This window comes from Aegilops tauschii, chromosome 7, assembly GCF_002575655.3.
Source record: "Aegilops tauschii subsp. strangulata cultivar AL8/78 chromosome 7, Aet v6.0, whole genome shotgun sequence".
NCBI classification, from domain to species: Eukaryota; Viridiplantae; Streptophyta; class Magnoliopsida; order Poales; family Poaceae; genus Aegilops; species Aegilops tauschii.
Genome location: NC_053041.3, coordinates 7,245,922 through 7,317,201, shown reverse-complemented (window position 1 = coordinate 7,317,201; position 71,280 = coordinate 7,245,922). Strand labels below are relative to the sequence as shown.

The 71,280-nt window shown below is 45.0% G+C and overlaps 7 protein-coding genes and 1 pseudogene across 7 annotated transcripts; 3 read left to right on the top strand and 5 right to left on the bottom strand.

The window, feature by feature from the left end:
• Positions 1-234: 234 nt before the first annotated feature.
• Positions 235-2,068, bottom strand: LOC109765139 (protein ASPARTIC PROTEASE IN GUARD CELL 1-like). The gene has a single exon (XM_020323912.3). It carries the CDS (start codon positions 1,907-1,909, stop codon positions 548-550), a length of 1,362 nt encoding a protein of 453 aa, XP_020179501.1. The 5' UTR covers positions 1,910-2,068; the 3' UTR covers positions 235-547.
• A 6,383-nt stretch (positions 2,069-8,451) lies between these two features.
• Positions 8,452-8,970, bottom strand: LOC141026627 (uncharacterized). The gene has a single exon (XM_073503464.1). The coding sequence runs from the start codon at positions 8,968-8,970 to the stop codon at positions 8,452-8,454; it is 519 nt and encodes a 172-aa protein (XP_073359565.1).
• Positions 8,971-19,796: 10,826 nt separating this feature from the next.
• On the bottom strand, positions 19,797-21,971 carry LOC141026626 (protein FAR1-RELATED SEQUENCE 5-like). Its single transcript, XM_073503463.1, has one exon. It carries the CDS (start codon positions 21,969-21,971, stop codon positions 19,797-19,799), a length of 2,175 nt encoding a protein of 724 aa, XP_073359564.1.
• Positions 21,972-29,187: 7,216 nt separating this feature from the next.
• On the top strand, positions 29,188-30,189 carry LOC109765138 (B3 domain-containing protein Os06g0107800-like). Its single transcript, XM_020323911.4, has one exon. It carries the CDS (start codon positions 29,426-29,428, stop codon positions 30,077-30,079), a length of 654 nt encoding a protein of 217 aa, XP_020179500.1. The 5' UTR covers positions 29,188-29,425; the 3' UTR covers positions 30,080-30,189.
• A 6,723-nt stretch (positions 30,190-36,912) lies between these two features.
• Positions 36,913-38,014, top strand: LOC109765140 (B3 domain-containing protein Os06g0107800-like; annotated as a pseudogene).
• Positions 38,015-39,568: 1,554 nt separating this feature from the next.
• On the bottom strand, positions 39,569-41,620 carry LOC109765120 (SKP1-like protein 1). The gene is made up of 2 exons (XM_020323900.4): positions 41,150-41,620; positions 39,569-39,869 (listed from the first exon to the last, which is right to left on the bottom strand). The coding sequence occupies exons 1-2, from the start codon at positions 41,483-41,485 to the stop codon at positions 39,696-39,698; spliced, it is 510 nt and encodes a 169-aa protein (XP_020179489.1). The 5' UTR covers positions 41,486-41,620; the 3' UTR covers positions 39,569-39,695.
• Positions 41,621-45,525: 3,905 nt separating this feature from the next.
• Positions 45,526-48,538, top strand: LOC109765119 (ferredoxin--NADP reductase, leaf isozyme 1, chloroplastic). The gene is made up of 7 exons (XM_020323899.4): positions 45,526-46,324; positions 46,404-46,482; positions 47,353-47,444; positions 47,538-47,615; positions 47,745-47,807; positions 47,931-48,165; positions 48,289-48,538. The coding sequence occupies exons 1-7, from the start codon at positions 45,854-45,856 to the stop codon at positions 48,354-48,356; spliced, it is 1,086 nt and encodes a 361-aa protein (XP_020179488.1). The 5' UTR covers positions 45,526-45,853; the 3' UTR covers positions 48,357-48,538.
• Positions 48,539-48,621: 83 nt separating this feature from the next.
• LOC109765118 (WAT1-related protein At3g30340) lies at positions 48,622-50,601 on the bottom strand. The gene is made up of 3 exons (XM_020323898.4): positions 49,536-50,601; positions 49,300-49,451; positions 48,622-49,130 (listed from the first exon to the last, which is right to left on the bottom strand). Exons 1-3 carry the CDS (start codon positions 50,319-50,321, stop codon positions 48,953-48,955), a joined length of 1,116 nt encoding a protein of 371 aa, XP_020179487.1. The 5' UTR covers positions 50,322-50,601; the 3' UTR covers positions 48,622-48,952.
• Between the last annotated feature and the right edge of the window lie 20,679 nt (positions 50,602-71,280).

Below are 71,280 nucleotides of genomic sequence, written 5' to 3'. Positions count from 1 at the left end.
TTACCTAGCTGTGCATGTACTACCTTGTATAGATATGTTCTATCTTGCTTATAGCTTGCAGAGAAGACAAGGGTACGCCTATGCGCAATAATGTTATTGATGAGCTAGATGGATAACTTTGGTTTATCAAACTTTTTGCTCGAGGACGAGGAAGGTTTAAGCTTGGGGATGTTCACGAGTGGATTTTAAGCATTTGGAGAAGGGTCACCGTATTTTTGATAGAATGTTGTTTTTTACCTTTTTTTTAAGGGATGCTGTTTTTTTACATTGGTAGTAGGTGGTGTCAGTGGCGATGGTTGGGATGGGATTGGGTTTGACATGGAGTAGAAGCAAAGCTAGTCACGTGGGGAGCCATCCCCCTTCCTATGTACATTGTCTCCAACTTTCCCAATGAACCAGAGATGCCCTAACAATGAAAGATGGACATTACATAATGATGCACGATACCATAATGATGCACGTACACTGGCTAACACGCCTGACATAACACATGCCTCCATGTGAACTTGACTGCATAGGATTATTATAGCGCGTGATCTAGCTGGAACTAGAAGATGAGCACACACCCTAGAACTAGAAGAGTGGCTACTGTCACGAGCGACGCCTGCGCCGGCGCAGGGGCACCACCCTTCGTTGCCACCGCAGCTGGCCCACTTGCGGCCACCGCTGGCCCAAACGTCAGCACGCCGCCGTCGTCGTGGATGTCGTAGGTCATGTTCCTGCCCGTCTGCAGCAAGCTGCCGAGGACGGACCCACCAGTGGAGGGACGTATGGTGAGGCAAGTCTGGTCACTACCGGCGACCTCGAAGAAGTAGTTCTTCACATTGAGCTCCATCACCACGTCGGCGCCGTCAAACACCAGCGAGACCGTGGGAACCTTGATAGCGGCAAATTCCTTGGTGGGGAAGCACAGGCGGTCCTCATCGGGGCTCTTGGGTACCCCGACGACCTTCTGGTATAGGATCTTGGTCAAGAGCTTCTGCCTCAGAACCTTGTACGCGGCCACTTCGAGGTAGGTGACGGGAAGGGTGGTGCTTAGGATCACCCCGCCGGAGCCGGAGAAGGTCTCCTCCGGGATGTCCTTGAGGAGCTCGCCGTCGACCTGCACGCCTGTTAGCTTAACGTAGTACAGGTCAGGGTACTTGCCCTTGAGCAGCGGCGTGCTCCGGCTGCCCTTATCCTTGGCCGGCGCCCCGTCGTCCCCGACGCTGAAGCTGACAAAGCTCTTGTCGCCGCCCCCGTCGTCGATGAAGTAGGAGAATGTGGAGATCTGGAGCTGCGACACGAGTGAGAGCGGCCCCCTGCTGAAGCCGGCGGAGCCGAATGAGCTGTTGAGGTTCCGCTCCGGGACCTTGCCGATGCAGCCGAACACCATGCCTTTGGCGGGCGTGGTCCCGAAGGTGAACGTGTCGGTGGCGAGGTAGGCGGACGTGCCACCGCAGCGGTCACCGGGGCCGGCGCATTTGTACTTGGGCATCAGGCGGTTGCATGCCGGGTCGGCGCAGCCGATCGGGGCGAAGGAGTCGGAGCGGTTCGGCCGGAAGGTGGGCGCATATGTGGGCCCGGGCTTGCCGCACTGCGCCCAGACGAGGTCGGTGGTGATGTCCATGACAAAGGGGAGGACCTGCGGGGGCGATGTCCCGACGGGGAGGTCGAAGATCAAGGCGCCGTAGCTGTCCGCCGCCGAGCTGCCCAGCTGGCGGTCGTCGCCGCTGCTCTGCTCGCCGGAGACGTCCTTGACGCTCTCCCCCTTCTTTTCTTCCAGGTAATAGCCGGCGACTTCCTCGATGGCCGAGATAGATTTTTCAAAGAATTTGAGCTTGGGAATCAGCCCGGCCGCCGACGCGGCGGATGAGTCCAGCGGCGCCAGCAGTAGGAGGAGTAGAAGGAGTGAAGTACGAGCTGCCATTGTTACGGTTATATCAAGCTAGGCCGATGTATATCAGCAACAGGCCCTGAGCGACCCCTATATATACGAGCATACAGACCCATCTCGGTATTATTTCCACGTCCTCTCTTTTCTCTCTCCACCCTATAGCTATACTCCCGCCAAAAAAGTTTCCGACATACTTATTCTGAATTTTTGGTGGATCTGAGAGACTCAGACTCAAAGAGTTGACCCAGCGACAAATGGCCATGTGGCCACGCCGATGGCTGGCACATCCGCACATGCCCGGTTGTTGTCTTTCCTCGTTCCAGGGAAACCCTAGGGACCTTGTTGTCATTTTCTCTCTTTTGGTGCGCTTGTTTTTTGTGATTGTACCCTACCTTGGATCTCTTCTCGCGTGGCCTGGCCTTATTAGTAGGTGTTTCTGCGTGCACTTTAACTATATTTTTGTACGAAAAAGATCAAATCACTGGGTTTTTAGGGTGTGGATTTAACAGGAGAGCCAGAAGGGGACTATAGCGAGTATAGTGCACGGCGGCACACCACCATGATATGCTGATTGATTTACATATTAGAAGAAATATTATGTAATAAAATATATCATTATCATGAGAATACATAGAACAATCTGACTAATTTAGGAGAAACACTACTGGATAGAACCGGAGACATCAAGAACACGAGAAAATAATTTTGGGTGTTGAGAACAACCCTCAAACATTTGACCTAAACAACATAAATCAAGCGCAATTAGCATTATTTTGTACTAGTTAATTTGCAAAAAAAAAAGGATGTTTCTTCGTTAACTGCCAACAATGTAACTGTTTCAAGACCCCAGTAACAATATTCAAACTGGCGTATTTTTCTAATCACTACGGCTTTGTTTTCATATAATATATATATTGTGAAACACTCAAGCAGGCCACACATGCAACTTGAACACAGCTTCCTGGAATCAACTTTCTTTTTAGAGAATGCATTAGCATGGATGATGTCTGATGCGCCAAATCCATAAGAGCTCTGGACATTCTCCAAGCACCAGGGCATATGCAAGCATTTGAATTGCTTTAATATCAATATTGAAATTTGAAGAAATTCATGTGACCACACTATCTAAGGGTCAAGGGAAATCTCATGATAAAATTGGCAGCTTTATGTAAGATAGCAATGATGGTAGAAATGGGAAGTTCCAGGAGCCTAAGTTTACAACAATGACGCGCACCATGCCACTTTCTATACTTATATCCGGAGTTCATCTTCCCCGCGGTTCGGTGTTGTTCCGGCGGCTTCGTAGGGACGGCGGATCGGGAGAGGATGTGGCCAATCGGCAGTGATGGATTACCGGAGCCGGCTCCGGTCATGGCGGTGGCGGTGTCCCCTTCGCCAGGCATGATGGGCCAGGTGGTGGGTCCTTGTGGCAGCACCGGTGGCGGCGGATCTTGGGATACCGCTCCCGGGGACGTTGCAGGACGCGCGTGGCGGCTGGAGCTTCCTCCGGCGTCGACGGCACTGGATGCGGGATCGCGACGGCTCTTGCTATCGTATGGGAGACGACAGCGGCTGGTGCGATAGTGAGTGCTCCCTGTAGTGCCCGGAATTGGGGCGGTGGCCCCTCTTCATCGATGGTGGTGGACTCCGGGGTTGTGTGGGCGACTCGGAGTCTGGATCTCGAGGTGGTGGCGGCCTTTCTGAGGCTGGTGGAAATTTGGAACATCCCCTTCATCAACAGAGCGGGTTCGATGCGGCTCGGCAGGTGACACATGTGCCTCTTTCGGAGTTGTCGAGCGGTGCCCGTCGCTGGCAAGTGAAGCCACCGGTGGATGCGCTACCCGCGAATGCTACGCATGACGTCTTACACGGAGACGTCAAGTCGTGCCTGCTACCGGCAGGTGATGCACGGTGGCTCTGGTGGAGGTGTCATGTTTGGCATGTTGATGTTGGATCAAAGGTGGTGCGACCGTTGCGGGAGGCAGGCAGTATGGGACATCTTTGTCTTCGGATGTCTTCTCCAGAGGTAGCTGGCTATCGAGGCATCGGTAGACGGCTAAGGGCGGATATTATAGACAGCTTCAACGACGAGTTTATGCACTCCGGTGGAAACACAAGATCTCTGATCGGGCTATGTCGACGCGCACCTGCCTTGTGTCCTTGCTGAAGGTGGTGGGTTGAAGCTTGGCTTTGGGGATGAGAATACGGGGTTCAACCTTGTGGTGGACTCGCCATCATCGGCACATGTGCGGCGATTCCTTCTTGAAGGTGCAGCCTAAGTAGGGTTAGTGGTTATCTGGAGGAGTTACTGTCGCGAGGTATTCGGCCTCAGGGTTTGTTTTCCGCTTAATTTTAGGTCGAGGTTGTTCGGCTGCTGGATTTTGCATTTTTAATAATACATGGCTGCATGCATAGTTTTGATGTATAGGCCGGGGCTTATTCTCTTTTTCGAAAACAAAAACAGAGAAAAGGCCAATATTTTAAATCTCAGATTTCTACTCCTCAAAGTAAGCTCATCAATATGTATTTATAGATTCAACATTGTAATCCTACAAGGTGAATAATGACTCTACTGAAGAACAGCAATTCTATTTTGTCCCTCCATTCCTCCATTAAGAAAGCACTAGTAAGTGTGCACGTGCAACACACGTCTTAACTAATATTACAATCATAAGTGAAAATCCACTTGTATATCTTAGAGTATTCACCGCGCACCAGTGAATTAGTCCTATGAAATCAGCAAGTAGATATTAAGATTTACAAGTCGATCTAACAGACACACACTGCTTCCTCCAGTTCTTTAAGTTCCTCCTCTGTTTAATCATGCAAGTTTTTTTGTGTGTAATAGTATAGATGATAAGTGATTCAGATAAAAAAATACAAGATTGAAATATATCTTAAATATTACCTTGTTGAAATTAGCAGAAGCTCCAAGAGAAGCTGACAAAGAATCCTGGATTTCTTTCATACATTCAGTCAGTTTGTTAATTCCAACCATAGTCTTTCCAATGCACCAAATATTCCAATAATATGCATGTATCGATCAAAACCTTTAATTTGCAAGGCTGAAAAGCTAGACATGATGCATTTGCAAGACCATGAGAAGATTAATGGTATACATGCAAATGAAACTGGAGATTACACTGACAAAGTCAAGGACGACATACTTACTAGTATTTCTTCAATGTCCTGAATTAACTATTGAGACCATAAGCAACTTTTTTTGAGCGATATCTGTACACTTTATTAAACGTGCAAAGTCACGGGAATACAGATAATATCGGGCAAAGTTGCAAGCCACACATGGCGCCCGGGAGGGAGAGATGCGGCAGCCTTAGCTAACGCATGAGCCTCTCCATTATGTTTCCGACTCTCGTGGATAAACTCAACTGCACTAAAAGCTACCCTCTGATGCTTGATATCTTGTACAATTGGGAAGAACCTGCATGGGGAGTCGTCCTTGATCCTTGACACAACTTCTAGGCAATCTGTGGCCACACATATAGACTGAACTTGTAAATCTGAAGCGAGTGCTAGCGCCTCGCTACACGCCTGTGCTTCGAGAATTACCGGATCCAGGAGGCCTTCAAAAATGAACGCTGAAGCCCCTAGGTAGTTCCCTTTTTGTCTCGACACACCACAGCTGAAGCGCCCTTGTCTCCATTCTTGGAGAAACCACCGTCTGCATTGATCTTGGTGTCGTGAGATTCCGGCGGTAGCCATGCAAAACGCGTTGGCTGTCCCGCGCCTGCTGTAACTCCATGCGGGTCCCTGGGCATTGCATGCATACCCTTGGATATTACATGCAAGTCCTTAGATTGCGCATGCAGGTCCTTGGTGCGCGCCCCCCTTTCTGGGATTTTATCAAGCTCCGCCATGAATTTGGTGATAAAAACATGGGTACTGAGGGGGCTCTGAAACTGCTCGTCATGGATAGCTCGGCGTCTCGCCCACCAGATTGCACACATCGTTACAAGCACATGCGCCAGGTCCGTCGTGGGAAGGGTATTCACCAACCAGAACATCCATAATTTAGCGTCGTCCGTCCGGTTAGAGATGATTGTTTCAGTGGTATCTTCATCAGCGAGAGCCCAAACACAGCGAGCCATATGGCAGTCAAAAAGGGCGTGGCGCCACGTATCCACCGCCGCGTGACAGATGGAGCATTCAGCGGATTCGGTCATGCTTCTGTGTTGTCGAACAGCCCCTGTGGGTATGGAGGTTTTGGCTAGTCTCCAAGCAAAGACTCGCACTTTTGAGGGCACCGCTGCTCCCCAGAGTTTAGCCCATGAACGGCTATCAGCTGTAACGTTGGAGTGACTGTCGTTATGCTCCAGCCAATCCGTACGCTGTTGCTTTGTCACTGCAAGCAATTTGTAAGCTGAGCTCACTGTGAAAAGCCCTCTCCTCTCGTAATGCCACGACCAGAAGTCATCCTGGACCTTGCTGCTAAGGGGAGTATTGAGGATTGCCTCCACGTCCATCGGGTACAAGTGCTCATGTAGCATTGCACAGTTCCAGGTGAAGGTGACCGGGTTTATAAGCTCAGAAACCAGTTGGGGAGGATTCTGGGATTTTGGGCAAACCGGCCGAAGCTTGAAGTCGCGGGGGATCCAATTGTCGTGCCAAATATTAGTCCTCTCTCCCGATCCGATGCGCTTCAGAAGGCCAAGCTTAAGTGCATCCCGCCCCTCAACGATGGATCGCCATACTTGTGATGGGTTCTTCGCCACTTCTGCTTCGAGGATTGAAGAAGATGGATAGTATACTGCTCGAAGAATCCGGGCGCTGAGAGAATCCGGCTGAGTCAGTAGTCGCCAGGCTTGCCGGGCAAGTAGCGCCAAGTTCAAAAGCTCAATATCGCGGAAGCCCATGCCACCCATGCTCTTTGGCTGTGACATGACTTCGCATGAAACCCAGGCAGTCTTCCTCTCTCCTTTCTTAGATCCCCACCAAAATTTCCTCAACAAACCATTGATATGCTGGCAAAGGCCCCGAGGCAGTTTAAAACAAGCCATGGAATAAGTAGGAATCGCCTGAGCAACTGATTTAATTAGCACTTCCTTACCACCGACGGATAAAGCCTTCTCCATCTAGCCTTGCACATGCTTCCATATACGGTCCTTTAGATATTTGAAAGACCCTCCCTTTGCTCTCCCCACATCAGCTGGAAGGCCAAGGTATTTGTCTGACAATTTCTCATTCTGAACCTCTAAGATTTGCTTAACTTGTTGCTTCAGAGAATCCGCACAGCCCTTGCTGAAGAAGATTGATGACTTGTCCTTGTTGATGCGCTGGCTAGAAGCCTCACAATAACGTCGCAACAAAGAGTCCACCCTCATCGCCATCTCAGGTGTGGCATTGAAAAATAAGAGGCTATCATCAGTGAATAATAAGTGATTTACCTCAGGAGCGCCATCCGCCACCTTGATGCCCCGTACACTCTCATTCGGATCAGCCGACTTCAGCAAACATGACAGACCCTCGGCGACCAGCAAAAAAAGATATGGAGATATTGGGTCACCTTGTCTGAGTCCTTGGGATGGGCTGAACTCCTCTTGCCTTGCACCATTGAAGACGACAGAGAAAAAAACTGAGGTAACACACCTCATGACAATCTCTGTGAAACGTGCACTTATGCCTAGTTTTAGCATCACCCGTTCAAGATAATTCCACTCAATTCTATCATATGCTTTCATCATATCAAGTTTCAAAGCACAGAATCTGTTACCCTTTACCTTCCTCATTTTCATGTAGTGGAGACATTCATAAGCAGAGATCAAGTTATCCGTGATAAGCCGTCCCGGTACGAATGCTGATTGTTCCTCAGAGATGATATCGGGGAGAATGAGCTTAAGCCGATTAGCCAGAACCTTAGATGCAATCTTGAAGATCACATTGCAGAGACTTATCGGTCTAAATTGTCCTAAGTTTTTTGGACTTGCAATCTTGGGAATTAAAATGATGAACGTTAGGTTTATCTCCTCCAGGGAATCCTCTCCCTTTAGAACACGTAGCACCATATCAGTTACCTCATTACCACACAACTCCCAGTGCCTCTGAAAGAAGTGTGCAGGAAAGCTGTCGGGCCCTGGAGCCTTGGTAGGGAACATTTGGAATAAAGCTGCTTTCACTTCGGTGTTGGTATATCGAGCGTTAAGCATGTCATTCATGGCAGCAGCCACCCTGGGTGGTATATGAGATAGTACTTCCTGAATGCCAATCGTATTTTCAGAGGCATAAAGATTGCCGTAAAAACTTGTTGCCATGCTTGCCATCTCTTGCTCATCCGTACAAACCGTGTCGTCTGCTCGTTGCAGTTCACTGATGCAATTCCTTGCTTTCCGAGCGCTAGCTTTCCGATGGAAAAATTTGGTGTTCTTGTCTCCCTCTGCCAACCACTGAATGCGGGCCCGTTGACGCCACATGATCTCCTCACGTAAACACAGCTCGGCCATGCGGGCTTCTACACGCTCCTCTTCCAGCGACGGTCCTGCGCGGTCTGGAGGCGCTTGTAGTTCTGCAAGTTTCATACGTAGCGACCTCAGCTCCGTTCTGACAGCACCAAAGGTGGTTCAGCCCCACTTGCGCAGCCTACCGGCCACAAAGGAAAGTTTATCGGACAGTGCTGCAACAGTTTGGGCCTTACCAGTAGAGTTCCAAGCTTCAGCTACCACATCACCAAATCTCGGAACGCGCTCCCGCATGCACTCATACCGAAACTGCTTCTGCTTTGCTCTCACACTCGTGTCCACGAGATCCATTTCCAGTAAGATAAGGCAGTGGTCAGATTTAGCCGCTGTTAGGTGTTCCACCGAAGCAAACGGAAAGAGGGCAGACCAGTCGGCCGAACCCAAGGCTCTGTCCAGCCTAACCCTGCAGAAATGACCTCCTGACACTTTCTTCTTCCAAGTCCAGTCCAAGCCGCGGTAGCCCAAATCAGCAAGTCCACATATATCCACAGCCTCTCTGAATGCATCAATCTGTGCACTATCACGCTCATTTGGACCAAATTGTTCCTCAGGCCGCAAAATCTCATTGAAATCCCCAATGCACATCCATGGAAGAGTGCTCTCCCCTCTCAACCTTGTCATTGTGTTCCAGGTTTTGTACCGGAGAGATCTCGTTGCTTCCCCGTAAAAACATGAAAGGTGCCATTGTTCCCTTCCTGTTTCAAGCACCCATGCGTCTACATGATACTCCGAAAAGTTCTTTATTTCAACATCCACCGAGTTTTTCCAGAAGATACAAATACCTCCACTACGACCACTACTACCAACAGCAAAACTGAAATCGAAACCTAAAGAGAAACGAAGACCTTCAACACGACTTTTTTGTAACTGAGTTTCAACTAAGCAAAGAATAGAAGGCGAACTAAGCTGCACCAGGTCGAGGAGTTCTCGAACTGTCGCAGGATCGCCTATCCCACGACAGTTCCAGCTTAGGATTTTCATTGGGCTTGGCGGTGCTCCGAGGAGGAGCCCGCCAACAACGCCATCTTGTCAGTTCCTTGCTTCAATGGTGACCCTGTCTTCTTTGCTTTCTTGGCATCCCTAGGGGAGACATATACTGGAGGTGGCGGTGGGACTGCCATTGTGGTCGTATCGGCAGTGTCTAGTGCCTTGCTCCTCTCCAAACCTTCAGCAACAACCGAGCTGTTCTTCAAGACAAGATTCAAGTTTCTACGAGCAGTTTCAGCAACTTGCACCTCCTGCCTTGCCTCCCCAGTCTTAAGGGGACTAGTAACTTCTGCCTCTTCCGCAGTCGAGTCAAAGCCCGCGTCCTGAGATGAACGCTTGTGTGGTGGAGAACGCTGGCGGGTAGTGTTGCCCCGGCCTGCCCTTCCTCTTCCTCTTCCGCCTGAGCGACCCCCTCGAGGAGCCCATCCACCTTGCTGCTCCGGTGCAATCTCCCTTCTTTGTGCCAGCATCCAGCTACCCCACTGCTTATCTTTCTCTTCCCAAACACCATCGCCACACTCCTCGTGGTTATGGCCCATGAAACCACAAACCTTGCAGAAATACGTGATCTTCTCATACTTCACCGGGAGGCGAAGTCTTCCCTCTCCCACGACATTCAGAGGCGTAACCCGTGTTAGAGGTTTGCTTACAAGAACCCGAGCTCGAACCCTCACATAATCTCCCTCATAAAACAAACGAGCAGCGAGCTAGACTTCTTTCATCCTTCCAATGCGGCGGGCGAGTTGATCAACAACCTCCACTTTGCGATAGAGTTCTGGTATGTTATGGATCTGAGCCCACACGTATAATCCATCAAATTCAAAAGATGTTGGTTCCTTCTTTCCATCGTAATCCTCGATCAGCATCCCCATCCCCCTGAAAAGCCATGGGCCTCCATGCACTACCTTCTTCCAATCCCCAAGACAAAACATATGGAAGATAAACAGATTTTCTCCCGCCTCTCTGTACTTCGGGACGTGCGCCAGTGACCAGATAAATTTCATGCATTCAAACATCGCCGATGAACTGAAGGAGCGAGTAGTATTCACCTTCTCAATCGCCAGCCACCTGGCATCCACTTCAAACTTCTTCACCTCTTCTTCCCCTACGACCACATCATCAAGCTCGTCATCCTGGAGATCCAGGTGCTGCAACAGTTCCTCGAGATTCTTCCCTGTCCGGCCCGCCGACGACGACTCCGCTCGGTCCGCCATCTAGGGTTCGTCCTTCGTCCGGGGAAAAAAGCGCCAGAGAACCGAACCCAACTCCCCCCCTGCCGATCAGGAGATGATCTAAGCGTGGGGATCAGCCGGCGGTAGGTAAGACGATGAGATCTCTAGACGGCGATGGGATCGCCGCCAGAGCCAAAAACCCTAAACGAGAGGGTACTAGACAAAAATAAAAACATGTGAGACCATAAGCAACTTGTATCTGATGATCGTTTGGCTGGCTACATACCGGCGTATAAGATGGATCCAGTTGTGGCCTGGTGATAACAAGGTGTGGGCCTAGACTCCCGTATGGGCCATTATTTCGGGCTGCCTATCCTTCTAGCTTTTTAAGAGAAGGACAAAGCCCACCCACAAACGCCGTGCGTGAACCGAACGAACAACCAGACAGGGAAGCAATTTTTAATCCCACATGGCTTAGCTTAACGTAAGCATCCCAATTCATAAGACCGCCAGGCTGTTTAGGGGGCGTGCCTAAAAGAGAGCACATCCACCCCAACCTGTGCGGTCTGCACATCCAGCAACCCCAACTGGATATTGAAATCGAATTCCTGTAGCGTATGACACGTACGCCTGGTTAATATTTTTAAATTTTTTGTTTCAAATAATCTCAAAGATTAATGTGTAGCCTTGTAAATAATTCCTTATTTTATGTTTCATAAATCCGTACTTTAAATAGCCTCAAGCATTGTTTTGTATGATTGACATGCACACCTAATATATAATTCCTTTTATGTCGTATGTGCCCGGTATATAATCCCTTTTATTTCATTTGATGTAATTTCTATTTTATATTCTAATTTAAAGTAATCTCAAACATTATATTGTAGCCTGGTAAATACTTTATTTTCTTATGTTTCGTAAAATCATATTTTAAATAGCCTCAAACATTGTTTTGTATGACTGGCATGCATGCCTGGTAAGTAATTACTTCTATGTCGTATGCCTGTTAAATAATCCTTTTATTTCATTTCTCGCCATTGGTATTTTAATTAACCTCAAACATTATTTTATATGGCATGCTTTACTACATTGTTTATTATGACCAGCCAGGCAACCAACAAGTCCGTATGTTGCAACGAGAGAACCCCATGGATTCGCCTCCCCTTTGTCTGCCGCTCCGGCGGTTGATGGTGGGGTGCGGAATCCTCATGCCTTCACTCAGGTTAATAGTTTAGGTTGGGGTTTTAGCCCTTGCAGGTGCGGCGCTAGGGCAGATGGTGGTGCCTCTTCTTCGAGCTTGTCTTTCGGGCTCTGGTCCTCCTCGAGTTCGTCCGTATGAACATAGTCGATGGACATTTTATATGACTAGCACACAACATTGAAATTCCCATGCTCAAATTTAAGAACTATTTGAGTTTGTTTGCTATTTTCGAAGCAATACCTGATTTTTTGGTCACCGAAAATAGCAAAACGCTCTTCAGTAAGAAATAGCACGCAAACGAGTTCTGAAATGAATGAAACTTTGCATGGTGTCTTCATCTCATCCATGTAGGGTGTGGTAAAAATTTGAGATTGTTACGGTAAAAACTTGATGAAAGAACATGCGGTGCCCCCATGTTTGGTTTTGGTAATTGATGACAATCTCTATGGACTAATGGTTGCCTTGAGTTATATTTGAAGGGTTTGTCCATAGGCTTTTCTTGAAGTCCATTTGTTGGTTTCAAGGAGAGTTTGTGATGACCAAGGTGCTATTAAGGAATTATCCAAAGATTGGTCTTACATCATCCAAATGAATAGAGTTGGAAAGATTCAAGGTTGATCAATACTAAGTACAGAGAGTGTTTCAAGTTGATCAACACACAAAGCGTAGAAGATGTACCGAGAGGGATCAAGCGATCCCATGGTATGGTAAGCATTGTCAATTATGCTTTGTGTACTAACCCATGGTCTTTGTGAGAGTTCTATGTGGGGTTAGGTTATCTTCCATGGGCTTGCGTCAAGAGGAAGATCACATACAACCCATGGAGGATGACATCAAATCAAGGTTGTGTTGTGCAAGTTCAAGTGGAGCATCACCAAGAAATCATGCTTGTAGCTTGCCGTCCATTATGGTATCAATGGACTTGTGAAGATGTGCCAAAGAGTGGCTCACCCATAGTGGAGTATGGGGGAGCAATCAACTAGTCTTCGTCGAGCGAATGCAATCAAGAAAGGTGGTCCAACTTGAGGGAGTTAAGATCGTCATCATCTAGCTCAAGTGGACTTCGTGCAAGGCAAAGGTTTTCCCTTGATAGGTTTTTATTTTACCGGTCTCGTGGTGATAGTTTGGAGACCGGGTTATAGGATCGATAGTCGTACTATCAAGGGGGGCTCTCAAGTGAGTAGCTTGATCGTATCATTCGTCGAGAGATCAAACCATTGCATCCTTGCATCATGTTTCTTGGTTCTTGTTTGGTTCTCTTTGTGAGTCTTAGAGCTTATGGTCATCTTGATGACAAGCTTGAGTTCATCGAAAACGGAGTTTGCATGCGTCTTCTATGATGTTTTCGGTGTTGGAGGTTTTACCGGTCTTATCCGAGGAAGGGTTCTCACCATTTTCTTTTGGGCCTTTTCTCATTTGCTTCTTATTGGTATTTCTATCAAGATTGTGTTAGCCCTTGTCGCTAGCTTTCCAACAAACTTGTATTCGTCGAATTCGGAGTCCGTTTGCAGAAGTTGTGTCAGTTTTGGTGTCCTTTAAAGGGGCTGCTGCGGATGTAATTTTTTAGTACCGCTCTTGGGAGCGGTACTACCGCAGCTCCTGAGCGGTAGTACCGCTCCGGACCAAAATCTCGTGTTTTGCTCAGCGGAAGTAGGCACGGAACTATTTTTTTTGTACCGCTCGCAAGCAGTTGTACCGCTACCACTTGCGGTAGTACCGCTATCCCTAGCGGTAGTACCGTGAGGTCGAGCGGTAGTACCGTGGGGTCGAGCGGTAGTACCGTGGGGACGAGCGGTAGTACCGCTCCGGCGGTTCTACTGGCCTTTTGCCTCCTCGCTATTGTTTTCCAAAGGGGTACTACCGCCCTAGCGGTAGTACCGCTCCTTGGAGCGGTAGTACCGCTCTGTGCGGGCTGTGAGCATAACGGTTGGATTTTTTCCCATCTATAAAAGGGGGTCTTCTTCCCCATTGAACCTTATCCTTTGAGCTTGTGTTCTTCCCCCATTGTTGACCTTCTTCGAGCTTGCTAACTCTCAATCCCTCCATGGATTCTTGCTAGTTTTTTAGGGAAAAGAGAGAGGAGATCTAGATCCACATTTCCACCAATCACTTTCTCCTCTATGTGAGGGGAACCCCTTGGATCTAGATCTTGGAGTTCTTGGTGTTCTCCTTCTTGTTCTTTCTCTCATTTTCCTCCCTAGCATTAGTTGTTTCGGTGGGATTTGAGAGAGAAGGACTTGGGCACTCCGTGTGCCCTTGCCATTGCATTTGGTGCATCGGTTTGAGTTCTCCACGGTGATACGTGGAAGTTACAAGTTGAGAAGCTTATTACTCTTGGGTGCTTGGTACCCTTGAGCTTGTTCCTCTTGGGTGCTTGGGCGCCCTAGACGGTTGGTGGTGTTCGGAGCTCAATCATTGTGGTGTAAAGCTCCGGGCAAGCGTCGGGGTCTCCAATTAGGTTGTGGAGATCGCCCCGAGCAATTTGACGGGTTCCGGTGACCGCCCCCAAGGGTTGCCAAAGTATACGGGTTCGGTGACCGCCCCCAAGGGTTGCCATTTGTACGGGTTCAGTGACCGTCCTCAAGGGTCCCTTAGTGGAATCACGGCATCTTGCATTGTGCGATGGCGTGAGGAGATTACGGTGGCCCTAGTGGCTTCTTGGGGAGCATTGTGCCTCCACACCACTCCAAACGGAGATTAGCATCCGCAAGGGTGTGAACTTCGGGATACATCGTCGTCTCCGCGTGCCTCGGTTATCTCTTACGCGAGCCCTTTACTTATGCACTTTACTTTGTGATAGCCATATTGTTTCTTGTCATATATCTTGCTATCACCTAAGTAGTTTTTCTTGCTTAGCATAAGTTGTTGGTGCACATAGGTGAGCCTAGTTGTTGTAGGTTTTGTGCTTGACAAATTAACCGCTAGGTTTATGCCGCATTTGTTCAAGCCTCAACCGTAATTATTTTAAAGCGCCTATTCACCCCCTCCCCCTCTAGGCGACATCCACGATCTTTCACTTGATGCACCTCGTGTAAAAACTAAACGCTCTCCAATGAAGTATCATACTTTCAAACAGAAACCATCACCTGCCACACACAACTCCATTTTTCTAACTCATTTAAAATTCAAAGTTTTTATATGACTAACACACATCACTGGAAGTCCCATGCTCAAATATAAGACTATTCCGGGATTAGGAAAATACGATTTTAAAAGGATTTTTCAGACATACGATATATGTGACAGGCGGCTTGCAACACCCGCCACCGCAAACATTTGTAAACTTGCAAAAAATGTCATGGGTTTCCAGAATACTGCAGTGCCGGGATAATACTATGCCCGCCACTAGTTTGTGATGTTCTAGTGGCAGGCCCACAGCGGGTGCACCCGCCACTGTTGTTTTTAGCTTGCAAGCAAATTTGGAAGAGTTTATAAATTACTGGTTTTATATTTTGCCCGCCACTACTTTGAGGAGTGCAGTGGCGGGTGATAATTTCTACACGTCATTGGAACTTTTTCAAAATAGCTTTGGCAGGTTTTTGTTGTCGCCCGTCACTAATTTGAGGCCAAATATAAGCATGTTCCCAGTAGTGCTGTCTCCTAGGGGCTTCACAAGCGAGGGTGCCCTCCATGCTGTTCGTTTCGGGGTGGCGTGTCGTGTGTGTGTGTAGAGGGGGGGGGGGGGGGGCTCGAAGGCTCTCCATGCCGTTTAATCTGCCCGTATGGCGCACACCCGGTAGACCCACCTCGGTGGTCCATGATAGGTGGACTGTGGGGCGGCAGGAGCCACTGTCATGCGGCGGCTTCGCGCGCGATGGGGTGGCCAAACTCGCCTGTCAACGTCTTTGCCTGCACCAAGCTGGTTCAGTCATGACAGGCATGGTTTCGATCACGTCCATGTGCAACATTTCGCATGTTTTCCCGGGGGCGACGAGCCAGGCAGACCCGCCAGTCAGCGTCTTCTCCCCGTGCTTGGCTGGTTTGATGGCAACATGCGGGTCATGCGTCGCTCCATTTGGTTTGATTGCATATTTTTAAAATGTTGCTTAAGGACATTGTAAAGTCACAAAAAATATGTAATGGGACACATTTTGGCCACCAAAATATATGCAGTCTAGTTCCTAAATAATATAGTTGATAATTATCATGATACATGTGTTTACATAGATTAAATTGAGCTTGTAGTGCCCCTACAAATTGAAGAGAATGACAAAAAAACAAATATAAAAAATTATGGAGTCAATTGTGACTCTGTGTTTGGGCACAGGCCATTAGACTCCAAAATCCATGTGATATAGCAACTGCCGATACAGTGACTCTATTAGAGTTGCCCTTATAGCAAAAAAATTGGATGGATTTGATTTTTCTCTCCAAAAGGAATGCCTAGGAGGAAAATTCTAAGGACTCTAATTGTGCAAATCAAACAACCTAAGTAGAATTTATTTTTTCTAAAGAATCAAATCCTCTTTAAAACTTATAATATTCCTTTGAATTAAAGAAGCCATTTTTTATTTTACTCGAGAAAATTATCTTACAGCTCGTCAGCTTGCCAGTTGATAGTCCACATGGTAAAAACTCATAAAAGGGAAAGACAATATCTAAATTTGACATATGAATCCTTCCAATGAGATGTTTTGCACCCATACGCGACTAAAGTTGTTTCTTGGCATTGTGTTAAAAAAATAACTTCATCCGCGTGTGGTTGCAAAACAGTTCAATACAATATACAAGTGGCTTTGCATTTCTTTAAGTTTGCCTACAAGTAATTCACAACCATTCGCTATCACAATGGTGTTGACTGATGTATGAAACCATGGAATTTTCTGTGGATCATCCTTCTTCTCAGATGCTGAGAAAATGTGGACATGTATTGTAGAAAAAAAGAAACAAAGAACAAGTGGTGAAGAAACGAAAGAAAAAACTTAAGCAACATCACTCAAACAAAGAAAAATGGAAAACCTATAAGAAAACAAAGAAAATCCAATAAAAACGAAACAAAACTGAAGAAAAAAAGAATGAAAAGAAAAAACCAATGAAAACCGAGTAAAGAGACAAAGAAAACAAAATAAATCATAGAAAAAAGAAAGAAAAAACCCAATGCAAAGAGAGAAAGGAAAGGAAACACCCGATGAAAAAAGCAAAGATAAACAGAAAAACCAAAGAAAACCAGTCAGAAAACAAAGAAAACCGAAAATAAATAACAAATGAAAACGAAACAAAAAAAAAAACGACTGAGCGAACAAGATAGCGAGTAAAAGTGATAGATGGGCTGACCCCTACTTGCGGATCCTTTAGGCGAGACGAGAGCTATACTCGGTATAAGCAAGATATAGCTCTCACGGCAATTTTGATAATCTATCCGTGTCAGCGGGGTGTGACTATGTCTCGCCTTCAGCGAGAGGAGCAGGAACCCTCCCTGATGGGAGACCGAGTGGGCCGGCCCAGAATCGCGGGATGCAGCAGCCTCCTTTTTAAAAAATGTTGAATTTGTATAGAGAAAACGTATATCACATATTCACATATACAAAAAATATATAAGAAAATGTGTATAAATTTTTTGATCATGTATTTAAAAAACAATAAATCAAGCATTTGAATTTTTTTGAACAATTATTGGAAAAATGTTGATCAAGCATTTGAAATTTGTTAAATGAGTATAGAAAAAATGTTGATCATGTATTAAAAAATGATGATTTTTTTATCAAGTATATCAAAATATTAATCAATTATTTGAAAAAATGTTGATCAAGTATTTGAAAATGTTAAATGTGTATCATTTTTTGACTATGTACTAAAAAAAGGATGAATTATTTTTATGATGTATATAAATATCTTAATAAAGAATTTGCAACAAATGTTGAACAAATATTGAAAAATATTTATCAAGCATTTTAAAATTTTAAATGTCTATAGAAGAAAATTTGACCTTGTATTTGAAAAATGATGAAATTTTTTTATCATTTATATAAAACTGTTAATCAAACATTTGAGAAACGTTGAACAAGTATTTGAAAAAAATTTGTCAAGCATTTGAACAATGTTAAATGTGTATGGAAAAAATGTTGAGCATGTATTAAAAAATGATCACATTTTTTGATCATGTATATTAAAAGTGTTAATCAACCATTCGAAAAAATGCTGAACAAGTATTTAAAAAAATGTTAATCTAGCATTTGGAAAGTGTTATATGTGTATAGAAAAAATGTTGACTACGTATTACAAAAAATGTATAATTTGTATGGGAAAAATGTTAGATGTGTATTTGAAAAATGTTGTTGATATATAAGAAGGCGAAGTATCAGGTGAAAATAGGTACTCAGTGAAAATCTGAAAATTCTCACGTGGTCCATCAGATCTATAACGAACGACACTGATCAAAGGTGGGATCTCTAATGATCCACTTAAACACAATTAGCAGAAACCCCCCCTTTTCTCTCGGTGATTAACCAATATCAAGTGGGGATTGCCTTGCCCAACTCCAATCTAACTCTTCCCCGGGCGTCCCATGGGGCTGCTTCCGCGGGGAACGCCACGGCGGTTTCGAGCTTTCCTGCGGCCGCGAGGCCCGAGGCCGGGCGGACAGAACCGGCGGCGAAGCGGGCACGCACCATGTCAGAGCTGTCATCAGCAGGGAGGGCTCCCGAGGACCTGAGGAGAGGACGCCGCCCCGGCGGAAGGCAAGGATATCCGCGACGTCCGCCTCGGCAGCTTCACCGACGACGCACACCGTGTAGTGGAGGAGTGGGACTGTGTAGGAGACACGCACGCGACAGACCAGCCGTTGTGGTGAAACCGAGCGCCCTGGTGCTTCCAGTGCATCCGAGATGCTGCGCCACGATGACAGTCGCCGGCGGGTGTGACCTGCAGGGTAGCCGCGTCCATCACAGTAGCGTCCAGATGCGTCGACCTCGACCGGCGACACGCGGACCCGTGCTGCCCCATTCTACGCTTTTCTCTGAAAAATTGTAGCTCAACTATATAGTTCTCTGAAGAAACGTCCGCACAACCTCTGTTATTTCAGAAAATGTACCTGAACATGCTGAAGCTTTTGCATTGAGATTTGCTATATTGTTAGTGTTGGAGTTGTGCAACTCTCCTGTGGTGATTGTTCGGTGGCAATGGACAAACTGAAAATCTGAAGCATCTCATTGTAGATTGTGTCATGAGCTCAAGAGATATCAAAGTGATGTGTAGTCGCTTGCCTAACTGAATGTTCCAGCTTGCTGTAACCAAATTTTGCTGTAACACAGTGTACAAGTTAGCTGCGTCCATCACAGTAGCGTGTAGATGCATCGACCTCGAGCGGAAACATGCGGAAGCGTGCTGCCCCATGCTACACTTTTCTCTGAAAAATTGTAGCTCGACTATACAGTTCTCTGAAGAAACGTCCGCACAATGTACCTGAACATGCTAGCTCGATCATAATGGTTGTGTAATGTTTGGCTGGGGCTTGTCCCTCTATTTGTTTCTAAATTTGCTTGTAAAGATTGTAATTTGGGCCCATGTACATGTGTCTAGCTACAAAAGAGATTAAGATTGATTGGGTGGTGGACTCGTTGCAAAAATCTGTGTGTAGGAGGCAAAAGAATGTGAATACAGAACTTCAGAATTCTTGCGCAGTTTCAGCTTGATAAAATGTTGGCATGAAGCCCATAAACTAACATCTTTGTAGAGTTTTACACGGTTCAACTTGATAAAATATTGGCACAGTGCCAATTCAGAAATCACGCAATACATGAACTTGTTCAATGTAGTTCACCAGAACAAGCAACTAGCAATGTTTCTCTACAGATAAAGAAAAATCAGTACCAGATAACAAAAGGAGTTCTCAAAGAACGACATTGAAGCTCTCAAATAGATAATGCTCATGCTCTTAAAGGCGCCGCTCTTAGAAGCCCAAAAGATAAAGTTGATCTCTCAGAAGATAATGCTGAAGCTTTGAACTCCATCTTCGAGTACACCAAAATAAAAGCAACTGGGTGCCTCGAATCAAATAAAAGAAGCTGCACATAGACATGAACACAACTGTTAGTATTGGACAAATGAATTCTGAAATAGTAATCATTCTGTTTGTATGACAACTACCTTTACATTTCTTTGCTCTTGTTAGGGCACGTACGACTATCATGGAAACCAACTTGCTTGCACGCCTTGCATGTGCGAGGCTTTTTGGGTCCTGCAGCAGTTTTCTTCCCCTCTCCATTCTTATTTTGCTTTCCTTCCCCATCCTTATTTTGCTTCCCTTCCCCACCCTTGTCTAAGTGTCCCTTAATTCTTTTGCATCTTCCCTTTGTGTGGACATCAGTTGGTGGATGGATTTCAACTTCACCGGGCATAGTACAACCAATGTATGCCTCAAATTCATCTTGTCTACTAGGATTATTGGCAGTAACCTTTTGAGATAAATTTCTTTTCATTCCAAGGAGACCATCTCTCAATGCTTCCAATTCTTGCGGAGAGTGCTCCGCCAACCTGATTGTGTCATCCAATGTTTGGTGTATCTCTGAAATCATTTTTTGATTTGCCAAATCTAGGGAACTACTCTCATTTTCTTCAAGTAAGTTACCATAGTTGTCATATAGGGCTCTCCTATTAACTGTTTTCTTCCACCTATCCAAAATGAACTGACTAGGGAGCTCATTCAACTTTGCACCTCTCAAAACCATGATAATATGTCGGCATGGAATTCCACGTGTCTCAAATAACATGCAAGAGCAGTGTGCGCTCATGGTTGATGTGTTGAATTGAACTTCTCTAGACTTGGAAGAGCGGTCACCACCTACAACCGTGGTTTTCACATCACCTTCTTGCGATATGCTTTCAATCAAGCAATGTTCTCTAGCTGCACGCACTTCCTTCTGAAAAGCTTTGAAAACCTCATGGGTGAAGTACATGCTAGCATGCTTCTCGATCTCCCAGGATGTAATCAGAGGAGGCATGGAACTGAGGCAATCATGGCCAGCCTTGAGTTCATTTTGACGCTGTTCCTCTAGGGTTGTACCAATCCTAATCCAAAACTCCACTAAAGCATGCTTGTAACCAATAAAGTGGTTGAAGAATGAGTTAGCGCTCTCTGACCTTGAAGTGGTTCTCAGAATTTCACCCATGAATACACCTCTGAAATAGGCCGGTATCCATGAATTACGAATTTCATATCTCCTAGCAAACCATGTGTTTTCCTCAAGTCCAAATTCAGAAATCATGGAAGACCACTTAGCCTCAAATTCAGTTGGATTTTCAGATCCCCATACACATGAGTTAACTGAACTGTAGAAATGTTCATCCTCTCTCAGTGGAGGACCAACCTTTTCTGGAAGCTTTCTCATTATATGCCACATGCATAACCTATGGACGGTGTTCGGCATAACTTCATCAAGGGCAGCCTTCATACTAGCATCTTCATCAGTTACTATAAGCCTCGGTGCTACACCATCCATTGCTTTCAAGAATGTTTCGAACACCCATTTATATGACTCTACCTTCTCATCAACAATCAAGGCGGCACCATAGAAAACTGATCCCATATGGTGGTTTATTCCTGTGAAAGGACAAAATATCATCTTATACTGATTGGTGCTATATGTGGAGTCAAAAGACACCATTTCGCCAAATAAAGCATAATTCTTCCGACAAAAAGCATCTGCCCAAAAGACACGCGTTAGTCGGTTTTTATCATCAAGAACATAGTCAAAGAAGAATCCTGGGTTGATTTTCTTCCTCTTTCTAAGGTTGTCAATGAACATTTGAGCATCTGTATCTTTGAAGGTGCTTCGCATGTCGCGGTGATAGTTTTGCAAGTCTCTCTTTGTGCACCCCACGAACTGGAATCCGCCCTCACCAACACGAAGCAATTGGAAGGCCCCAGATGTGCCAATGCTAGCTGCATGACATGTGAATAGTGTGGTCTTGGCCTTCTCGCTGACTTCTCTGTTAGACTTGATTAAATGCTGCTTGCTAGGTGTGACAAATTCATGGGTGTGTTCTTCTTGAAAATATGATATACAATATTTGCCATCCTGCATATGCTTGACAGTTATCATGGCCTCACAACCACATCTAGTAATCTTTCTTGCATGTGTTCTTGTCTTCTCTCCCTTCGAATCCTTCTTTCGTTCCTCCTCCTTTATTGTTCGGAAACCTGCTTTGCAACAAAGAAATCTCCTCCAGACCACCACATTACCTACGGTCCTTTTCTGCCCAATTCGAACTGAAAATCCAACACTGTGTGCATAAGCCTTGTAAAACTTCTCGACAGCTTCCATACTCTCGAATGTCTTACCTACAACCGGCTTTAAGTTCTCATCACAGTCGGGTGTACATGATGAACCCTAAAAAAATTAGAACTCGTTACTCATACAAGCTAGTGATTGTTAGAGAAATCTGACCGAAATTATGGTGATGATGATACTCACACAAAATGGGCCACTTGTAGCTCTCTTTTTTGGTGTACTGAAGTTGTCTAGATTGATCGGAGGAGGATGGATTTCCATATCATGACTCCCTTGATCATTGCCAATATCGAATTCATGCTCAATCTGTGATGCAACATCATGGGTGTTAGCATGTTCAGTTCGTATAAACAAAGAAACAGTCATCAAATATTCATATTCTATACAGTATATGTACCGTTGCATGATCATCTCATACTCTAATTTTCTAGTACGTCTAGTGCTGATGCAGATATTTTTTTTTTGGCACAAATCCTTGTCAAGCATCAGTCTATTTTTTTCATCTGATGCGCCATAACTTGAGAGTACGAGACGATGAATGTTACCTAGTGATCAATCGATGGTTTATGCTCACGTAACAGCTTACCTCTGCATGTCTAGGAAGAGCCCGAGGCATGTCAGGGGAAATAGGGGTGGCAGTATGAGCGACGGTGTTGAGTACTCTGAAGATTGAGACGCAACTGGCGAAGGGTGAGCAGCCAACGGAGGCCCTTTCACGATCGACAGCGTTGAGTACTCTGAAGGTTGAGACACAACCGGCGAAGGGTGAGCAGCCAATGGAGGCCCTGTCACGACAGACGGAGGGAAGATCATGGCTTCAGTCGCCACGGGCGGAGGATGAGCTGTAGCCGACAGAGGGCCCGTCGCTGCCGTCGGAGGGAAGGACATAACTCGAGTCGCCACCGGCGGAGGATGAGCCGCAGCGGACGGAGGGCCTGTTGCTGCCATCGGAGGGGCCGTCGTTGACGTCGAAAGGCAAGGGCTCACGGCCGCCGAAACGTGATTCTCCATGGCGGCGTGTAAGATTGAAACATAAACCTATCATAGGGACACTCACGAAGGTTTTTCCACCTTGATGGTGAACAAGCCAGGGGGTTTTCTGCTAATTGTGTTTAAGTGGATCATTAGAGATCCCACCTTTGATCAGTGTCGTTCGTTGTAGATCTGATGGACCACGTGAAAATTTTCAGATTTTCACTGAGTACCTATCTTCACCTGATACTTCGCCTCAAATAATATAGAATAGTAACCAAAAGAACAAAGAAAACCGAAAATAGAAATAAAGTAAAAAAATGCAAAAAAGAATGAAAAATGGAGAAGAAAAAAGATAAAAGAACCAAAATAAAAGAAACAAAAAGGGGAATAAAGAAAACCAAAGAAAACAAAGAGAAAATAAGAAATCTGTGAAAACTGAGAAAAGAAAACAAAAAAAAACAGCTCAAATGGCATAAAGAATTAGCACCCCCAGTAGATATCACGAATGGAACATGGTCGTAGTGGCTAGCAGCGCGCCGGATATCCCTGGCAGCCAGGGATCGATCCCTAGTTCTCCCTTTCATATTTCTTAATGGACCATCCGTGAATTAATGGACCATGGCTTCTCTCTTCACCCTCAGGCTCTTGTTCTTTCTGTTTGTATCCTAAGTAGCTACCAATCCATGTAATCCCCTCTAGCTTTCTCTAGCTTGTTCCTGCTTCCAAAACTACAGAAATCGTGTAATCTCCATGCGATTGAGTCATTGGAGTATTGGGAACTTAACAATCTGGATTTTATACACGTACACAATCCACACAATTCAAACAAGAAATTCCAATCTTGTCCTGTTGAAAGAAATCGTAACTCACCCTCAAAAATAAAAAAGATTCGCTCGCCCACTGCCGATGCTAGATGAATACCACAGACTAGATAGAAGCCTTGCCGACCTTGCTTACAGGAGACAACGTGTGTATACCAGCTGCTCCAAATCCGAAGCGCTTTCAAACCGGTACTACAAACTACTTCCTCCGTTTCAAAATAGATGAATTGACGCAAATGCATTGTACTACAAACCCAACACCCCTACCTACCAGCTGATGCGTACCGCTGACCCTGGATTGGAAATGTTATGTTCAAAAACCGTCAACTTGGCCCTTGAGGGTTGATGAGAGACTACAAAATGTACTTCCTCCGTCTCAAAATAAGTGTCTTGAACTTAGTACAAATTTGTACTAGAGCTAGTACAAAGTTGAGACACTTATTTTGGGACGGAGGGAGTAAATACAAAATGTAACACCAGCTAGTGTATAAAAAATGTACCACCAGCTAGTGTATACTTCCACCATATGCAAATACAAAATGTAAGCTCGTGGGGGGAGCTCAGATGCACGAGCAATTAATCAATTGGGTCACCGGAGGCCACACCCAAGTGGTGATACTTAGGGGGTGTTTGTTTCCAGGGACTTTTTTATGTAGGGACTAGAAAAAGTCCCTCTTAGAGACTTTTTTACCAAACGGGAGGGACTTTTTAGGGACTAAACTAGGCATTTGGGACTAAATGAAGAGGACTCTCAAGGAGAGTCTTTTTTGGGACTTTTTGGGACTTTTCCAACAATGCCCCTCCATGCATTTATTGGCCCGCCACCCCATGGTGTTGTTTGATTGTTATTCTTCTATATACTAGGGGCAACATGGTCATTTAATAACCTCTAGGAAGGGACTAGGGACTTTTTAGTCTCTGAAAACAAACAGGGAGGGACTTTTTAGGGACTAGGGACTTTTTAGTTGGGACTAGAAAAAGTCCTAGGACTTATGAACCAAACAGGGCCTTAGTTTAATCGCTTACCTGGTCAGGAAACTTAAGTAATTTACCTATTGCATGCATAAACAAAACTGTGCTTGACTAGGGAACAACACGCCATTGTGTTGGGTTGGGTGCCATTACGTCCAAGTAAAGTACCCCTGACACCCGATTGCTTGGTTAATTAGGGTAAAAGTAAATAAGAAAGCATGGGCGGGACATGCGGGTACCTGCATGACAAGCATACCACCATAATGCACAAGCCCAAATTGCATGTTTTGTTTTGCCATTGCCTTTAGTTGTTATGATCATTTATGCCAGCTGATTTGGTAATTAAGTATTACTTATTAGCTTGATCATTGCCCCTTGTATTATCTCTCAAAAGTGAAGTACAAATAGCTAGCCTAATTGCCCTCGAATTAGACCAGTTAGTTTGCTCTAGGTACCAATCCAATAATAGTATGCCTAATAAGTTGTGCCCCTCTAGCTACCCTGAGACTTGTACGGCCACCTGGCCATTTCTTTTCTCCTGCTTGCATCCCATTTAGTCAACCCCCAATCAATCAATTCAACACCAATTTCAATATAATGTTGATCTCTAATTATTTATTTGTTTACTCCCTCTATATATAGCTCAAAGAGTTGGCAATGTCCATGCACAACTGCCATATCTTTCAAGTAATGTGAAAAAGTAAATCAACAGTTGACCTTGTCATTTGTCGACCCTCGCTTAACTCTAGAGCTCATCATCATTTGGCATGTATACTTGTATAGTGCCATTGGCTTATACCTGCAAGTGGCACCAATTATCTAGCATCGATATGCTAATCTATACACCTCCACGGACCACATCCATGGTTGCATGACTTCGGATTACATCATAATTGGTTAAGGGGTAACCATATGGATTCATGACTATGCTTGGGCAGAACCTTTTCTTGCAAGTACATTTTTCACAAATCTACCACGTTAAAAAATCTCCCAAACAATGCAAGGATGCGTGTTGCATGTATGACATGTAGAGTTGCAGACTGTACATCCCATGATCAGAAGGGATAGATGAATGAGATTGACAGCCCAACATATAGGCAGTACCAACTACATGCATAAAAGTCAACACAAGGAAATTCCTGTGAAAACTACAAAGATCCTATCCATGTATAGTGTACATGTTTGGTGTCAGGGCACTCCGTCAACTATTTGTATATAATCCCAACTTGAAAGGAAAAATGCATGTGGACTACATAATAAGGCACATATAGACATCCAACTAGCCAACAAGATCAACAAGCCTAGAAGCAGTAAATTTAATTAGTGCAACTTGTGGCATTAATTAAACTCATTTTTTTGGTTCCTTATTATTAGAGGAAAATGACGAATCTTCTCCTCAGGTTAATGCAAGCTAACGTTTCATCATAAATCAATTATTTTCTAATTGAGCACCAAATGATTTGTCTGCATGATTTTATGATCAATTGAGCTGCAACTTCCACTGTGTGCACTGGGGTAAAAAAGGATCAATGAAAAAAAGTATGGTCAAGTTTACATTTGTACTTCCTTTTGATCCAAAATATAGGATTTTTAAGGCTATCACATTAATTTGGTCACCATGACGGTAAATTTCACCATCCATGTGTATGCGATGCTAAAAATAAATGACATATAAAAAAATGTTTTATGATAAGCAATATTGATTCGATATTATTGATGCTGCCAATTTTTACAAACTGTCAAAACTTAGGAATATATAACTAACAAAATTCTAGAAGACCACATTTTGGAACAACGTACATGATTTTATTAGCCAAATTGCTAGTGTTGCTTGTGTCACCCAAACTGCCTCGATCCATAAAAAATAAAACATGTCCATCCATTGTCTATGAAATTAAATATGTCCCTCTTTATTTCCACAAAATGTAAAATTTGGAGGATAACGAAACTAGGAACCAAACAGTACCTGGTCGAATTGCAATGCAATACTATAGACCGTCGCCGACCTGATCTTTGGTTACAATAAACAACTAAACCCGATGTGGTTTTGGCCATGCAGCGCATTACACACCTACCTACCAACCTAAATTGACAGTCTAGCCCTTGAGAGTTGAGTCTACATCACCACTAGCATTTACTAGTATAATCTTCATTTGAAGGAAACTAATGCAAGTTGGTCTCAGATGCATGACCAACAAAATAAACTAGGCAATGGAGATCAGCCAAGTGGTGATTCATAGTTTACTCACCTGAGGTGTGATTGGCCAGAATCTCCTTGTCAGGAAACTTTACTTGATTATTATTAGACACATAAATAACAAAACCCTTGTGCTTCACCAGGGAACAACCTTTGGGTGCGACCAAGTCGAGGTAAAGTAGAGGTGAGGTGACCTAAACAACATTTCTAAGGTGATCCCAACTTGAAGATGAAAAATGTCATGTGGACTACATAATAAGGCAGATATATAAATCCAACTAGTGCCAACAAGATCAACAAGCCTATAAGCAGTAAATATAATGCAACTTGTAGCATTAACTAATTCCATTTTGAATGCTTATAATTAGAGGAATATGATGAATCTTCTCCTTAGTTAATGCAAGCTAATGTTTCATCATAAACCTAATGATTTTTTTCGAAAAGAATTGAGAACCAAATGATTTCTCCGCACGATTCTATGATCAATTAAGCTGCAACTTTCACTTTATGCTTTAGGGTAAAAGCGGATCCATGGAAAAAAGTATGGTCAACTTTACATTTTGTACTTCTCTTTGATCCAAAATATATGCTTTTTGAGGATATCGACCAATTTGGTCTATGTGATGGTACTTTCACCATCCATGTGTATGTGATGTTAAAAATAAATTATGTATAAAACATATATTCCATGATACATTTAGGAATATCGATTTGATATTATTGATGCTGCCATTTTTTATAAACAATCAAAACTTAGGAATATGACTAGCGAAATGCTAGAAGACCCACATTTTGGATCAAAGAAGTACATGATTTTATTAGCCAAATATCTAATGCTGCTTGTGCATCCAAACTGTCGGTCCATACTAAACAGAACATGTTCGTCCATCGTCTATGAAATATGTCCCTCTCTATTTCCACAAAATATAAAATTTGGAGGATTCTGAAACAAGGAACCAAATAATACCTGGCGGGATTGGCAATTCAATACCACAAACTGTTGCCGACCTGATCTTGGTTACTCCAATGTGGTTTTGAACCATGCAGCGCATTACACACCTACCTACCTACCTAAATTGAGAGTCTGGCTCTTGAGAGTTGAGTCGACATCACTAGTAGCATGTAGTATAATCTTCATTGTAAGGAAACTAATCCAAGTTGGTTTTAGATGCATCGCCAGCTAATTAAACTAGGGCTTGGAGATCAGCCAAGTGGTGATTCATAGTTTACTCACCTGAGGCTTGATTGGCCAGACTCTCCTGGTCAGGAGACTTTATTTGATTGTTATTAGACATATAAATAACTAAACCCTTGTGCTTCACTAGGGAACAACCTTTGCGTGCGGCCAAGTCCAGGTAAAGTGGAGGTGAGGTGACCTAAACAAAATTTACAAGGGTGATGTCACCAAACCGAATAACCGGCTTAACTATCATGTTGCACTACTAACAGATGTTTTTAGGGAAAATAACATAATTAGCTAGCTCCAAATTGCTCGATTGATTAGGGTATTTGCAATAATAGGCTCGGACAAGTGGATGACAAGCCTACCACCACAGATGCACACACCCAAATCCCGCATTATTTTTCCTTTTTGTCATTTGCTATGATTTTTTGCACTTATGCAAGCTCGCAATACTTCTCCTAGCCTAGTTGCATCAACAAACTAAGTAATTTACACAAGGTACCAGCTCAATAACAGCTAGTCCTAGTATTTTGTACTGCTACTATGATACTTGTACTAGCTAGCATTTGGTTAGTTCAACAGCTTGCATCCCATCTAACTAACCCTAATTAACCAACTCCATCACTATTTTTGAGATGATTGTCTCTAAATATACATGGGTCAAATATACACCTGGCATCTACTACATCTATCCCAATTGTCGTTTACCAGTGTTATTAGCTGTCACAAGGACTTTTCTTGCAAATGTGGCAGGGTTATTAATTTTACTGTAAATAGCAGTTGACCTCCTTAACCAACCACCATCTGAATCTTTTATACTGCAAACGGCAAATTATCTATCAATGCACATCTGTCGCGTCGATGGCTTAACTACTTTGTTTAACTTGACGAGGACCTGTTCCCTTTGATCTTCACCAATCTGTCTAATTGACTTATATCGACTTTGTTGTCCGTTTCTTCTGTAAAAATAATTAGCTTGAAATTGCTCTGCGCCTCATGGTTTCACATTCACCTGCTTCCTAATTAATCGCAAAAAATTAACATAAAATTAAGCGTGGCACGTCACACGTAAGACATATAGGCAGTGCAGTTGAGGATGCATTTGGACCATTGATCCGGAGAATCAACGGCTGAGATTAACCCCGTGGTGTGTGTGCCTGGCATACAGAGAGTCAACGCATGAAGGGTAGACGACTTGGCAGGAAATCACAAAGATCCCATGCTTGCTACTCTATATATAAACACACATGTGCAGGTGCACTTATGCATCATAATTCAGACACGATAGGGATTTAGTATCTGAGCAAGCTAGAGATAAGTTGAGAGTTGCAGCGAATCAATGGCGTTGACGGCCGCATGGGAGAGCAGAGGGGCAGAGCAAGAGGGGGGAGGAGGAGGAGTCGAGCCGTCGCGCAGCGGCAAGGGTGGCAATGGCGAAGAGAGGATCAAGCGGGAGCACATGTTCGACAAGGTGGTCACGCCGAGCGACGTGGGCAAGCTGAACCGGCTGGTGGTGCCGAAGCAGTTCGCGGAGCGGCACATCCTGCCGCGGCTGCTCGGCGGCGCGGCGAGGGCGGCCTGCCCCGGCGCCGTGCTGCGGTTCGAGGACGGCCGCGGCGGCGGGAGGGCGTGGGCGTTCCGCTTCTCCTACTGGGGCAGCAGCCAGAGCTACGTCATGACCAAAGGGTGGAGCGCCTTCGTCCGCGACCGCCACCTCGCCGCCGGCGACACCGTCTCCTTCTGCCGCGCCGGCGCACGCCTCTTCATCGACTGCCGGCGGCGTGGCGCCGGAATAGTAGCCTCGGCCCCGCCGACACACCTCCTCGTGCCAGCGGTGGTGCCGCAAGTCGTCACGCTCATGCCGCAGCGGTCGACGTCCTCAGACGAGAGGGCGCCGCGCGGCCGGTGCGTCCGGCTGTTCGGCGTGGACCTCGAGCTCGCCGGCGCCGAGACGCTGCCTCTGGATTTGCAGCTAGCTTTGATGAGAAGATGACCTCCGCATGTGCTTCACTTGCCTGATGCTTCCAGTTTTAGTAAACTAAGCTCCAGTTTGATAGCTGATTATTAGATAATCAACGAAAGAAGGGATCTTGTCATCACAAAATAAGATGAAATTGTGTCATGTAGTGAATGTTTGTGAATGAAGATATCAAGTTCGCACGGTTGAATTGTGCAATTATTTCGATCAATCACTTTAAATCTAATCCATCCCCTAAATCTAACTCCGATTAAAATCGGCCTATGTATATAATAAGTGGAGCCAAGAATGGTTTTGTTGCATCACAATGATGCAGGGATGGGGTTTAAGGGCATCTCCAACGCGGACCCTCAAAACGCCCGCAAATCGTGTGGACCGAGGTGTCCGGACGCTGGAATCCATCCAACAGGGTACCCCATCGGTCTACGAACGCGTCCGCTGTCCAAAATCCCGCAATCCGGACGCAAACTAGAGTGAGCTTCGCGGGCATCCGGACCGCCGCCACGTACGCCCCTAACCGCCAAATCCCTCCCCAAAATCCTCTCAGCATAAAAAAAATGCTCTTCACGTGAAGCAAGCGCCGCATGTTCATGCTAGTCAGGCCGTGGCAGACAAGACATGACTCCACATGGCATTGATGCCGGTCAAAGCGACGCAACCAGACAAGCAGGCGGCCCCGCTTCAATGTCGACGTGGCGACCGAGAAGCCTACTCTGGCTGGTGCACCGCATTGAAGCCAGCAGGGCACTGGCGGCACATATGATGGAGGCGGCTGTTGGGGATGGGAAGTTCCTTCTGCCATTAGGGATGCGCAAAATTTCCCAACTAGCGAGGAGGGTTTTTTAGCTACAAAATATCTTTGTTGGCCTTTTTTTAGATGTGTTAGAGTGCTCTTACTCCCAGTAATTTCAGTTTTTGGATGAGTTAGAGATACCCTCACAATGCAAGTATCATGTATTGTAACCTAAATAAAAAGGATGATGTTGCAGGGCAGTTAAGGATATGAGAGTACAATACTATAGGCCGTCAAACATGAAAAGTTCATAAGAAATAAATCAAGCCACAACTTTATATTGGGTGAGTAAATGCAGTGAGAATATGATACTAATGTACACACAAAAATCCAATATATAGATCTATGCTACTTAGTGGCCGTCCTAGGAGATGCCACAATGTACATGTACAAGGTATAGCCAATATAATTTCAATACACTAATGCAAATTTATGAGTATACACTACAAGTAGTTTAATTTGGTCTAGATATCACCACAATTTCAACAAATAGTCCTAACTAATAATAAGATGTTCAATAATTAGAACTAAGTATATATTAGCCGCACAAGTTCAAATTATAGATTGGCCAACTACCACTTTTATGTCACTCAAATTGTCTCAATCCATATTAAAACTTACACCTCCATCGTCTTTAAAATCTGACCCCCTTCTCTTTCTCAAAATATAAACTTCTGAGTGTCAGACCAAAAACCAAATATTATGCATATGTCCTTTGAAGAATTGTGCGCTCCTATGACATACTGGTCGTGATGGACCTTAGTCCCATTTGTGATGAGCTACTTCAGCCATGTGTGATGAGGTATTTTGTAGTAGTGACAGTACTTGCCTAGGTTGCAATGCAATACCACACAAATAGTTGCCGACCTGACCTTGGTTACAAGAAACAACTAAACTAAATATGGTTTTGGATAAGAGAAGGGACCTGAATGGTTCTATACATTAATAATTTTTGCAGCAAGTGCAGTGCATTACACACCTAAACCCTGCATGCAGTGATTAATATTGACGACCTGGACCTTGAGAGTTGAGACTACATCACCACTAGCATGTAGTATAATCTTCAACTATAATCAAATCAAAGCAAGTTCAAATTGGGGGAGGGGGGAGGTGTTTGAGATGCACGCCCAACTAAATAAACTAGGCCACTGGAGATCAACCAAGTGGTGGTTCACACTCAGTTACCTAAGGTTTGGTGGTTCATAGTTTAGTCACCCGAGGTTTGATTCGCTAGAATCTCCTGATCAGGAAACTTTATTTGATTTCTATTTCACATATAATAATTAAACTCTTGTGCTTCACCAGGGGACAACCTTTGGGTGTGACCATGTCCAACTGTAGTTGGGGGGGGCCTAAACGACATTTCCAGAGCCAATAAACCTGCTTAATTATTATGTTGTAGTACTAACCAAATATTTAGCTAGCTCTCTTGATTGATAAGGGTATTAACGATGGTTGGGCTGGGGCAGGAGGATGATAAGCCTACCACTACAAAACATACCCAAATCTCACACTAATTTTCATTTTGTCACTGGCCATATAATTTTGTTGCCAATTATGCAAGCTAACAAATAATTATCATGGCCTAGTTGCATCAAGAAACTGACTAATTGCTACATACACAAAAAAGAAACCAACTAATTTGCAACAAGAAACAGACTTGTAAGTGCATTATGTCAGTTCATCAACTTGCATCTCTTCAAATTAACCCTAATTAACCAAATTCATCACTAATTTCTTTGCGATCTATAAATATAGCTTAAATATATACTAGGCATGTACTCTTACATGTGTGTATTGTTTGTCGCAAAGGTTTTTCTTCCAAATGCAACAAATCTAACTAATTAGCCATTGACATCCTTAATTATTCTATGCTAGCTCATTTGTCTTCAAACCTTATCATCATCTCGCCCTTATATAGTATGTGCACCTGGTAATTATCTATCCATGCACAGCTATCGCATTGATGGCTTAAGCACCTAGTTTAGCATGACCAAGACTTGTTCCTTGGATTTTAACCAATCTACCGTGTTGACTTGTATCGACTTCATCATTCTTTTGGTTTCCGATGTACAAATAATTAGCTTGAAACTCAATTAGTCACATTATGTGCTCCATGGTTTCAAATTCACCTGCTTCCTAATTAACATGAAACTAAGTGTGACACGTCACACATACATGAAGGTTATTTGCATCGATCGAGGTAGAGATGCAGGGGGTTTTCGGTCTTTCTCGAGTAAAAAAACAGCATGTACATACATCAACAGTTAATAAGGGTGAGTGTAGACCATACATACGTCTGATGATCAGAACGGTCGACAGCTGAGATCAACTGCATGTATGTACCAAGGAAGAAAAGTCAACGAATCCAGGTCATTCGAGTGCATGGCATTCTTATTTGTAGCTCTTCGGCATCGAACAGGATCCACGCAAATCCAAGTGAAGTGCAGCTAATATTGATGCAAATTCCATGCAAAATACCACAAGCTAAGCCCTTGCCAACCTTGGTTAGAACTTACAAGAAAACACTGATCCAAATCCAAAACGGTTTTGGGCTGGACAGGGGACCTAAACGCACTCCTACAAAGTAGTGATACTAATTAATATTGGTGCAAATGCATTGCACTGCATTACAAACCTAAGGGACCTACAGTACTTGCAGTGAACTGGATTGAAATGGAATATTGAAAGCTGTCAATTTGGCCCTTGAGAGTTGAGTAGAGACTACAATATTTAATCACAAGCTAGTATATTCTTTAACTACATGAACCACAGTCGAGTGGCAATTCTTAGTTTAGTCGCCTACCTGGCCAGGAATCCTTACTTATTGCATAGTTGCATACATAAAAGAAGGTGCTTGACCGAGTCCAAGTAAAGTGGAGGTGATATAAACCTTATTTTCCAAGGATGGCTTCATCACCAAGCCTCTACCTTCTGGCATCCAATGGCTTCATTGATTAGCGTAATAAGAATATTAAGAATGTATGGGACATGAGGATGCATATGCATGACAAGCACATACCACCATAATGCACAAACCCAAATTGCATAATTTCTTTTTGACAGACTGTTTCAATCGTGCAAGTTAATACATTAATTAAGTGCTTATTACCTTGCTCATAGCCCCTTATATTGTTTCTCAAAAGAAAAATACCAACAAATAGCTAGCTTGTTCCTCTAGTCTAATTGCATACAAATTAGACTTGTCAATTACATTATTCCACTCACAAAAAAAAATTACATTATTCTATGTACCAACCCAATAATAGTCCTCCTAGTAAGTTGTACTGCTAACAAGACTTGTACAACCATCTGGCCAGTTCTCTTCTCTAGCTTGCATCACATCCAATTGACCCTAAATAATCAACCCGACACTAATTTTTGTTGATCTCCCTTTCTTTTTACTCCCTCTGACCAAAATATAGTACTGCTTGTCTCCATATTTAGCTCAAAGAGCAGGCATCTGGCTCCCAACTACCATTTCTTCCAAACAACGTGACAAAGTTAATTAGAAGTTGATCTTGTTGTTCATCAATCCTGGATTGTCTCTACAGCTTATCATTATTGTTCGGGATGTTAGTTGTATAGTGCCACTGGCTTATACCTGCAAGTGGGACTAATTTCGAGAAATATATGCTCCATCTATACACCTCGGGCGATCACATACATGGTTGCATGACTTCTCATCGCATGATAATTTGTATAAGAGTAACCATATGGCTTCAACAACTAAACTTGACTATGTCCTTTTCTCGCAAGTGCATTTTTCACAAATCTACCATGTTGAAAAAAACATCCTCCAAGAACATGAGGATGCATGCATGAACCGTAGAGTTGTAGACCGTACATCTGATGAACAGAAGAAGAAAAAAAGACTGAGATTGACCGCCCAACATACAGGAGTACCATGCATGGAAGCCAACACGTGGACGACTTCGTGTGAAAACTACAAGTCCTGCCCATGTAAGACAGCTCCGATCCATATATCACTCGGTCAGCTATCCATATAACATATACAAATATCTCAATTCAACTGGAAGATGAAATATGTCATGTGGGCTTATGTAAAAAGCCAATATATGCATTCAACTAGTACCAACAATCTCAACAAGAAGAGCCAATTCAGAGCAAACAATTTAATACAACTTGTGGTGTTAATCTATTCTTATGGTTGCTTATAATTGCGGAAATATGATGCACCTTCTCCATAAGGTCAAGGTGTCATCATCAGGTAAGCTCCAATTTTCATTTTACGTGCATCAATCAATTCAGTCTCTACATAGTACTTTCACCATCTGTGCCAACATGCATGTTGCTCGCACAAAGATAAATATATTGTAAAACCTAAATTTCATGATATTTTTTGAACAAAAAAATTATTGATGCTAGTGTTTTTTAATAAACAGTCAAACTAAGAAATATTTAACCTATAGAAATGCTAAAAGACCCTCATTTTGTCAAAGAAGTAGATGCTTCTACTTGAGTAGTTGTTTCTTGTAACCAAGATCCGGTCGGTACCGGGGGTCATCCTCCTTTTCAAAAAAAGAAAAAAAAAAGATCAGGTTGGTAACGGTTTATGGCATTCCATTGCGACCTAGACAAATATTATCACTAACAAGGTTAGATCTGTTGCATTTGGTAAACTCAATGTGGTATTGGACCTGACAAGGGACCTGAATGATATTGCAGATTAAGTAATACGGTATATTTTTGGAGTCAAATGCAGTGCATTATTACACACTTAAAACCGTACCTGTAGCGATTGGTATTGACAACCTGGCCCTTGAGAGTCGAGGCTACATCACTACTGGCATGTCGTCTAATATTCAACTATAACCAAATTAGTGCAAGTTCGTGGGGGGAGGGGGCCTGAGATGCATATAACAAACTAGTTAAACTAGGCCACTTGAGGTGAGTCAAGTGGTGGTTCGTAGTTTACTCAACAAAGGTTTTATTGGCTAGAATCTCCTGGCCAAGAAGTTTCTTTTTCAAGGAATAATAATGAAAACAGTTCTCTTCACCAGGGAACAACCTTACTTTCGGGTGTGACAAGGCCAGGTAAAATGGAGGTGACATAAACCACGTTTTCAAGGATGACGTCATGAAACCAATTAATCGGCTTAATTATTATGTTGTCCAGCTAACCAAATGAATTAGCTGGGGGCAGGAGAATGACAAGCCTACCACCGCAAATATAATGCACATATCCAAGTTGCATTAGTTTCCATTTCCCCACTGGTTATATAATTTTGTAGTCAGTTATGCAAGTTAATAATAATTATCCTGGCCAAGTGGCATCAAGAAACCAACTAATTTGCATCAAGAAATGTACTAGTATAAGACTTGCAAGTGCATTTGGCAATAAGAAAAACTAGCTTGCATCCCATCTAATTAGCCAACTCAATCATATATATAGAGCTCAAATATATACCTGGCATGTACTCTCTGTCCCAATTGTCCTTTACATGTGTATATAATCTGTCGCAAAGACTTTTCTTGCGAATGCAACAGATCTAACTAACTAGCCGTTGGCGTCCTTAATTATTCACACCTAGCTCATTAGTCTCATCAGCTGGCTCTTATACAGCAGTCCCTCCGTCCCAAATTATTTGTCCTAGATTTGTCTAGATACATCCGTATCTAGACACCTAATTTGAGGCGTAGGTAATACGTGCAAATGGTAATTAACTATGCATGTACAGCTGTCGCATTGATGGCTTAATCATCGTAGTCTACCATGTTGACTTGTATCGACTTCATCATTCTTTTTGTTTTCGATGTAAAAATAATTAGCTTCTTTTGGTTTTTATGTAAAAACAATTAGCTTGAAACTCAATTAGTCACACTCTGCGCTCCATGGTTTCACATGCACCTGCTTCCTAATTAACATGAAATTAAGCGTGACACGTCACACATACATGAAGGATGTGTGCATCGACCGATAGAGGTACGGGTTTTCTTTGGACAAAAAAAAATCTCACAGACATAGGACAACGATTAATAAGAGTGCATGTAGGCCGTACATACATCAGATGATCAGAAGGATCAAGGATCAATGGCTGAGATCAACCGCGTGTATGTACCAAGGAAGGAAAGTCAACGCATGCAGGATAACTTGGTGCGGAAATTATAAAGATGCTAAATATGCTTGCTGTATATAAACACACATGTGCAGGTGTACTTAGCACCATAATTCATTGCACGATTGGAATTAGAATCTAAGCTGGCTAGAGATCTGTCGAGTTGCACAGCATACCAATTAATGGCGTTGACGGCCACATTGGGGAGCAGCGGAGCAGAGCAAGAGGACGGAGAGGAGAGGGGAAGCTGAACCGGCTGGTGGTGCCCAAGCACTTCGCCGAGCGGCACTTCCTCCCGCAGATGCTCGGCGACGGCGGGCCGGGGAGGGTGGCCGGCGCCGTGCTGCGGTTCGAGGACGGCCGCGGTGGCGGCAAAGCGTGGGAGTTCCGCTTCTCCTACTGGGGCAGCAGCCAGAGCTACGTGATGACCAAAGGGTGGAGCGCCTTCGTCCGCGACCGCCGGAGACACCGTCTCCTTCTACCGCGCCGGCGCGAGCCTCTTCATCGACTGCCGCCGGCGCGGCGCCGGAGTAGTGTCCTCAGTGCCGGCGACACGCGTCCTTGTGCCTGCAGCGGTGCCGCAAGTCTTCGCGCTCATGCCGCAGCGGGGGACGTCGGACGACAGGGCTTCGCACGGGCGGTGCCTCCGGCTGTTCGGCGTCGACCTCGAGCCTTCCAGTGCCGAGCGGCCGCTGTTGGATTTGCAGCTAGCCCTCATGAGGAGATGATCATCAGTTCATGCTTTCCTATTTATTGTGTAAATCGAGGTGCAATTTCTTAGCAGATCAAAGCAAGAAGACGAATATTTTTCATTTTTTATTCTGCATGGGAATGTAAGAAGAGGATGAACTCCATCTTGTCAGGGAACAGGATGAAATTAGCGGGTTTTTTTCTAAAATATTAAATTTATTATAAAGATTCAAAGAAGTACCAAGCATCCCAAACATAATAAAAATTACATCGAGATCCATAGACAACCGAACGACCATTGCCGCTGCCAGAACGAGCCGCCAACACGCCGCTATCGCAGCTCCCATACCGGAGTCGGTCTGATCTTGTCGATGACAGCCGGGAAGTCTTCGTGCACGTACCCCCCCCCCCCCCCCCCTCCGACCTGTGTTTGGGAGCCGTAGTCATCGCCATTGAATTCTTGAATCGATATGAAGAACCTAACATTAAATCTCGTTGTTGCGTATGCATGATGAGAAACCCTAATCTCTCCGCTCCGAGGAGCTGGCAGGAATCTGGAGCTCCGTCTAATCCGTTCTGACGAACGAACTTGAGGAGGATCAGAACCCGGAAGACTGGCTCGAATAAGAAGCGCCGCCATCAGTCCGAGCGCCGTCCTTGCAAGAACCAAAACCCTACCTATCTAAGCCGAGGCACCAGGAATACTCTCCCCGCCACCGGCCGCCGAAGCGGCAAGCGCAGGGGACCTAGGTGCGGGCCAAGATGCGGCGCTGGCTCATGACGCGGCTGCGCGCTGACATGTCGGTGGTGGAGCGGCACGACGGGCTGAGCGGCGGCAGGGCGTGCCTGGTGTGGCAGCGGCTTGCGGGCTCGGCGTAGAGGTAATGTTTTTTATTCTTTTTTTTAGAAAAAATCACACGTACATACGGCAGCAATTAATAAGAGTGCATGTAGACCGTACATATGTCCAATGATCAAAAGGATCAACGGCTGAGATCAACCGCATCTATGTCACAGAATCACAAATGGAGCAGATGCGGAAATTACGAAGATACGTATTAAGGGGATGTTTGGTTTGTGACTAACTTTGCCAAAGATTACTACACCTAAAGTTAGGCAAGTTTGACCAACTTAAATGAGTGTTTGGTTCCGACCACATCTTAGGCAAGCCACACTTGAATCCCACATGACATACACACAAAAAATGTGACAAGATTCCTTTAGACTTAACAACTCGTGGCTCTCATTTTGATGAACTAATCTTAAACAAACTTGATAAAAATGTGTGGTAAAATATGACAATGCTAGGCCTAGAACCAAACAACTCCTAAATATGCTTGCTATATATACACACACATGTGCAGGTGTACTTAGGCACCATAATTCATTGCACGACTGGGATTATACTCGAGCGCTCCCAGTGCACCAATTCCTGGGAGCTTAGAAACTGTACCGATATACTAGAATCTAAGCTAGCTAGAGATCTGTTGCGTTGCAGCGAACCAATGGCGTTGACAGCCACATTTGGGAGCAGCGGAGCAGAGCAAGATGATGCAGAAGGATCGATCAACAGATGCTCAAGCACTTAGCCGAGCGACACTTCCTCCCACAGATGCTCCGCGACGGCCCCGGGAGGGTGGCCGGCGACGTGCTTTGGTTTCAGGACAGCCGTGGCGGCGGCAAAGCGTTGGGAAGTTCCGCTTCTCCTACTGGTGCAGCAGCCAGAGCTACATCATGACCAAAGGGTGGAGCGCCTTTGTCCGTGACCGCCACAGGCGACACCTACCACGCCGGCAGGAGCCTCTCCATCGACTGCCGCCGATGCGGCGCCAGAGTAGCACCCTCAGCACCGGCGACACGCCTACTTGTGCGAGCAGCGGTGCCACCACAATTCTACACGCTCACGCCACAGCAAACAACGAACAGACGACACGGTCAGGGTTTCACACGAGCAATACCTCAGGCTGTTCGATGAAACCATTATGGCGACATAAAAAAAGGCGCTAAAACGCAAACATGACGAATACTAAGCATTGTTCATCCTACATGCTCCTCTATTCAAACGCCTCTACTCAAAGGCCCACTGGTTCTCCCTGCGGATCTCCTCCTCCTCCTCGGGCGTGAAGTCGTTCTTGATGTTGAAGGTCTTGCGGATCTCCTCCGGGGTCTTGCCCTTGATCATGTCCGCAACAGTCTGGCAGGTCAGGTCCAGCAGCCCCTTGATGTTGAGGAAGTTTGCGGCCTGAGAGGGGGCAAAGGGGCAAAAGGAATAGCAGCGTGTCAGAGAAGCATTCATTTACTAATTCGACATTCTACATGAATGTTTTTGTGGCAAAAGAAACACAAAACAAGGCATGCATTGATCAATTGATATCGATTCAAAGTCCAGAACATGGGTTCGGGTGTCATAAGACTAACTGGATCAAGATCAACAGTCAAAAGAAAATAACACAACTGTGATAAAACAGAGTCAGAGCTGATACTACTACATTCTTGCAAAAAAGATGATAACTGAACATATGGATAAGTTATGGAAATTCATGCATGGGTTCAGATGACAAGCACGACTTCTCAGAACGCAGCAACCGTATGTATCAGCTATGATTATGTCTGGAACAGTGACAGAACATGGGATCACGGGTAAGCAATGTATGGTATTGGATTATGTAGATGCAACATCTGAGAGACCACCCTATCTAGAATGAAACAACATAACTGTAACAAAACAAGTTCAAAGCAATACTACTGAACACCTGCGGAAAAGCTCAGACTTTTACAGTTGGCAACTATCACTTGGCACAAGAACAGGCATAATATGTGGTAATTTAGCTACCACTATGTAATGTTGCTAGTACACCACCACAATCAGAATCAGGCAACCGTGATAGATGGAAGAAGGTATGCAAAGTTGCATTCAGAAGATTAGACAAGATAATAAACACATGGATACAAAGTTTGAAACAATAGTTTAATTGTGTGACTTTGCATCACTATGTAAAAAGCACGATTAACAGTAAACCAATTGCTAGGTAAACAGCAGTGCATAATGATAAAGACCATATATTACTCTTCTGTGTGTTCTGATGTTTCCACAAGTGAATCACAGAGAAACTCGACATTCTACCACTCACATAAAGTTGCAATTAACTGGCACAATCTAACAAGTTCTGTGTGGTCTGATGATCGAGGACGACCGCAGAGACCAATCATTCAATCACAGGTTACCACAAGAACGGTCCCTGTGTACATCGAATGTAATTTCTCCTTTTCATGATATTAATCTAACCAATCTCCAGATTGCAGAGTAGGACGACCGCACAGCACAGACCAATCATGTAACCCTAACCTAATCCGCTCGAATCTAATCTGGCTCGATGACAGCACGCCCGTCCAACCTAATCTAAACAGCAGCAAGACGGGCAGACCAATCTCGATCCGAGCCCCAGCCCCAGAAGGGGAACAGCATCACGAAAACAAACAGTAGATCTAGAGCAAGGAGGGGGGGATCGAGGGATTCCGTACCAGGATGAGGTCGAAGAGGGTGGCCTGGTCGACCTTGACGAACTCGGCGTCCCAGTTCTTGAGGTCCTCGGCGGGGGGCGCCGCCGCGTCGGGCGCGGCGGCGGCGGCGTCGGCGGGCTTGGCCTGGACGTGCTTGTTGCAGTACTCGATGACCTTGGAGAGGATCTTGGAGGTGACGTTGGGGAGCGGGATGCCATTGTCGGCGCAGTCGTCCTCGATCATGTGCCGGATGGTCTGCGACTCCATGGCGACCGCCTCCTCCACCTCGAACTCCTCCCCGTCCGAGCTCTTGAGCGTCACCATCTTCTTCTCGCCGGCGTCTCCCGCGGCCGCCATCGCCTGGATCCGGGCTGGGGGTGGGGGCGGACGGACGGATCGGGGATTGGGGATCGGGGAGGAGACGCGGCGACAGCGGCGGAAGGGGGAAAGATTGGAGCTTTGTTTCTTGCGGTGTGGGTTGGGCTTGCTTATGGGGTCCGGGTGGGGTATTTATTTATTTATTTTTAGGTGATTTTGGTGATGGGGGCACCACGTGGACGGATATCTTGCCTATCATAACGTCCACAATCACCACGAACCCCCCTTCTTCGGGTCATCTCCTCCGCGTCCTTCCTCGTCTCCTTCTACGCCGACCTCTGCAAGTATGTAACTGTCATCATAGTTCGTTGACGCATCTTCCATGTCCTCCTCAGTCTGAGCAGTCCCACCGCCCCCCATCACCACCACCTCCCCTCCTCGGCAGCGACAGGAAACCCTAGCGATATGAGGAAGAGGAAACACTGCGGCATCGAAAGAGAGGAAAGAAGGGTGCTTTGATGCTGGATGGGTTGGGCTTCTTTGGACGGCTTGGGGGAAGTTATTAAGGGCGGTTTGGGCAACACGTGGACAGATGGAGTATCGTACCTCCAAAGGAAGCGGAGACAAATAATTACTAAGCCAAATTTGGACCATATAGATGGATTAACTGTTGATCAAAGTTAAATCTCGGAAAATCATTGTATTTGTGGTTTCTTAATTTGGCTTATGCTTGAGCAGTAAAGTTTGTCATATGCACTAAAATTTAAGGCTATGTGATGAAGAAGGTTGTATTTATGATAACACTAGCAAAAGGGTCGTGTGTTGCAACGGGGACATACATCTCTCTCGCCCTCATCATAGCATTTAACAATAAAAAATTATAGATACATTGAAGACGTATCAGAAGTTGCCTGGCCGAACACTGGTAGGAACATATTTCACTCATTTCAAATAAGATTTAGCGCATTTCAAAAAATTGATTTCACTCATTTTACAAAATTCATTTCACTCATTTCATAGTAACACATTTCAAGTTTCCACTGGCTTGTTTCACAGAAAATCACATCTATTTTACTCTTTTGAAAATAAATTATTACACATTGCCAAGTTAATCAGTTTCACAAGGGAAGTTGACATTTCAGTTTCTTTCCTATTTGGTTTCACATCTTTTCTATTTGAAATATGTTTTTTTCACATTTTTCTAGTATAACAGGTTTGTTTCACGTATGGAATATGAAATGTTGAAATTTAAATGTGTTTGGAATGTATCCAAGATTGATCTTGTTCTAAAGTTCTTGACGCCGGAGTCCAAATATATAAAAAGTTTCTGAAACGAGTTTATAGTTTAAAAGATGTGAGTGATTTACATTGACTAAGATGAAATAAAGTCTACAGATATGTTTGGGAGGTAGACAGAGAGAAAAAAGTTGCATGCACATCTCCCCTGACAAAATGTGGTCTTCGAGGCCCATTAAGATGACACTGATTTGACTAAAAAGGAAGATAGAAGAACTATGCTACTACCATACATCTGGGAGGGACATAGCTTCACATGAATCTCAGGAAATGCGAGCGCGTGAGATCTACCGCTAGGTACCATCACTGCTCAAAATGACTTTGCGTTTCTTATATGATGTAGGCATTGGGAGAGGGAGGCTCAAAGAGGATAGCCCAATGTTTTTTTAAAGAATCAGATAGCCCAATGGGCTGGGATGACTTAATTTGTGTGGTGCAATAGGCCATTCAAAGGCCCATAATTGCATTATTTGCCCTTTGCAGGCCTGTCCAACAGTCATGTGGGTCCATCATGCTAACATCTCCCACTTGTTTTACTTTTTTATTCTTCACAAAAATATTTAATAAACATATTTAAAAATCATTTAGTTAATTTTTTCTATGTGTTCATCACAAAAAATGCTCATGTAGTGTTAAAAACATCCGCTCAACTTTTAGAAAAAGTATGAACCAAAACAAAATGTCATTTCAAAAATGTTCAAGAGTTTCAAAAAGAAGTATGTGACATTTTCCCAAAATTTTATGCATATAAAAATTTTCCTTTATCTTTAAAAAATATTCTTAGCAGTCAAAAAATGTATGTCACATTTAACAATGTTCAAGCGTTTTGCAAAAGTGTTCGTGATTTTTTTAACATCTTAAAAAATGTAATGAAATGTTAGCATAGTTTTAAAACTATTTCTTATCATTAAAAAAAAATGTTTCCTCATGTATTTCAATTATTTAACACACATTTAAAATTTACACCACATATTAAAAAATGTTCAAAAACATGTATTTGAAAAGATGGTAATAATGTATTTGGAAAATATATAACTTGTATAAATGTTTTAGTTGTATAGAAAATATGATAATGTGTTTGGAAAACTAGACATGAAAACATATGTTTGAAAGTATTTTAATTCATGTATCTAAAAAAATTACATTAAAATGTTACTGATATAAACAAACAAATTTACAATTTCTATCAAAAAATATACATTTGTTTGAAAAAATAAATAAACAAAGAACACCGGTGAAAATCGAATAAAAAAAGGTAAACTGAAGGAAAGAAGAAAAATAAATAGAAAAAAGGAAAACCGAACAAAACCAAAGAAAAACAGATGCAAAATAGTGAGAAACTAATAAAAACCATAGGGAAAAACCCTTGCGCCTAAGCTACAGTACTGAGCCGACCTAGTAGCACTACACTAGAGGCAGGACCTACTTACATCTCGCGACGAGCGAGAAGTAGCTCTTGTTGACAACGATTGGCCCAGCCCATATTAGGAGTGAGCGAGAGAGCAGTATAGCGAGCGAGTTGTTTCAACAGCTTTTCAATTGGGGTTTTTTGTTTTCCTTTCATAATAAGAAAATGATTATTTATTTCGAAAGCTGAACAATTTTTGAAATTTCTGAAGATTTATTGAAAAAACAGAACCCATTTATAAAGACGTGAGCATTTTTTTTGAAAAACATGAAGTTTTTCTAAACCCTTTTTGTGAATAGTTTTGAACATGAAAGGTAATCCCCAAAATGTTTCGTCTTTCCCTGGGCCACCATGTTAGGCTTGTTAAGCCCAAGTGAGTCACTAATGCAGCTATGGTGACCAATAAATAAAGCCTGGTAGCTTTTCTAAAAAATAGGTATATTGTCCTTGAAACAACATTTGGTGTTCTCTATTTGCATATTCTGGAAACACGGAAACATAAATAGATAAAAAGTTGAAAAGATAAAAGCACATAAATGTGTAGTTTTCACACTGTTCATTCCTATTAGTCCATGTGGTGTTCCTTTTAAAGATTTTGTGACAAAGCCTCAAGCTTCGAATGAGATACCAACGTTTGCCAGACCTCAGTTTATGAATGTTTACATTTTATGAAGAAAATGAGGAAGTAGGATGCCAGTATGGTAAACTAAAGTTTGATATGGTTAAGGCATATGGTCGAGTGGAATTGAGCTATCTCGAGGCCACCATGATAAAAGTGGGTTTTCATCATAATTTTGTACCCTTTGTTTTATTAGTGGTTTTGCTGTGACCTTTTGGTGTTATACAATGGCGAGAACTAAAGACTTTCCATCGAGGGAGACAAAGCCATGTATCATACACCGAGGACTTGACACCACCACAGTATTGGCGAGAACTTTTTTGCCAATGGTTGCGCAAATCATTAAATTCGATTTCTCTGAACCTCCACCATGTGTCGACCTGTGGGCATGGCGTCACGAGCAGTACCAAAACTTCAGGCCTCGCTCCGCATATATAATGCTTGTTAATTCACACACAAAAAACCGACTAGTAAGAAAAATTCATTTGGGCTAGGGGGGGGCACGACCCCCTCAACCTTGTATGTAGCCCCGCCGTTGTATATCATGCTTGTTAATTCACACACAAAAAATGTGCTTGAAGATGGGCCCAAGGGTAGGCAGGCGAGCTCATCGTCATCGGTGGCGAGAGATCCGCCACCACACTGGTGTCGGCGGACCCTCGCCCCCAAAGGCGAGACAGAGAAGATGAAGAGGAAGCTCCCATGTCGACGGTGTCCGACGGCACTTTTGTGGCCATGACAACACAACTTGGCAGCGCAATGCAGGCAGGCAGGCAGATACTTGTTGGATTCGATGGACATATGAATCTCTCCTAGAGAGAGACAGAGATTTATAGAGAGAGAAGATAGTTTTGGTGGGTGAGTGAGTGAGTGGCCTTGGCCTTTTGGTTGTTTGTGTTGCCCTGTTCCCTCCAAAAACCAGGAGCACCACTTCATCCTCACCTCCGCTGCCTTCCACTCATCTCCCTCCGCTCTATCCACCTTCCCTCCCGCTCCTTAACCTCCCACCCCTTCTCCCCGCTACCCTCCCCCGCCCCTACCCACCTTGATCGATCCCCACCCACACTCCCTCCTTCTCACCGCCATGGCCGCCGTCACGGCCGCGGCCGTCTCCCTCCGGGCCGCCACCGCCGCCTCCACCCCGTCCAGCGCGCCGCAGCACTCCCACTGCAGCTTCCCGTGCGCCGCAAGAACCGCCGTCTCCCGCCGCGGCCTGCTCACCGTCCGGGCGCAGGCCGTCTCCACCGACGCGGCCGCGGCGCCGGTGAAGGAGAAGAAGGTGTCCAAGAAGCAGGAGGAGGGGGTGGTGACCAACAAGTTCCGGCCCAAGGAGCCGTACGTGGGCAAGTGCCTGCTCAACACCAAGATCACCGCCGACGACGCGCCCGGGGAGACGTGGCACATGGTCTTCTCCACCGACGGCGAGGTGCCCTACAAGGAGGGCCAGTCCATCGGCGTCGTCGCCGACGGCCAGGACAAGAACGGCAAGCCCCACAAGCTCCGCCTCTACTCCATCGCCAGCAGCGCCCTCGGCGACTTCGGCGACGCCAAGACCGTACGCCCTGCTCGATCCGTCGATCTCGCCTGTCTCCGTTGGCACTGCTGCTCGCTGACTGAAATCGATCTGGCTGCAGGTCTCGCTGTGCGTCAAGCGGCTCGTCTACACCAACGACGCAGGGGAGGTCGTCAAGGGGGTCTGCTCCAATTTCCTCTGTGAGTCCCAATTCCCAGAGATGAGGAAATCTGCATTGTTCGGCTCTCAACAATCTGAAAAATTATTCAGAGTTAACAGTGTTCAGTTTAGTTCAGGCCTTTTGCACTTCAGATATCAGGATGAGTTATTTCTTCTTTTTCTTAAATTAAACTCATTTTTTGCTAATGCTATTCTTCAGTGCAATCCAAAATAATTATCTCTGCAATGGATTTGGCAGTTCGTACTATCTCCCCTGATGCTCTTCTGTTGCATCGCATCCCCCTGTACTTCTCTCTGAAAAAAAAAACGCTACTGTTCAGTATTCAGAGTCGGTTTAGTCCAGGCTCTGCAGATCATCAAGAATCCGTTTCTTGTGCTTATGAGTACATAGCTATTTTAAAACTCGGTGGTGTCTCATTCTCATTATCATGGCTATTGCATCCTCCTATACTTATGTCTGAACAAGCTGTTAGTGTTCAGGCTTCAGAGTCGGTTCAGTTCAGGGATTGTAGACCTTAAATAACCTGGTTCTTGTGCCAATGAATATCTGCACCATCATTTACTAAGGCTAGTCATCTCAGGCTCATTTAAATTTGTCTTTTATTCACTGGAATCCATGAATTGCAGGCTGCTATACTTCAGTTGCATTGCATCCCCTTGTACTTCTCTCTGAAAAACAATCTGCTACTGTTCAGAATTCAGAGTTGGTTGAATTCAGGCTTTGCAGATCATCAAGATGTGTTTCTTGTGCTGATGTATTATGTATATTGGGAAACATAAATTATATGTGGATCACCATCTACGAATACTGGATTTAATCACTGCTAATTTACAAGTTGGTAGTGTCTCATTCTCACTGTCATGTTTGTTGTTTGTCCATGGTAATGCAGGCGACCTGAAGCCTGGCGCCGATGTCAACATAACAGGGCCAGTAGGCAAAGAGATGCTCATGCCTAAAGACCCCAATGCTACTATTATCATGGTGAGCCTGAACCCCATGGTTAAAACATTCAGCAATTCATCCATCACAAACTGATGGCCAACTAGTAATTTCCATGTTGTCGTTTGCTTGCAGCTCGCAACAGGGACCGGTATCGCGCCGTTCCGGTCGTTCTTGTGGAAGATGTTCTTCGAGAAGTACGAAGACTACAAGGTAACACATACATAGTGCCGATGATGTTTGTCTGCCACTCCCTGTCCCACCTGGTACTGAATACCACCTTATGTTCACAAGAAACCTGAATCAACAATTAAATGTGTGAATCCTTGTGCTGTTGTGCAGTTCAATGGCCTGGCATGGCTCTTCTTGGGAGTTCCGACCAGCAGCTCCCTGCTCTACCCAGAGGTTGGAACATCGATCGCCTCGTGTAGTCTCCATGAGATTTTTTCTATCCAAGTACTACATCCTTGTTTCTTGTGACAGACACTTAATCATCTTGTTTGGCTGTACTGCATTTGTGAACACCAGGAGTTTGGGAAGATGAAGGCGAAGGCGCCCGACAACTTCCGGGTCGACTACGCCATCAGCAGGGAGGAGACCAACGCGGCGGGAGAGAAGATGTACATCCAGACCAGGATGGCAGAGTACAAGGATGAGCTGTGGGAGCTCCTGAAGAAGGACAACACCTATGTGTACATGTGTGGGCTGAAGGGCATGGAGAAGGGTATTGATGAGATCATGATCCCATTGGCTTCAAAAGAAGGTACTACAATGCATTCTTCTGAACTTATTTATACATTTATTTTGTTTCAGTATAGTTTGAGTGGTTTAATGCAAGAATTCAACGCAAGTGGTGCTGAATCTCGTGTCGTTTCGGTGATGCTAGGAATCGACTGGATAGATTACAGGAAGCAACTGAAGAAGTCCGAGCAATGGAACGTCGAAGTCTACTAACTCTTGTGGCTTTCATTCTCGACACTTTCTTGTGCATATGTGCGCACACACGCCTATTCGTGCGGTCGAATATTGTACGTACATAAAAAGTAGATATAGGGCGTATTGCTTCCGATATTCTCTCATGTTGGTTTATTTAAATCTCCAAATTAAATACACTACTATCTCATGTCTGCTCAAAATTTCCCAACGGCATTTCACTCAGATAATGCCATTGCCATGTGTAGCTCTTACAAATTTGCAGCTAATTAGAGCATTCCACGTATGTCCCCACGAAAAAAATACACTTCTCAAAAAACATACAAAACATGGTGACATCTAGTATACATATTTTCTCTGATGTCGCTATTAGTTTTGGTATAGAATCTTCAGATCATTATCCTACTGAGTGTTGTCTGGATCAGAACCTAAACAGCTTCATGACATGGCTGACAGTGCCCTGAAGCTTAATTTACACCATTAATGGTGATCTCACAAGAACATGGAAACGAAAACTGAAAAGTGTGTTGGAGAACTTATTTGCTGCACTTGTTAACACCCACCCAGATGCAACGGATGGAGGGCTCCTCTGTTTTTCAGCCTGTGAGTCTTGAAAGTCAGGGCTGCATCTGCACCTGTACCTGTTGTTGTGGTGGTTGTTGTTGCTGCTGCACTTGCTGCTGTTGCTGCTCCGTGTCATCCTCTGCAACTTTTGGGGGCTGCTGCAGGGCCTCCTGCCTCTTGCCCCACAGCAGCAGGTACAGCCCACCTATCACCAACACCGATCCCAGCACACTGCAAAAGCGCCATTATATTGTCAGGTGCCGTGTCGAGTCAATCATGGGTGGACACTATGAGGTTGGACCATCGATAAGGATGGTGCAGGATCTCTCAGTGTCTGAAACTCTGAATCTGGATGTACTATGATCGGTGCTAGTGGAATGGTGTGGTGTGGTGGTGGTACCTTCCGAGGTAGAGCGTCTCGTGCAGCACGGTGAAGTCCATGACGGAGACGATGATCTGCACCACCGGGATGAAGGCGGCCACGAACACCGGCCCCCGCTTCTCGATGCACCACGTCAGCAGCACGAACGACACCCCGCACCCCACCACCCCCTGAATTTCAATTCAGATAAGCTGTTCATCAGTGACTGACAATTCATTTGTAGTAATTCAGATGAATGAAAGATGCGTGCGTACGGCGTAGAGGATGGTGAGGATCTGGAACTTGGAGGTGACGAGCCAGGCGGCGAGGCCGAGGCTGCGGTGGGCGCAGAGCCCGACGGCGGCGACCTGGAGGAAGCTGAAGGTGGACATGAAGGCGTTGCAGGAGTAGACGTAGGGGTACTTTCTCGCGAGCCGGCCGTGCAGCAGGAACCAGCAGGAGAGGCACACGCAGTTGCCCAGGATCGCCACCGTACCCAGCGTCCACCTCTTGCCGGCGCCGGGGTCGCCCGCCGGCGACGGCGCGGCGAAGTAGTGCAGCTGCCCGCGGTGGGCGTGGGTGAGGGGCACGCCGCGGTAGAAGGTGAGCACCATGGCGCCCGCCAGCGACACCAGCGTGCCGGCGAGCTTGGCGGCGCCCGTGGCGGTCCTGAGCTTCAGGGACTCGGACCGCGTGGCGGCGGCGAGCAGGAAGGTGAGGACCGGCGCCACGTTGGAGAAGGCCGTGACGAAGGTGGCCGTGGTGTACCGCAGCGCCACGAAGATCATGTACTGCCTGAGCGCCGCCCCCAGCGCCGCGCTGGCGAAGAGGTAGGCGAAGATCTCCAGCGTCATCTTGGGGCGGGCCTTGCCCTCCCTGAAGTAGGCGATGGGGCCGAGGAAGATGGCGGCGGTGAGCTGCTGGAGGGTGACGAGCACCAGCGGGTCCAGGCCCCCGTTCATGGCCACCTTGACGAGGGAGACCATCACCGCCGCGATCGCGTTGAGGAACACCATCACCACCACCGGCCACACCCCGCCGCCGCCGCTCCCTCCTCCCATCGCCACCACCACGCACACCAGCGCACGCAGGCAGGCGATCGAGCCGGTGGACGGGAAGATATGCGGCGAGCGAGCGTGCGTGCGGGCGGGCAGGTTGGGTCGGTGTCAGGCGGGCTTTATAGCCATGAGAGGAAGGAGAAGGCGGGTGGGCAGGGATGATGCAAGAAAGAAGAGGGAGAAAGCGAGGGGAGGGAGGGAGAATCGTTTCAGGTACGGCGGCTTTTGGTTTCGGCACCACCACCGCCGGGAAAGGTGACCGGACCAGATCGGTTACAACTGCAGCAGCAACAGATGGAGAACTGTGTGGTGTGCTGTGGGTAGCATGCAAGTGTCTGCCTCTGCATCTACGTGTGGTGTGTTGTGTGTGTGTGTGTGTGTGTGTGTGTGTGTGTGAGAGAGAGAGAGAGAGAGAGAGAGAGAGAGAGATCCATCACCTCATCGCCTCATCTTTTGGTATGGTTGCTGCTATCAATCATGGGCTGGGTGCCCCAGCCAGCCACCTACACCTATCTACGATCCGTCTTTTCCCAAAGGCGGCAACAAAGAAGATCTTTTCCTCTTCCTTTCTCTTCTCTTGATTGTGCATGTAGGTTGCTGTTGTAGTTTTGAAAGAGAAGAGAATCTCTACATTTTTGGATATGTGTTATCTCTTCTTATAATACTATATAATATGCACATTTCAGAGAAAGGATCTCTGCTTTCTTGATCCTCTATTGGTTGTGCAGATTTCATCAGTCGTTGGATATGTGTTATCCCTTGGCATTTTGGTCCATGCCTCTGCATGGATGGTCGGCGCCGCTAGACCTAGCCCTACTTGTAGGCCTTTTGATCTCATCACCTATCTTGTATGTTATACGGCCACAAGCGTGCATACCGCAAGGTTGTGCAAACGGTCACTTTTGTCCAAGAGTTTATGGGCACGTTTAATTGGATAGCACCCAACAACCGCCTTACCATTTTTTCCATGTTGACTGAGGGCGTTGGCATGCGTTTGGGTCAGGGCCGGGATTTCGAATATACGTCAAAGTCTTGGCCAACGGTTCAGTTTTTTTCGCCAACAGGCGGGAGAAGCGTCGGAGGCGAAATCCTCCAAAATAATTGGCACGCCGCGATTTGCTAGGGCGGAAGTGGGCACGATCCAAACAACCCCTAATATCACTCCCTGCCTCCCACCGTTTATGTGACCTTATGGCGGGTTTTACTCGTTTTGGAAATCCCGCGACACTGTGCTCTTCTAAGAGTTTTGCACTTTTGCTTGTTGTTATTCTGATTTTTTACCTTATTACGTCTCACTAAAAGGCAACCTTTGTCAGAGGGTGGGCGTGCGTATAGTTTAAATGAACCTGGTTTTCACCCGAGTGCACCTACTAGATAGATGCACACCTATATAATATGGGATCTTTGAGCGGCACCAACAACTTACTGTGAACCCAAAGATTCCTCTCTGTGTTGGGTTTAATCCCGCACGGGTTCTGTGAGGATGAGTACTACGTCTTCTAACCATAGGCCTCTCCGTGGTTCGGCCTGGACCATTGGTTTGGTTATGACCAAGGAATTGTATTCCCCGATTCCTCTTCGTTAAATGGGCTTACATGGGCAAATTCTGGTTTTGCTCCTTTAATTGTCAACTGGCACAACTATTCTGCACGGATCCTGGTAATCGCTTTCTTATCATGTGGTGTTTCCAAGAGGTTGCTAGAATGTTAAACATTTTCAAAACCTAAATTCAAATTTTGTTAGTGTACCACTATAGGGCCTGTTCTTTGGCAGCTTTAAAAAATAAGCCGCCTTCTTTCCATATTATTCCGTAAGCTGCTTCTCATTCACTAGGTCTTCTATACAAATTATGGATAACTAATTTACAAGGCTCAAAAAATAAGGGGCGACTTACTTTTTTAAATTGGGGAGAGGTAGCTTATTTTTTTAAGCCACCCAAGAACTAGCCCTAGCTATTCCAGGTAAGAGGAACTCTATCACAATCGCCATATTCACCCGAACTGCATAATAACTGCCATGTGGAGCACGAACCACAAAAAGCAGCTCCATCGGAGTTGCCATCCACACCTCAATCGCCATAGTTTTTGGAGCTCCCTCCATATTTGGAGGATGGAAGGGATACTTTAGAGTACACTCCATAATTTGCTGGGCGTGGCTGGAGGGAAATTTTTCATCATCCATCCCACTGAGATCGGGCACTGCCTTCAAAATTTGAGTCGTCATTGTCAAAATTGAGTCGTCATCTCCGCTGGAATCACGCCATTGCTCATGCAACCGACCACCCCCGCGAAGCTCCGTGCCATGGATTTTGGAGAGGAAGGTCATCGTGGCTCATAGGAGCTTGAGGCCCATGGAGTGAGGTGCAGGACCGTGTCATGCACATCCATGACGAAGTCCTGGGAGGCGGCTCCTTGAGAGGATGGTCGCCGTAACTCGTAGGAGCTTAAGCCCATGGCGCCGTCATGTGCTAGTGTTGCTGGGAGTAAATAGCCCAGTGTGTCAGCAGGAGGAGTAATCCGTAGTTGGATGACTAGGTTGATTTGAGGGTAGCCGTGGGACACTGGCTGGCTTGATTTAAGAGTAGCCACTGTGGACGCTTTGGAGAGGGTGGTTCGGACGTGTGGTTGCGGGAGGAGAGATTAGGGGAAAATAAAGGGAAAGAAAGAAGGTGTCCCACTAATATTTAGATCCGACAAGGTGAGAAAAATTTGGATGTTGGAATATAGTGAATCCGACTTTGCATGCACCCTAGTCAGCATCCATATTTTTGGCAATCGATTACATAATGAATATGGTGATTCTCAAATTATGCAACATCTGCCAAGAGTTGCTCTAGGACACCTATACCCATCTATCAATCTTCCTTTCTCCAAAGGAAGCAAGAAAAAAGATATTTTCTTCCTTTGTCCTCTCTTGATTGTGCATGTAGGTTGTTTTAGGTTTCTAACGGAATGGAAATCAATGCATTTTTTGTTGGGTAACGTAGCAGAAATTTAAAATTTTCTACGCATCACCAAGATCAATCTATGGAGTTTACTAGCAACGAGAGGGAAGGAGTGCATCTACATACCCTTGTAGATCGCGAGCGGAAGCGTTCAAGAGAACGGGGTTGATGGAGTCGTACTCGTCGTGATCCAAATCACCGATGATCCTAGCGCCGAACGGACGGCACCTCCGCGTTCAACACACGTACGGAGCAGCGACGTCTCCTCCTTCTTGATCCAGCAAGGGGGAAGGAGAGGTTGATGGAGATCCAGCAGCACGACGGCGTGGTGGTGGAAGTAGCGGGATCCCGGCAGGGCTTCGCCAAGCGCAAGCGGGGAGGAAGAGGTGTCACGGGAGGGAGAGGGAGGCGCCAGGGCTTAGATCTTGCTGCCCTCCCTTCCCCCCACTATATATAGGGCCAAGGGAGAGGGGGGGGGGGGGCGCAGCCTTGGCCCTTCCTCCAAGGAAGGGTGCGGCCAGGGAGGAGTCCTCCCCCCCCAAGGCACCTCGGAGGTGCCTTCCCCATTTAGGACTCTCCCTTTTCCTTATCTCTTGGCGCATGGGCCTCTTGAGGCTGGTGCCCTTGGCCCATATAGGCCAAGGCGCACCCCCTACAGCCCATGTGGCCCCCCCCGGGGCTGGTGGACCCCCTTGGTGGACCCCCGGACCCCTTTCGGCACTCCCGGTACAATACCGATAAAGTGCGAAACTTTTCCGGCGACCAAAATAAGACTTCCCATATATAAATCTTTACCTCCGGACCATTCCGGAACTCCTCGTGACGTCCGGGATCTCATCCGGGACTCCGAACAACTTTCGGCTTACCGCATACTAATATCTCTATAACCCTAGCGTCATCGAACCTTAAGTGTGTAGACCCTACGGGTTTGGGAGACACGCAGACATGACCGAGACGACTCTCCGGTCAATAACCAACAGCGGGATCTGGATACCCATGTTGGCTCCCACATGCTCCTCGATGATCTCATCGGATGAACCACGATGTCGAGGATTCAATCAATCCCGTATACAATTCCCTTTGTCTATCGGTATGTTACTTGCCCGAGATTCGATCGTCGGTATCCCGATACCTTGTTCAATCTCGTTACCGGCAAGTCTCTTTACTCGTTCCGTAACACACATCATCCCGTGATCAAATCCTTGGTCACACTGTGCACATTGTGATGATGTCCTACCGAGTGGGCCCAGAGATACCTCTCCATTTACATGGAGTGACAAATCCCAGTCTCGATTCGTGCCAACCCAACAGACACTTTCGGAGATACCTGTAGTGCACCTTTATAGTCACCCAGTTACGTTGTGACGTTTGGTACACCCAAAGCATTCCTACGGTATCCGGGAGTTGCACAATCTCATGGTCTAAGGAACTGATACTTGACATTAGAAAAGCTCTGAGCAAACGAACTACACGATCTTGTGCTAGGCTTAGGATTGGGTCTTGTCCATCACATCATTCTCCTAATGATGTGATCCCGTTATCAACGACATCCAATGTCCATGGTCAGGAAACCGTAACCATCTATTGATCAACGAGCTAGTCAACTAGAGGCTTACTAGGGACATGGTGTTGTCTATGTATCCACACATGTATCTGAGTTTCCTATCAATACAATTCTAGCATGGATAATAAACGATTATCATGAACAAGGAAATATAATAATAACCTATTTATTATTGCCTCTAGGGCATATTTCCAACAGTCTCCCACTTGCACTAGAGTCAATAATCTAGTCCACATCACCATGTGATTAACGCTCATAGGTCACATCACCATGTGACCAACATCTAAGAGTTTACTAGAGTCAACAATCTAGTTCACATCACTATGTGATTAACACTCAATGAGTTCTGGTTTGATCATGTTATGCTTGTGAGAGAGGTTATTAGTCAACGGGTCTGAACCTTTCAGATCCGTGTGTGCTTTACGAATATCTATGTCATCTTGTGGATGCTACCACGCGCTATTTGGAGCCATTTCAAATAATTGCTCTACTATACGAATCCGGTTTACTACTCAGAGTCATCCGGATTAGTGTCAAAGTTCGCATCGACGTAACCCTTTACGACGAACTCCTTTTCACCTCCATAATCGAGAAAATTCCTTAGTCCACTAGGTACTAAGGATAAGTTCGACCGCTGTCACGTGATCCATTCCCGGATCACTATTGTACCCCTTGACCAACTCATGGCAAGGCACACTCCATGTGCGGTACACAGCATAGCATACTGTAGAGCCTACGTCTGAAGCATAGGGGACGACCTTCGTCCTTTCTCTCTCTTCTGCTGTGGTCAGGTCTTGAGTCTTACTCAATACTCACTCCTTGTAACACAGCCAAGAACTCCTTCTTTGCTGATCTATTTTGAACTCTTTCAAAATCATGTCAAGGTGTACGTTCTTTGAAAGTATCATCGGGCGTTTTGATCTATCTCTATAGATCTTGATGCCCAATATGTAAGCAGCTTTATCCAGGTCTTCCTTTGAAAAACTCCTTTCAAACAACCCTTTATGCTTTCCAGAAATTTTACATCATTTCGGATCAACAATATGTCATTCACATATACTTATCAGAAATGTTGTAGCGCTCCCACTCACTTTATTGTAAATACAAGTTTCTAACAAACTTTGTATAAACCCAAAAACTTTGATCACTCCATCAAAGCGTATATTCTGACTCCGAGATGCTTGCTCTAGTCCATGGAAGGATCGCTGGAGCTAGCATACCTTTTAGCATCCTTAGGATCGACAAAACCCTTCTGATTGTATCACATACAACCTTTCCTTACGAAAACTGGTAAGGAAACTTGTTCTGACATCCATCTGCCAGATTTCATAAATGCAGCTAATGCTAACATGATTCCGACGGACTTAAGCATCGCTACGGATGAGAAAATCTCATCGTAGTCAACTCCTTGAACTTGTGGAAATACTCTTTGCCACAAGTCGAGCTTCATAGACGGTAACATTACCGTCCATGTCCGTCTTCTTCTTAAAGATCCATTTATCTCGGATTTCATGGCTTCTAACCATGTGTCGGAATATGGGCCCACCATCGCTTCTCCATAGCTCGTAGGTTCATTGTTGTCTAGCAACATGACTTCCTAGACAGGATCACGCACTACTCTGAAGTATTACGCATCCTCGTCGTCCTACGAGGTTTGGTAATGACTTGATCCGAAGTTTCATGATCACTATCATAAGCTTCCACTTCAATTGGTGTAGGTGCCACAGGAACAACTTCCTGTGCCCTGCTACACACTAGTTGAAGTGACGGTTCAATAACCTTATCAAGTCTCCACCATCCTCCCACTCAATTCTTTCGAGAGAAACTTTTCCTCGAGAAAGGACTCGTTTCTAGAAGCAATTACTTTTGCTTCCAGATCTGAAATAGGAGGTACACCCAACTGTTTTGGGTATTCTATGAAGATGCATATATCCGCTTTGGGTTCGAGCTTATCAGCCTGAAACTTTTTCACATAAGCATCGCAGCCCCAAACTTTTAAGAAACGACAACTTAGGTTTCTCTAAACGGTGTCGTCTCAACGGAATTGCGTGGTGCCCCTTTTAAAGTGAATGCGGTTGTCTCTAATGCCTAACCCATAAACGATAGTGGTAATTCGATAAGAGACATCATGGTATGCACCATATCCAATAGGGTGCAGCTATGATGTCCGGACACACCATCACACTATGGTGTTCCAGGCGGTATTAGTTGTGAAACACTTTCCACAATGTCTTAATTGTGTGCCAAACTCGTAACTCAGATACTCATCTCTATGATCATATCACAAACATTTTATCCTCTTGTCACGACGATCTTCAACTTCACTCTGAAATTACTTGAACCTTTCAATAATTCAGACTTGTGTTTCATCAAGTAAATACACTCAGCATCTACTCAAATCATCTGTGAAGTAAAAACATAACGATATCCACTGCATGCCTCAGCACTCATTGGACTGCATACATCAAAATGTATTACTTCCAATAAGTTGCTCTCTTGTTCCATCTTACTGAAAACGAGGACTTTCAGTCATCTTGCCCATGCGGTATGATTTGCATGTCTCAAGTGATTCAAAATCAAGTGAGTCCAAACGATCCATCTGCATGGAGTTTCTTCCTGCATATATACCAATAGACATGGTTTGCATGTCTCAATCTTTTCAAAAACGAGTGAGTCCAAAGATCCATCTACATGGAGCTTCTTCATGCGTTTTATCCCAATATGACTCAAATAGCAGTGCCACAAGTATGTGGTACTATCATTACTTTTGGCATGAACATGTGTATCACTACGATCGAGATTCATTTTAGGTGCAAGACCATTGAAGGTATTATTCAAATAAACAGAGTAACCATTATTCTCCTTAAATGAATAACCGTATTGCGATAAACATAATCCAATCATGCTCAACGCAAACACCAAATCTCGATGGTAGAGGGAGCATGCGATGCTTGATCACATCAACCTTGGAAACACTTCCAACACATATCGTCATCTCACCTTTAGCTAGTCTCCGTTTATTCCGCAGCTTTTATTTCGAGTTACTAACACTTAGCAACCGAACCGGTATCTAATACCCTGGTGCTGCTAGGAGTACTAGTAAAGTACACATTCATATAACGTATATCCAATATACTTCTATCGACCTTGCCTGCCTTCTCATCTACCAAGTATCTAGGGTAGTACTGCTTCAGTGACCGTTCCCCTCATTACAGAAGCACTTAGTCTCGGGTTTGGGTTTAACCTTGGGATTCTTCACTAGAGCAGCAAATGATTTGCTGTTTCATGAAGTATCCCTTTTGCCCTTGCCCTTCTAGAAACTAGTGGTTTTACTAACCATCAACAATTGATGCTCCTTCTTGATTTCTACTTTCGTGGTGTCAAACATCGCGAATAGCTCAAGGATCATCATAACTATCCCTGATATGTTATAGTTCATCACGAAGCTCTACTAGCTTGGTGGCAGTGACTATGGAGAACCATCACTATCTCATCTGGAAGATAAACTCCCACTCGATTCAAGCGATTGTGGCACTCAGACAATCTGAGCACATGCTCAACGATTGAGCTTTTCTCCCTTAGTCTTCAGGCTTAAGAAACTTGTCAGAGGTCTCATACCTCTTGACGTGGGCACTAGTCTGAAATCCCAATTTCAGTCTTTGGAACATCTCATATGTTCTGCGATGTTTCAAAAACGTCTTTGGTGCCACAAATCTAAACCGTACGCACTGAACTATCACGTAGTCATCAAAACGTGTATGTCAGATGTTTCGCAACATCTACAGACGACGCTGAGGTTCAGCACACCGAGCGGTGCATTAAGGACATAAGCCTTCTGTGCAGCAATGAGGACAATCCTCAGTTTACGGACCCAGTCCGCATAATTGCTACTACCAACTTTCAACTAAATTTTCTCTAGGAACATATCTTAAACAGTAGAACTAAAGCGTATGACATAATTTGCAAAGACCTTTTGACTATGTTCATGATAATGAAGTTCATCTGATTATTGAATGAACTCCCACTCAGATAGACATCCGTCTAGTCATCTAAGTGATTCATGATCCGAGTCAAACTAGGCCGTGTCCGATCATCACGTGAGACGGACTGGTCATTATCGGTGAACATCTCCATGTTGATCGTATCTACTATACGACTCATGTTCGACCTTTCGGTCTCTTGTGTTCCGAGGCCATGTCTGTACATGCTAGGCTCGTCAAGTCAACCTAAGTGTTTTGCATGTGTTCCGAGGCCATGTCTGTACATGCTAGGCTCGTCAACACCCGTTGTATTCGAACGTTAGAATCTATCACACCCGATCATCACGTGGTGCTTCGAAACAACGAACCTTCGCAACGGTGCACAGTTAGGGGGAACACTTCTCTTGAAATTTTAGTGAGGGATCATCTTACTTACTACCGTCGTTCTAAGCAAATAAGATGCATAACATGATAAACATCACATGCAATCAAATAGTGACATGATATGGCCAATATCATTTTGCTCCTTTGATCTCCATCTTCGGGGCACCATGATCATCTTTGTCACTGGCATGACACCATGATCTCCATCATCATGATCTCCATCATTGTGTCTTCATGAAGTTGTCACACCAACGCTTACTTCTACTTCTATGGCTAACACGCTTAGCAATAAAGTAAAGTAATTTACATGGCGTTATTCAATGACTCGCAGGTCATACAAAAATAAAGACAACTCCTATGGCTCCTGCCGGTTGTCATACTCATCGACATGCAAGTCGTGATCCCTATTACAAGAATATGATCAATCTCATACATCACATATATCATTCATCATATCTTCTGGCCATATCACATCACATAGCACATGCTGCAAAAACAAGTTAGACGTCCTCTAGTTGTTGTTGCAAGTTTTTACGTGGCTTGTATAGGTTTCTAGCAAGAACGTTTCTTACCTACGTAAAACCACAACGTGATATGCCAATTTCTATTTACCCTTCATAAGGACCCTTTTCATCAAATCTGTTCCGACTAAAGTGGGAGAGACAGACACCCGCTAGCCACCTTATGCAACTAGTGCATGTCAGTCGGTGGAACCTGTCTCACGTAAGTGTACGTGTAAGGTCGGTCCGGGCCGCTTCATCCCACAATGCCGCCGAAACAAGATAAGACTAGTAGCGGCAAGAAGAATTGGCAACATCTACGCCCACAACTACTTTGTGTTCTACTCGTGCATAGAAACTACGCATAGACCTAGCTCATGATGCCACTGTTGGGTAATGTAGCAGAAATTCAAAATTTTCTACGCATCACCAAGATCAATCTATGGAGTTTACTAGCAACGAGAGGGAAGGAGTGCATCTACATACCCTTGTAGATCGCGAGCGGAAGCGTTCAAGAGAACGGGGTTGATGGAGTCGTACTCGTCGTGATCCAAATCACCGATGATCCTAGCGCCGAACGGACGGCACCTCCGCGTTCAACACACGTACGGAGCAGCGACGTCTCCTCCTTCTTGATCCAGCAAGGAGGAAGGAGAGGTTGATGGAGATCCAGCAGCACGACGGCGTGGTGGTGGAAGTAGCGGGATCCCGGCAGGGCTTCGCCAAGCGCAAGTGGGGAGGAAGAGGTGTCACGGGAGGGACAGGGAGGCGCCAGGGCTTAGATCTTGCTGCCCTCCCTTCCCCCCACTATATATAGGGCCAAGGGAGAGGGGGGGGGGGCGCAGCCTTGGCCCTTCCTCCAAGGAAGGGTGCGGCCAGGGAGGAGTCCTTCCCCCCCAAGGCACCTCGGAGGTGCCTTCCCCCTTTAGGACTCTCCCTTTTCCTTATCTCTTGGCGCATGGGCCTCTTGGGGCTGGTGCCCTTGGCCCATATAGGCCAAGGCGCACCCCCTACAGCCCATGTGGCCCCCCCGGGGCTGGTGGACCCCCTTGGTGGACCCCCGGACCCCTTTCGGCACTCCCGGTACAATACCGATAAAGTGCGTAACTTTTCCGGCGACCAAAATAAGACTTCCCATATATAAATCTTTACCTCCGGACCATTCCGGAACTCCTCGTGACGTCCGGGATCTCATCCGGGACTCCGAACAACTTTCGGGTTACCGCATACTAATATCTCTATAACCCTAGCGTCACCGAACCTTAAGTGTGTAGACCCTACGGGTTCGGGAGACACGCAAACATGACCGAGACGACTCTCCGGTCAATAACCAACAGCGGGATCTGGATACCCATGTTGGCTCCCACATGCTCCTCGATGATCTCATCGGATGAACCACGATGTCGAGGATTCAATCAATCCCGTATACAATTCCCTTTGTCTATCGGTATGTTACTTGCCCGAGATTCGATCGTCGGTATCCCGATAGCTTGTTCAATCTCGTTACCGGCAAGTCTCTTTACTCGTTCCGTAACACACATCATCCCGTGATCAACTCCTTGGTCACACTGTGCACATTGTGATGATGTCCTACCAAGTGGGCCCAGAGATACCTCTCCGTTTACACGGAGTGACAAATCCCAGTCTCGATTCGTGCCAACCCAACAGACACTTTCGGAGATACCTGTAGTGCACCTTTATAGCCACCCAGTTACGTTGTGACGTTTGGTACACCCAAAGCATTCCTACGGTATCCGGGAGTTGCACAATCTCATGGTCTAAGGAACTGATACTTGACATTAGAAAAGCTCTGAGCAAACGAACTACACGATCTTGTGCTAGGCTTAGGATTGGGTCCCATCACATCATTCTCCTAATGATGTGATCCCGTTATCAACGACATCCAATGTCCATGGTCAGGAAACCGTAACCATCTATTGATCAACGAGCTAGTCAACTAGAGGCTTACTAGGGACATGGTGTTGTTTATGTATCCACACATGTATCTGAGTTTCCTATCAATACAATTGTAGCATGGATAATAAATGATTATCATGAACAAGGAAATATAATAATAACCTATTTATTATTGCCTCTAGGGCATATTTCCAACATTTTTATCTATTATAATCTCTGCATTTTCAGAAAAGATCTTTGCTTTATGTGTTATCTGTTGATTGTGCATGGTACATTTTTTCAAACAAATGAAAAAAAACTGAACATATAGGATATGTGTTATCCATTCACATTTTGGACCATATGCATGCATTGTCGGTGGCGCTAGGGCTAGAACAACATGGAACAACTAGGCATTTTGATCTCATGTGTGATATGGCGATAAGTGTGCGTACCACTAGATTGTACAAGTTTTTTGAACTCTCGAACCTCTTTTATTAGATGGTAATGAAAACAGTGTCATTTACAAGTAACTGGGTGATGGCAACATGGGCCTCATCAAACCAAGAATTGGGGGGAGAAAATTTACAGAGCCTAGCTAGCTCATCGGCTACAACGTTTGATTCTCTATGACAATGATCATACCGAATATAAGTGAAGTCTCTTGCCATATGGAAACAATCATCTAAGATAGCAGTCAACACTCCAGATGTATTACCACCGTCTTGCATTGCTGAAATGACATCTGAATTGTCAGAGTTGATGATCAATTTGCTGCACCCAACAGTACAAGTTGGCTCTTCTCTCCAATAGCTTACCTGCTCACTTCCTAACCACATTTGTGTGACTTTGTGGTGGGTTTTATTACTCGGTTTTAAAATCATAGTGGCTTTTTTATAATATATGATAACTTAATTAAATGGACTAACATCTGTCTAAGTTTATTTCAGATTAAGTCTCAGTGTTGGAATATAATTGTTGACCCCTTAATTCTTCATGTTCAAGTTGTTGGGAAACGTAGTAATTTCAAAAAAATTCCTACGCACACGCAAGATCATGGTGATGCATAGCAACGAGAGGGGAGAGTGTGTCCACGTACGCTCGTAGACCGAAAGCGGAAGCGTTAGCACAACGCGGTTGATTTAGTCGTACATCTTCACGATCCGACCGATCAAGTACCGAACGCACGACACCTCTGAGTTCAGCACACGTTCAACTCGATGACGTCCCTCGAACTCCGATCCAGCCGAGCTTTGAGGGAGAGTTCCGTCAGCACGACGGCGTGGTGACAATGATGATGTTCTACCGACGCAGGGCTTCGCCTAAGCACCGCTACGATATGACCGAGGTGGATTATGGTGGAGGGGGGCACCGCACACGGCTAAGAGACTCAAGGGATCAATTGTTGTGTCTCTAGGGGGTGCCTCCCTCCTCGTATATAAAGGAGTCGAGGAGGGGGAGGGGGCCGGCCACCCTTGGCGCGCCCCATGAGGAGTCCTACTCCCACCGGGAGTAGGACCCCCCCCTTCCATGTTGGAGTAGGAGAGGAGAGGGAAGGAAAGAGAGGGGGTAAGGAAAGGGGTGGGCGCCGCCCCCCCTCCTTGTCCAATTCGGACTTGGGGGGGGGGGGGGGAGGGGCGCGCGGATGCCCCTTGGCCGCCTCTCCTCTTCCACCACTTGGGCCCATGAGGCCCAATAACCTCCGGGGAGGGGGGGGGGTTCCGGTAACCCCCCGGTACTCCGGTATATATCCGATAACCCCCAAAACATTCCGTTGTCCGAATATAGTCGTCCAATATATCAATCTTCATGTCTCGACCATTTCGAGACTCCTCGTCATATCTGTGATCACATCCGGGACTCCGAACTACCTTCGGTACATCAAAACACATAAACTCATAATATAACCGTCATCAAACTTTAAGCGTGCGGACCCTACGGGTTCGAGAACTATGTAGACATGATCGAGACACATCTCCGGTCAATAACCAATAGAGGAACCTGGATGCTCATATTGGCTCCCACATATTCTACGAAGATCTTTATCGGTCAAACCGCATAACAACATACGTTGTTCCCTTTGTCATCGGTATGTTACTTGCCCGAGATTCGATCGTCGGTATCTCAATACCTAGTTCAATCTCGTTACCGACAAGTCTCTTTACTCGTTCCGTAATACATCATCCCGCAACTAACTCATTAGTTGCAATGCTTCCAAGGCTTAAGTGATGTGCATTACCGAGTGGGCCCAGAGATACCTCTCCGACAATCGGAGTGACAAATCCTAATATCGAAATACGCCAACCCAACAAGTACCTTCGGAGACACCTGTAGAGCACCTTTATAATCACTCAGTAACATTGTGACGTTTGATAGCACACAAAGTGTTCCTCCGGTAAACGGGAGTTGCATAATCTCATAGTCATAGGAACATGTATAAGTCATGAAGAAAGCAATAGCAACATACTAAACGATCAAGTGCTAAGCTAACGGAATGGGTCAAGTCAATCACATCATTCTCCTAATGATGTGATCCCGTTAATCAAATGACAACTCTTTGTCTATGGCTAGGAAACACAACCATCTTTGATTAACGAGCTAGTCAAGTAGAGGCATACTAGTGACACTCTGTTTGTCTATGTATTCACACATGTATCATGTTTCCGGTTAATACAATTCTAGCATGAATAACAAACATTTATCATGATATAAGGAAATAAATAATAACTTTATTATTGCCTCTAGGGCATATTTCCTTCAGTCTCCCACTTGCACTAGAGTCAATAATCTAGATTACACAGTAATGATTCTAACACCCATGGAGCCTTGGTGCTGATCATGTTTTGCTCGTGGAAGAGGCTTAGTCAACGGGTCCGCAACATTCAGATCCGTATGTATCTTGCAAATCTCTATGTCTCCCACCTGGACTTGATCCCGGATGGAGTTGAAGCGTCTCTTGATGTGCTTGGTTCTCTTGTGAAATCTGGATTCCTTTGCCAAAGCAATTGCACTAGTATTGTCACAAAAGATTTTCATTGGACCCGATGCACTAGGTATGACACCTAGATCGGATATGAACTCCTTCATCCAGACTCCTTCATTTGCTGCTTCCAAAGCAGCTATGTACTCCGCTTCACATGTAGATCCCGCTACGACGCTTTGTTTAGAACTGCACCAACTGACAACTCCACCGTTCAATAAAAACACGTATCCGGTTTGTGATTTAGAATCGTCCGGATTAGTGTCAAAGCTTGCATCGACGTAACCATTTACGACGAGCTCTTTTTCACCTCCATAAACGAGAAACATATCCTTAGTCCTTTTCAGGTATTTCAGGATGTTCTTGACCGCTGTCCAGTGATCCACTCCTGGATTACTTTGGTACCTCCCTGCTAAACTAATAGCAAGGCACACATTAGGTTTGGTACATAGCATTGCATACATGATAGAGCCTATGGCTGAAGCATAGGGAACATCTTCATTTTCTCTCTATCTTCTGCAGTGGTCAGGCATTGAGTCTTACTCAACTTCACACCTTGTAACACAGGCAAGAACCCTTTCTTTGCTTGATCCATTTTGAACTTCTTCAAAACTTTGTCAAGGTATGTGCTTTGCCAAAGTCCAATTAAGCGTCTCGATCTATCTCTATAGATCTTGATGCCCAATATATAAGCAGCTTCACCGAGGTCCTTCATTGAAAAATTCTTATTCAAATATCCTTTTATGCTATCAAGAAATTCTATATCATTTCCAATCAACAATATGTCATCTACATATAATATAAAAAATGCTACAGAGCTCCCACTCACTTTCTTGTAAATACAGGCTTCTCCAAAAGTCTGTATAAAACCATATGCTTTGATCACACTATCAAAACGTTTATTCCAACTCCGAGAGGCTTGCACCAGTCCATAAATGGATCGCTGGAGCTTGCACACTTTGTTAGTCCCCTTGGATCGACAAAACCTTCCGGCTGCATCATATACAACTCTTCTTCCAGAAATCCATTCAGGAATGCGGTTTTGACATCCATTTGCCAAATTTCATAATCATAAAATGCGGCTATTGCTAACATGATTCGGACAGACTTAAGCATCGCTACGGGTGAGAAGGTCTCATCATAGTCAATCCCTTGAACTTGTCGAAAACCTTTTGCAACAAGTCGAGCTTTATAGACAGTAACATTACCGTCAGCGTCAATCTTCTTCTTGAAGATCCATTTATTCTCAATGACTTGCCGATCATCGGGCAAGTCAACCAAAGTCCATACTTTGTTCTCATACATGGATCCCATCTCAGATTTCATGGCCTCAAGCCATTTTGCGGAATCTGGGCTCACCATCGCTTCTTCATAGTTCGTAGGTTCGTCATGGTCTAGTAACATAACCTCCAGAACAGGATTACCATACCACTCTGGTGCGGATCTAACTCTGGTTGACCTACGAGGTTCAGTAACAATTTGATCTGAAGTTTCATGATCATCATCATTAACTTCCTCACTAATTGGTGTAGACGTCACAGGAACCGGTTTCTGTGATGAACTATTTTCTAATAAGGGAGCATGTACTGTTACCTCATCAAGTTCTACTCCTCCCACTCACTTCTTTCGAGAGAAACTCCTTCTCTAGAAAGGATCCATTCTTAGCAACGAATGTCTTGCCTTCGGATCTGTGATAGAAGGTGTACCCAACAGTTTCCTTTGGGTATCCTATGAAGACACATTTCTCCGATTTGGGTTCGAGCTTATCAGGTTGAAGCTTTTTCACATAAGCATCACAGCCCCAAACTTTAAGAAATGACAACTTTGGTTTCTTACCAAACCACATTTCATAAGGCATCGTCTCAACGGATTTTGATGGTGCCCTATTTAACGTGAATGCGGCCGTCTCTAAAGCATAACCCCAAAACGATAGCGGTAAATCAGTAAGAGACATCATAGATCGCACCATATCTAGTAAAGTACGATTATGACGTTCGGACACACCATTACGCTGTGGTGTTCCGGGTGGCGTGAGTTGCGAAACTATTCCGCATTGTTTCAAATGTAGACCAAACTCGTAACTCAAATATTCTCCTCCACGATCAGATCGCAGAAACTTTATTTTCTTGTTATGATGATTTTTAACTTCACTCTGAAATTCTTTGAACTTTTCAAATGTTTCAGACTTATGTTTCATTAAGTAGAAATACCCATATCTTCTTAAATCATTTGTGAAGGTGAGAAAATAACGATACCCGCCGCGAGCCTCAACATTCATTGGACCACATACATCAGTATGTATGATCTCCAACAAATCAGTTGCTCGCTCCATAGTTCCAGAGAACGGCGTTTTAGTCATCTTGCCCATGAGGCATGGTTTTCAAGTACCAAGTGATTCATAATCAAGTGATTCCAAAAGTCCATCAGTATGGAGTTTCTTCATGCGCTTTACACCAATATGACCCAAACGGCAGTGCCACAAATAAGTTGCACTATCATTATCAACTCTGCATCTTTTGGCTTCAACATTATGAATATGTGTATCACTACTATCGAGATTCATCAAAAATAGACCACTCTTCAAGGGTGCATGACCATAAAAGATAGTACTCATATAAATAGAACAACCATTATTCTCAGATTGAAATGAATAACCGGCTCGCATCAAACAAGATCCAGATATAATGTTCATGCTCAACGCTGGCACCAAATAACAATTATTTAGGTCTAAAACTAATCCCGAAGGTAGATGTAGAGGTAGCGTGCCGACGGCGATCACATCGACTTTGGAACCATTTCCCACGTGCATCGTCACCTCGTCCTTAGCCAGTGTTCGCTTAATCCGTAGTCCCTGTTTTGAGTTGCAAATATTAGCAACAGAACCAGTATCAAATACCCAGGTGCTACTGCGAGCTCTGGTAAGGTACACATCAATAACATGTATATCACATATACCTTTGTTCACCTTGCCATCCTTCTTATCCGCCAAATACTTGGGGCAGTTCCGCTTCCAGTGACCAGTCTGCTTACAGTAGAAGCACTCAGTCTCAGGCTTAGGTCCAGACTTGGGTTTCTTCTCTTGAGCAGCAACTTGTTTGCTATTCTTCTTGAAGTTCCCCTTCTTCTTCCCTTTGCCCTTTTTCTTGAAACTGGTGGTCTTATTGACCATCAACACTTGATGCTCCTTCTTGATTTCTACCTCCGCAGCCTTTAGCATTGCGAAGAGCTCGGGAATCGTCTTATCCATCCCTTGCATGTTATAGTTCATCACGAAGCTCTTGTAGCTTAGTGGCAGTGATTGAAGAATTCTGTCAATGACGCTATCATCCGGAAGATTAACTCCCAGTTGAATCAAGTGATTGTTATACCCAGACATTCCGAGTATATGCTCACTGACAGAACTATTCTCCTCCATCTTGCAGCTGTAGAACTTATTGGAGACTTCATATCTCTCAATCCGGGCATTTGCTTGAAATATTAACTTCAACTCCTGGAACATCTCATATGCTCCATGACGTTCAAAACATTGTTGAAGTCCCGGTTCTAAGCCGTAAAGCATGGCACACTGAACTATTGAGTAGTCATCAGCTTTGCTCTGCCAGACGTTCATAACATCTGGTGTTGCTCTTGCAGCAGGTTTGGCACCTAGCGGTGCTTCCAGGACGTAATTCTTCTGTGCAGCAATGAGGATAATCCTCAAGTTACAGACCCAGTCCGTATAATTGCTACCATTATCTTTCAACTTTGCTTTCTCAAGGAACGCATTAAAATTTAACGGAACAATAGCACGAGCCATCTATCTACAACAAACATAGACATGCAAAATACTATCGGGTACTAAGTTCATGATAAATTTCACTTAGATAGACATCCCTCTAATCATCTAAGTGATCACGTGATCCAAATCAACTAAACCATAACCGATCATCACGTGAAATGGAGTAGTTTTCAATGGTGAACATCACTATGTTGATCATATCTACTATATGATTCACGCTCGACCTTTCGGTCTCAGTGTTCCGAGGCCATATCTGCATATGCTAGGCTCGTCAAGTTTAACCCGAGTATTCTGCGTGTGCAAAACTGGCTTGCACCCGTTGTAGATGGATGTAGAGCTTATCACACCCGATCATCACGTGGTGTCTGGGCACGACGAACTTTGGCAACGGTGCATACTCAGGGAGAACACTTTTATCTTGAAATTTAGTGAGAGATCATCTTATAATGCTACCGTCAATCAAAGCAAGATAAGATGCATAAAAGATAAACATCACATGCAATCAATATAAGTGATATGATATGGCCATCATCATCTTGTGCTTGTAATCTCCATCTCTGAAGCACCGTCATGATCACCATCGTCACCGGCGCGACACCTTGATCTCCATCGTAGCATCGTTCTCGTCTCGCCAACTATTGCTTCTACGACTATCGCTACCGCTTAGTGATAAAGTAAAGTAATTACAGGGCGATTGCATTGCATACAATAAAGCGACAACCATATGGCTCCTGCCAGTTGCCGATAACTCGGTTACAAAACATGATCATCTCATACAATAAAAATATAGCATCATGCCTTGACCATATCACATCACAACATGCCCTGCAAAAACAAGTTAGACGTCCTCTACTGGGTTGTTGCAAGTTTTACGTGGCTGCTATGGGCTGAGCAAGAACCGTTATTACCTACGCATCAAAACCACAACGATAGTTCGTCAAGTTAGTGCTGTTTTAACCTTCTCAAGGACCGGGTGTAGCCACACTCGGTTCAACTAAAGATGGAGAAACTGACACCCGCCAGCCACCTGTGTGCAAAGCACGTCGGTAGAACCAGTCTCGCGTAAGCGTATGCCTAATGTCGGTCCGGGCCGCTTCATCCAACAATACCGCGGAACCAAAGTGTGACATGCTGATAAGCAGTATGACTTGTATCGCCCACAACTCACTTGTGCTCTACTCGTGCATATAACATCAACGCATAAAACCTGGCTCTGGTACCACTGTTGGGGAACGTAGTAATTTCAAAAAAATTCCTACGCACACACAAGATCATGGTGATGCATAGCAACGAGAGGGGAGAGTGTGTCCACGTACCCTCATAGACCGAAAGCGGAAGCATTAGCACAACGCGGTTGATGTAGTCGTACGTCTTCATGATCCGACCGATCAAGTACCAAACGCACGACACCTCCGAGTTCAACACACGTTCAACTCGATGACGTCCCTCGAACTCCGATCCAGCCGATCTTTGAGGAAGAGTTCCGTCGGCACGACGGCGTGGTGATGATGATGATGTTCTACCGACGCAGGGCTTCGCCTAAGCACCGCTACGATATGACCGAGGTGGATAATGGTGGAGGGGGGCACCGCACACGGCTAAGAGATCCAAGGGATCAATTGTTGTGTCTCTAGGAGGTGCCTCCCTCCCCGTATATAAAGGAGTGGATGAGGGGGAGGGGGCCGCCACCCTTGGCGCGCCCCATGAGGAGTCCTACTCCCACCGGGAGTAGGACTCCCCCCTTCCATGTTGGAGTAGGAGAGGAGAGGGAAGGAGAGAGAGGGGGAAAGGAAAGGGGGGGCGCCGCCCCCCTCCTTCTCCAATTCGGACTTGGGGGCGGCACGCGGCTGCCCCTTGGCCGCCTCTCCTCTTCCACCACTTGGGCCCATGAGGCCCAATAACCTCCGGGGGGGGGGGGGTTCCGGTAACCCCCCGGTACTCCGGTATATATCCGATAACCCCCGGAACCATTCCTGTGTCCGAATATGGTCGTCCAATATATCAATCTTCATGTCTCGACCATTTTGAGACTCGTCATGTCCGTGATCACATCCGGGACTCCGAACTACCTTCGGTACATCAAAACACATAAACTCATAATATAACCGTCATCGAACTTTAAGCATGCGGACCCTACGGGTTCGAGAACTATGTAGACATGACCGAGACACGTCTCCGGTCAATAACCAATAGCGGAACCTGGATGCTCATATTGGCTCCCACATATTCTACGAAGATCTTTATCGGTCAAACCGCATAACAACATACGTTGTTCCCTTTGTCATCGGTATGTTACTTGCCCGAGATTCGATCGTCGGTATCTCAATACCTAGTTTAATCTCGTTACCGACAAGTCTCTTTACTCGTTCCGTAATACATCATCCCGCAACCAACTCATTAGTTGCAATGCTTGCAAGGCTTAAGTGATGTGCATTACCGAGTGGGCCCAGAGATACCTCTCCGACAATCGGAGTGACAAATCCTAATATTGAAATACGCCAACCCAACAAGTACCTTTGGAGACACCTGTAGAGCACCTTTATAATCACCCAGTTATGTTGTGACGTTTGGTAGCACACAAAGTGTTCCTCCGGTAATTGGGAGTTGCATAATCTCATAGTCATAGGAACATTTATAAGTCATGAAGAAAGCAATAGCAACATACTAAACAATCAAGTGCTAAGCTAATGGAATGGGTCAAGTCAATCACATCATTCTCCCAATGATGTGATCCCATTAATCAAATGAAAACTCTTTGTCTATGGCTAGGAAACATAACCATCTTTGATTAACGAGCTAGTCAAGTAGAGGCATACTAGTGACACTCTGTTTGTCTATGTATTCACACATATATCATGTTTCCGGTTAATACAATTCTAGCATGAATAATAAACATTTATCATGATATAAGGAAATAAATAATAACTTTATTATTG

Coding starts and splice junctions, on each gene's coding strand:
- LOC109765139 (XM_020323912.3), bottom strand. CDS start 1,909: ATGGCAGCTCGTACTTCACTCCTTCTACTCCTCCTACTGCTGGCGCCG.
- LOC141026627 (XM_073503464.1), bottom strand. CDS start 8,970: ATGACAAGGTTGAGAGGGGAGAGCACTCTTCCATGGATGTGCATTGGG.
- LOC141026626 (XM_073503463.1), bottom strand. CDS start 21,971: ATGGAAGCTGTCGAGAAGTTTTACAAGGCTTATGCACACAGTGTTGGA.
- LOC109765138 (XM_020323911.4), top strand. CDS start 29,426: ATGGCGTTGACGGCCGCATGGGAGAGCAGAGGGGCAGAGCAAGAGGGG.
- LOC109765120 (XM_020323900.4), bottom strand. CDS start 41,485: ATGGCGGCCGCGGGAGACGCCGGCGAGAAGAAGATGGTGACGCTCAAG. Junction 39,870..41,149: donor CCCTCTTCGACCTCATCCTG/GTACGGAATCCC, acceptor GCCCCCTCTCAG/GCCGCAAACTTCCTCAACAT.
- LOC109765119 (XM_020323899.4), top strand. CDS start 45,854: ATGGCCGCCGTCACGGCCGCGGCCGTCTCCCTCCGGGCCGCCACCGCC. Junction 46,325..46,403: donor ACTTCGGCGACGCCAAGACC/GTACGCCCTGCT, acceptor ATCTGGCTGCAG/GTCTCGCTGTGCGTCAAGCG. Junction 48,166..48,288: donor CCCATTGGCTTCAAAAGAAG/GTACTACAATGC, acceptor CGGTGATGCTAG/GAATCGACTGGATAGATTAC.
- LOC109765118 (XM_020323898.4), bottom strand. CDS start 50,321: ATGGGAGGAGGGAGCGGCGGCGGCGGGGTGTGGCCGGTGGTGGTGATG. Junction 49,452..49,535: donor TCCTCACCATCCTCTACGCC/GTACGCACGCAT, acceptor ATTGAAATTCAG/GGGGTGGTGGGGTGCGGGGT. Junction 49,131..49,299: donor GAGACGCTCTACCTCGGAAG/GTACCACCACCA, acceptor GCGCTTTTGCAG/TGTGCTGGGATCGGTGTTGG.